Source organism: Rhinoraja longicauda, chromosome 14 (assembly GCF_053455715.1).
Source record: "Rhinoraja longicauda isolate Sanriku21f chromosome 14, sRhiLon1.1, whole genome shotgun sequence".
NCBI lineage: Eukaryota > Metazoa > Chordata > Chondrichthyes > Rajiformes > Arhynchobatidae > Rhinoraja > Rhinoraja longicauda.
The window spans coordinates 15,115,641-15,187,729 of NC_135966.1; the positions used below are offsets into that span (position 1 = coordinate 15,115,641).

Here is a 72,089-nt window from a genome sequence, read left to right on the forward strand (position 1 = left end):
CTGTGGCAGAGAATTCCACAGATTCACCACTCTCTGTGTGAAAAAAAACTTTCTCATCTCGGTCCTAAAAGACTTCCCCCTTATCCTTAAACTGTGACCCCTTGTTCTGGACTTCCCCAACATCGGGAACAATCTTCCTGCATCTAGCCTGTCCAACCCCTTAAGAATTTTGTAAGTTTCTATAAGATCCCCCCTCAATCTTCTAAATTCCAGCGAGTACAAGCCGAGTCTATCCCGTCTTTCTTCATATGAAAGTCCTGCCATCCCAGGAATCAATCTGGTGAACCTTTTCTGTACTCCCTCTATGGCAAGAATGTCTTTCCTCAGATTATGAGACCGAAACTGTACGCAATACTCCAGGTGTGGTCTCACCAATGCCCTGTTCAACTGCAGCAGAACCTCCCTGCTCCTATACTCAAATCCCCTCGCTATGAATACCAACATACCATTCGCTTTCTTCACTGCCTGCTGCACCTGCATGCCTACTTTCAATGACTGGTGTACCACGACACCCAGGTCTCGTTGCATCTCCCCTTCTCCTAATCGGCCACCATTCAGGTAATAGTCTGCTTTCCTGTTCTTGCCACCAAAGTGGATAACCTCACATTTATCCACATTATACTGCATCTGCCATGCCTTTGCCCACTCATCTAACCTATCCAAGTCACGTTGCAGCCTCCTAGCATCCTCCTCACAGCTAACACTGCCCCCCAGCTTTGTGTCATCCGCAAACTTGGAGATGTTGCATTCAATTCCCTCGTCCAAATCATTAATATATATTGTAAATAGCTGGGGTCCCAGCACTGAGCCTTGCGGTACCCCACTAGTCACTGCCTGCCATTCTGAAAAGGACCCGTTTATTCTTACTCTTTGCTTCCTGTCTGCCAGCCAGTTCTCTATCCACATCAATACTGAACCCACAATACCGTGTTCTTTAAGTTTGCATACTAATCTCTTATGTGGGACCTTGTCGAAAGCCTTCTGGAAGTCCAGATATAACACATCCACTGGTTCTCCCTTATCCACTCTACTAGTTACATCCTCGAAAAGTTCTATAAGATTCGTCAGACATGATTTACCTTTCATAAATCCATGCTGACTTTGTCCAATGATTTCACCACTTTCCAAATGTGCTGCTATCCCATCTTTAATAACTGACTCTAGCATTTTCCCCACTACCGATGTTAGACTAACTGGTCTGTAATTCCCCGTTTTCTCTCTCCCTCCCTTTTTGAAAAGTGGGGTTACATTAGCTACCCTCCAATCCTCAGGAACTACTCCAGAATCCAAAGAGTTTTGAAAATTTATCACTCATGCATCCACTATTTCTGGGGCTACCTCCTTAAGCACTCTGGAATGCAGCCTATCTGGCCCTGGGGATTTATCGGCCTTTAATCCATTCAATTTACCTAACACCACTTCTCGACTAACCTGGATTTCACTCAGTTCCTCCATCTCATTTGACCCCCGGTCCCCTGCTATTTCCGGCAGATTATTTATGTCTTCCTTAGTGAAGACAGAAGCAAAGTAGTTATTCAATTGGTCTGCCATGTCCTTGTTCCCCATGATCAATTCACCTGTTTCTGACTGCAAGGGACCTACATTTGTTTTAACGAATCTTTTTCTCTTCACATATCTATAAAAGCTTTTGCAGTCAGTTTTTATGTTCCCTGCCAGTTTTCTTTCATAATCTATTTTCCCTTTCCTAATTAAGCCCTTTGTCCTCCTCTGCTGGACTCTGAATTTCTCCCAGTCCTCTGGTAGGCTGCTTTTTCTTGCTAATTTGTACGCTTCATCTTTTGTTTTTGATACTATCCCTAATCTCCCTTGTTAGCCACGGATACACTACCTTCCCTGATTTATTCTTTTGCCAAACTGGGATGAACAATTGTTGTAGTTCATCCATGCGGTCTTTAAATGCCTTCCATTGCATATCCATCGTCAACCCTTTAAGAATCAATTGCCAGTCTATCTTGGCCAATTCACGTCTCATGCCCTCAAAGTTACCTTTCCTTAAGTTCAGAACCGTTTATGAATTAACTAAGTCACTCTCCATCCTAATGAAGAACTCAACCATATTATGGTCACTCTTGCCCAAGGGTCCACGCACATCAAGACTGCTAACTAACCCTTCCTCATTACTTAATACCCAGTCTAGAATAGCCTGCTCTCTCGTTGGTTCCTCTACATGTTGGCTTAGAAAACTATCTTGTATACATTCCAAGAAATCCTCTTCCTCAGCACCTCTGCCAATTTGATTCACCCAATCTATATGTAGATTGAAGTCACCCATTATAACTGTTTTACCTTTGTTGCACGCATTTCTAATTTCCTGTTTGATGCCATCCCCAACTCTACTACTACTGTTAGGTGGCCTGTACACAACTCCCACTAGCAATTTCTGCCCCTTAGTGTTTCACAGCTCTACCCATATCGATTCCACATCCTCCAAGCTAATGTCCTTCCTTTCTATTGCGTTAATCTCCTCTCTAACCAGCAACGCTACCCCACCGCCTTTTGCTTTCTGTCTATCCCTCCTGAATATTGAATATCCCTGGATGTTCAGCTCCCAGCCTTGGTCACCCTGGAGCCATGTCTCCGTAATCCCATCACCTGAAAAGGACATCTCCTTGCTTCAATGAATGCATTAGCAAAACTAGAGCCTTGCTATTTCTAGGATAAGATATTTACGGTCAACGTGGAAACTGGTATCAGTGATGAAATTGAATCCTTCCTTTAAAAGATACATTTGTGCTTTAAAAATATGTGTTTGCACTTTAAATACTTTTTTGTGATATCCCTTTCTGCAAATGGGCAGGCTGTCCCTCACAGACATTAATGAATTTGCAACCCATTTGTGATTGACCCTGATTTGTTAAACTCCACAGAGCAAATTAATGATCATTCCTTGTCTGTGCCGTGCCTTCACAACTCTGGAAGTTTGCTGCCAGTTAAGATAGTTAACATTACCTAATGCTATTTTGGACAGAACTAACTAATGTCAATACTGAAATCTCCAATAGATGGCATATGAGTAACATTTCAAGATTTGCTATAATTTTCACGAGCACATTCTCAGTGATTCCACAAACAAAGAAACTAATGACCAAAATATGATAGAGAATATTGTTAATTCAAAATTATTCATCTGCTCTCAAATCCATTTTGGAGATGCACTTTTTTAAGTGATGGAACGTGGAGTGAATAAGAAGTGAATGAGAAATGAACTTGGAATGTCTTGGGAAGTTCCTTAATAAATTGCTTCCAACTGTGTGATAAGCATCACACAATTTAATCCATTGTTTCTTTGATTAATTTCCTGTGGAATTTGCTTATGTAAAGATAGACACAAAATGCTGGAGTAACTGCTGGAGAAGAAGGGTCTCGACCCGAAACATCACCCATGCCTTCTCTCCAGAAATGCTGCCAGTCCCGCTGAGTTACTGCAGCATTTTGTGTCTATCTTTACATAAACAAATTCCACAGGAAACTTATGAAAGAAACAATGGATTTAATAGTGTGATGCTCATCACACTATGCTTAACTGAGTTATTCCAGCATTTTGTGTCTATCTTCGGGTTAAACCAGCATCTGCAGTTCCTTCCTACACACTTGCTTATGTAAAGGTTCAATTAACTCATTCATTTTTCAATGTTAAATAAACCAATACATTTCAAATATATTTTTACACCTTCTACAAAATAATTAACTTTTATTTAATAATGACAAGCAAATTTGTGAAGGAATGTCATTCAAAATACCACATTTTTGCACAATATCTGATCTTCAGTTTATTTTGGCAGAGGAGAAGGGGAGACTGTGTTTGTGGCTTGAAATATTGGAAGATTTTTAAAAATGAATGCAAGAACTATAAAAAGGAAACAAGGGAAAAGCAGCAAATCAGACTAAATGAATGGTATATAGGTATATTGAAATAATAAATAAATAATAAAGATCTTTCGAAGGAAGATCTTCTTTCAGTTGCTCTTAATCCAGAAGTTCAAATGAAAATTTTGTGTTTTGAAATGACAACAACTTGTATTTATTTCACATTTTTAATGAAACAAAACATTCCATAGTACTTAGTAAGAACATTATCAATATAGGGTGTTGACAATAAGCCTTAGAATAAAATATAAAAACCGATGGCAAAAAGCTTGGAAGTCAACAGGTCGAATGATATTGTTAGTTACTATAAAAAGGAACTGTCTCACTAAACCATCTTAGATACATCATGTGCATTATGTTCCATCTTAGTCTCTAAGGTATAAGCCAAAAGGAAGGAATGAATATTTTCCTTGCTTCATGGTAAAGGGATATTTGCTTCATTGTGTTCAGCTGCCAAAACAAAACCATCAATCCTATTTTCCTCTTATTTACCTGTAAACGCTTCTTGTTTTCACGTTGCTTAACACCACACCCTCTCCTTCCACCCTCCCACCAAATTCTCCCTTCAGCTACCTACATTAGAGATAATTTACAACAGCTAATTAATTTGACAGCATGTCCTTGAGATGTAGGAAGAAATCAGAGCACTGGGGTGAAACCCATGTAATCACACACACACAAAAAGCTGGAGTAACAGGCAGCATCTCTGGAGAGAAGGAATGGGTGATGTTTCGGGTCAAAAGCCTTTCTCAGACCTAATCACCCAGACAGCACCAGAACAGGATCAAACTCTGGCTGCTGAAGCTGTTAAACCAGTGAAGGCTGGAGAAAATTGGGTTCCCTTTGAAGATGTTATATTTAAACGAGCTATACAGAGGGTGATAGTTTAAACAGTATTGGGAAGGTAAATGTGAAATATTATTTCAAGGCAACCAAATTACTATTCCTGTTCAATAGACAATAGTCAATAGACAATAGGTGCAGGAGTAGGCCATTCGGCCCTTCGAGCCAGCACCGCCATTCAATGTGTACATGGCTGATCATTCGTAATCAGTACCCCGTTCCTGCCTTCTCCCAATACGCCCTGACTCCACTATCCTTAAGAGCTCTATCTAGCTTTCTCTTGAATGCATTCAGAGAATTGGCCTCCACTGCCTTCTGAGGCAGAGAATTCCACAGATTCACAACTCTCTGACTGAAAAAGTTTTTCCTCATCTCCGTCCTAAATGGCCTACCCCTTATTCTTAAACCCTGGTTCTGGACTCCCCCAACATTGGGAACATGTTTCCTACCTCTAACGTGTCCAACCCCTTAATAATCTTATACGTTTCGATAAGATCCCCTCTCATCCTTCAAAATTCCAGTGTATACAAGCCTAGTCGCTCCAGTCTTTCAACATATGACAGTCCTGCCATTCCGGGAATTAACCTAGTTAATCCTGTTCTGGACATGAAACATATTAAGTGTCTGTAATCAAATATGAAAAGGAGAAATTTTGGCCAATATTCTTTAGTAAAGTCAAGCTGAATTTATTAACAAATATACAAGTACAGTGAGGTGCAGGTGCAATGAAAATCTTGCTTGAAACAGAATCACAGGCACATGACTCAAATAAACATACAAAACAGAAATTAAACATCAATTACATGTAAATTCTGGAAAAACTGAGACATGAAAAGTGTACAAAAATAAACACGGCATTAGTGCAACGCACATTGAAAAAATGTTCTGTAGTGTTCTGTTGTTGAAGTACAATTAGGGTTGTGCAGATCAGTTCAGGAGCATGGTGGTTGTAGGAAATTAGCTGTTCCTAAATCTAGTGGTATGGGAAATCATGCTTTTGTGCCTCGTACCCAATGGCAACGGGCAAGGTCTGGATGGTGGGGATCCTTGATGATAGATGCTGCCTTCTTGAGGCAACACCTCATATAGACACATTAGATGGTGGGGAGGATTGTGCCTGTGATAGACTGGGTTGAGGCCACCACCTTTTTTGCAGCCTCCTATGCTTTCCTGTCATTGGAATTATCATACCAGGCCGTGATGCAACTCGGCAGAATACTTTCTAATGTGCATCCATAGATGTTTCCTAAAAGTATTTGGTGACATGCCAAATCTTTTTAAATTTCTAAGAAAGTAGAGGCAGTGGCACACTTTTTTCACGATTACATCTATTTACTGGGCCCAGATCAAGTCATCCGTGATGTTAACACCCAGGCAAATAATGTTCCTTTTTTCAAAAAGAGCTGCAAGGACAAGCCAGCTGAATGCAGTTCAATGAGTCTTACATTAGTGGTAGGGAAACCACTGGAAAAAATTCCAAGAGACAGGATTTATCTTCACTTGGAAAGGCAAGAATTGATTAAGAATAGTCAGCATTGTTTTGTTCATAGGAAATCCTGCCTCGCAATTTTGACTGGATTATTTGAGGGGGTAACTGAGAATATTGATCAGGACGGTGTGATAAATGTTTTCTTGATGGACTTTAGTAAGGCCTTCAACAAGCTGCTGCATTGTAGGGTGGTCCAGAAGCAAAGAGCCCACAGGATCCAGGACAGGTTGATAAATTAGATCCAAAATTAGCTTGCAAATAGGTGGCAGCAGATGGTGTTGGAGGGTTGCTTTTCAGATTGGAAATCTCTGACCAATAGTGTACCACACAGAGATACACAACAATATCAATGCTACAGCGTGATATAAATTAGCCGTAAAGTTGGCTAGAGCAATGGCAAGTAGAATTTAATCCTGACAAGAGCAAGATGATGCATTTTCAGAAGGCAAAAATTGGTAGGACATATATAGTAAGTGATAGGCCCTATGAAGCATTGATAAAGTCCATAGATCCCAGAATATTACAGCACAGGTAGATGCTAAAGGCGTGGGTATAGGTTTAAGGTGGATGATAGATTTAGAGGGATCCAAGGGGCTATTTTTTTTCACACAGAGGGTAGTTCTAGAGTCTGGAATGCACTGCCTGAAGAGGTAATGGATGCTGTACAGGTTGAACTAAAGAACTAAAAAAGGGACAAAGACATTGTTGAAAATTTACTTCAGACTTCCACACAATCTTGATGGAGATAGAAGAGCAAATTTATGGACAAAAGCACAAGACAGTAATGGTTTAAGATTTCAATTACTCTCATATTAATTGGGGTACAATCAGTGTGAAGGTAGAGAAGGCACAGAATTCCTAAATTGCACCTGGAAGATTTTTTTTAGCCAATATGTATATGACTATCACTTTACTTTTCGATTCCATTCTTTGTATGAGCTGTCTTTGGCCTCCTGTACTATACAAACATAAAGCCCAGCATAAGCTTAAGGCACTGTATCTCATCTTAAATCTAGCCTTCAGGATTCAATATTGATTTCAACACGTTCAGGCAATTTACTTTCTCAGTTTGCAACAGTGCTGACCATTTCTGCTGCAAGGTTATCCACAATAATTGAGGTTTTCTTCTTTTCATACACTGTTTAGTCTGCTGAGCATATTCAATATATGCTTTTTGCTTAGATTTGTGCACAGCTCTGACTTGCATTTTACAGATCTACATGAACCTTTATTCTCTCTCTCTTTCTCTCTCTCTCTCTCTCTCTCTCTCTCTCTCTCTCTCTCTCTCTCTCTCTCTCTCTCTCTCTCTCTCTCTCTCTCTCTCTCTCTCTCTCTCTCTCTCTCTCTCTCTCTCTCTCTCTCTCTCTCTCTCTCTCCCTCTCCCTCCCTCTCCCTCTCCCTCTCCCTCCCTCTCCCTCTCCCTCACTTCTCTCTTCTCTCTTCTCTCTCCTCCCTCCTTCTTCCTGTTGCTGGAAAGTATTATGTGGGATAAGATATATATGCATTTTGAGAGTGGGGCTGATCAGACATAATCATGGTTTTGTAGGCAGCAGATGGTGTTTCACGAATTTGATTGTTTTGTTTGGGTGAAACACGAAGTAACCAAAAAGGCTGATGAAGGCAAAGCCACAGATGTTGTCTATATGGACCAACAATGCGTTTGATAAGGTTCCACATGGTAGGCTGCTTAGGAAGGTTAGATTGCACAGTATCCAGGGAGAGCTAGATAGTGAAGCAGCTTCAAGGAAGGAAGTAGAGGGCAAAGATACTAGAGGAACAAGATGGACCACTCCGTTGAAATCGCCTATACTGTAGTGTAGTACGCAAAGGAGTGTGACGTCTGCCATTTTAGTAGGCAAAACCCGCCGTTCGCTATGCCTCTCGCAGTGTAATCAGTGTTTTGTGGGAACAGTATGTGTGATGATACCATTAAAATGCAGAATATATCTCATCTATCAATTCACGGATTTTTTTTATTTTTCTTTTAAAATGTTTCTGCAAGTTTCTGCCTACTAAAATGGCGCCATGACATACTACGGTTTTTAGGGTCGAGTGGTCTATCTTGTTCCTCTAGTATCTTTGGTAGAGGGTGACGATGGAAGCTTGTTTTTTGGACTGCAGGCCTGTGCCCAGTGGTGTGCCTCAGGGCTTGGTGCTGGGCTCATTGCTGTTTGTGATTTATATCAATGATTTGGACAAAAATATATAAGACATGATTAGTAAATCATGGGAAACCATTTGGCAAATGAGTTTCAATTACACCAAATGCTTTTCCATGAGAGTTACTCATAAAGTCAAGCCGATCATAAACCGGTACAAGATGGGAGACAATTTGCATAAAGAAGTTGATCACCACCCATACATAGGAGTTGAACTCACATCTGGCCTAGCCTGGAACAGACACATAAATCAGATTGCCACAAAAGCAAACAGAACTTTGGGCCTTCTCCGGAGAAATTTATCCGGTTGTGACAAACCAACAAAGGAGGTAGCGTGCAAAACATCCGCCCACTGTTGGAATATTGCCAGACAATATGGGACCCTCATCAGAAAAATAACATTGACACCCTTGACAAGGTTCAGAGGCGAGCAGCACGGTTTGGGCCTTCTCCGGAGAAATTTATCCGGAGATAAAATTGGCGTGTCAAAAATGTAATGCTACGGTGGTTATGGGAGATTTCAACATGCAGGTAGACTGGGAAAATCAGGTTGGAAATGGACCCCAGGAAAGAGAGTTTGTAGAGTGCCTTCGAGATGGATTCTTAGAACAGCTTGTACTGGAGCCTACCAGGGAGAAGGCAATTCTGGATTTAGTGTTGTGTAATGATCCTGATCTGATAAGGGGACTAGAGGTAAAAGAGCCATTAGGAGGCAGTGATCACAACATGATAAGTTTTACTCTGCAAATGGAAAGGCAGAAGGGAAAATCGGAAGTGTCAGTATTACAGTATAGCAAAGCGGATTACAGAGGCATGAGGCAGGAGCTGGCCAAAATTGACTGGAAGGAGGCCCTAGCAGGGAAGACGGTAGAACAGCAATGGCAGGTGTTCCTGGGAATAATGCAGAGGTTGCAGGATCAATTTATTCCAAAGAGGTGGAAAGACTCTAAGGGGAGTAAGAGACACCTGTGACTGACAAGGGAAGTCAGGGACAGCATAAAAATTAAGGAGAGGAAGTATAACATAGCAAAGAAGTGTGGGAAGACAGAGGATTGGGACTCTTTTAAAGAGCAACAAAAGTTAACTAAAAAGGCAATACGGGGAGAAAAGATGAGGTACGAGGGTAAACTAGCCAATAATATAAAGGAGGATAGCAAAAGTTTTTTTAGGTACGTGAAGAGGAAAAAAATAGTCAAGGCAAATGTGGGTCCCTTGAAGACAGAAGCAGGGGAATTTATTATGGGGAACAAAGAAATGGCAGACGAGTTAAACCGTTACTTTGGATCTGTCTTCACTGAGGAAGATACACACAATCTCCCAAATGTTCTAGAGGCTGGAGAACCTAGGGTGATGGAGGAACTGAAGGAAATCCACATTAGGCAGGAAATGGTTTTGGGTAGACTGATGGGACTGAAGGATGATAAATCCCCAGGGCCTGATGGTCTGCATCCCAGGGTACTTAAGGAGGTGGCTCTAGAAATAGTGGAAGCATTGGAGATCATTTTTCAATGTTCTATAGATTCAGGATCAGTTCCTGTGGATTGGAGGATAGCAAATGCTATCCCACTTTTTAAGAAAGGAGGGAGAGAGAAAACGGGTAATTATAGACCAGTTAGTCTGACATCAGTGGTGGGGAAGATGCTGGAGTCAATTATAAAAGACGAAATTGCTGAGCATTTGGATAGCAGTAACAGGATCATTCCGAGTCAGCATGGATTTACGAAGGGGAAATCACGCTTGACAAATCTACTGGAATTTTTTGAGGATGTAACTAGGAAAATTGACAGGGGAGAGTCAGTGGATGTGGTGTACCTCGACTTTCAGAAAGCCTTCGACAAGGTCCCACATAGGAGATTAGTGGGCAAAATTAGGGCACATGGTATTGGGGGTAGGGTACTGACATGGATAGAAAATTGGTTGACAGACAGAAAGCAAAGAGTGGGGATAAATGGGTCCCTTTCGGAATGGCAGGCCAGTGGGGTACCGCAAGGTTCGGTGCTGGGACCCCAGCTATTTACGATATACATTAATGACTTAGACGAAGGGATTAAAAGTACCATTAGCAAATTTGCAGATGATACTAAGCTGGGGGGTAGTGTGAATTGTGAGGAAGATGCAATAAGGCTGCAGGGTGACTTGGACAGGTTGTGTGAGTGGGCGGATACATGGCAGATGCAGTTTAATGTAGATAAGTGTGAGGTTATTCACTTTGGAAGTAAGAATAGAAAGGCAGATTATTATCTGAATGGTGTCAAGTTAGGAGGAGGGGGAGTTCAACGAGATCTGGGTGTCCTAGTGCATCAGTCAATGAAAGGAAGCATGCAGGTACAGCAGGCAGTGAAGAAAGCCAATGGAATGTTGGCCTTCATAACAAGAGGAGTTGAGTATAGGAGCAAAGAGGTCCTTCTACAGTTGTACCGGGCCCTGGTGAGACCGCACCTGGAGTACTGTGTGCAGTTTTGGTCTCCAAATTTGAGGAAGGATATTCTTGCTATGGAGGGCGTGCAGCGTAGGTTCACTAGGTTAATTCCCGGAATGGCGGGACTGTCGTATGTTGAAAGGCTGGAGCGATTGGGCTTGTATACACTGGAATTTAGAAGGATGAGGGGGGATCTTATTGAAACATATAAGATAATTAGGGGATTGGACACATTAGAGGCAGGAAACATGTTCCCAATGTTGGGGGAGTCCAGAACAAGGGGCCACAGTTTAAGAATAAGGGGTAGGCTATTTAGAACGGAGATGAGGAAGAACTTTTTCAGTCAGAGAGTGGTGAAGGTGTGGAATTCTCTGCCTCAGAAGGCAGTGGAGGCCAGTTCGTTGGATGCTTTCAAGAGAGAGCTGGATAGAGCTCTTAAGGATAGCGGAGTGAGGGGGTATGGGGAGAAGGCAGGAACGGGGTACTGATTGAGAGTGATCAGCCATGATCGCATTGAATGGCGGTGCTGGCTCGAAGGGCTGAATGGCCTACTCCTGCACCTATTGTCTATTGTCTATTGTCTATTGTTTGTAACGACTACTCAAGACAGTCAAGCGTTTCCGATATGTTAAATCGCCTTGGCTGGGAGTCGCTGGAGTCAAGACGCACCAAAGCCCGCTTATGTACTGTCTACAAAGTGACTCATGGCATCATCCCCAGTAACATATCTCACTTCATTCAATCCATTACCCAGAAATTTACAAGACAGTCCTCAGGTCACTTCATTTATACTAGAATTGGAGCAAACAAAAATAGCTACCTACAGTCACTATATCCATGGACTATCCCAGAGTGGAACATCCTTCCCGACACCACCAGGCGTGCACCAATGTTGTCACTCTTCAAGTCACAGCTCGACAACTTGGACATGGATCATCTCACCAAACTTGCCCACATAAAAATCGAAATAACCTTTTTGCAACCAGTACCCACGCGAGTGAAACCTGCACGAAATAGCCCAGCTGTTGGCGGTTGTGCAGTAGAAAGCAGAAAAAAAGCAGAAAAGCTGAAAAAGTAAGTTTCCAAATGACACTAAAGTGAGTGGTATTTTAGATAGCAATGATGGCTATAAATAATTACAGCAGAATCTTGATCAGTTGGGTAAGTGGGCTGAGGAATGGTTAATGGAGTTTAAGTGCGAGTTGTTGCATTTTACTAAGTCAACTCAGGCGGAACCTTCACAGTGAATGACAAGGCTCTGGGGAGCATTGTAGGTGTGCAGGTGCATAGTTCCTTGAAAGCAGCGTCACAGGTGGATAGGGTGGTCAAAAAGACTTTCCATACATTGGCCTTTGTCAGTCAGGGTATTGAGGATAGAAATTGGGATGTTATGTTATAGTTGTACAAGAAGGTAGTGAGGCCACATTTGGAGTATCGTGTTCATTTTAGGTCACCCTGCTGAGGGAAAGATGTTAAGCAGGAAAGAGGACAGAGAAGATTTATGAGGATGTTGCCAGGACTTGAGGGCTTGAACTATAGGGAAAGGTTGGGCAGGCTAGGACTTTATTCCTTGGAGTGCAGGAGGATGAGGGATGATCTGATAGAGGTGTATAATATCATAAGGGGATGAGATTGGGTGGATGCACAAAGTCTTCTACCTAGAGAAGGAGAATCAAACCAGAGGACACAGGTTGAAGGTGAGAGGGAAATATTTATTAGGAACCTGAAAGGAAACTTTTTCATACAGAGGGTTGTAGGTATATGGAATAAGCTGCCAGAGGTGGCAGTTGAGGTAGGCACCAGAACAACATTTAAAAGACATTTGGACAGATACGTGGATAGGAAAGATTTAGAGGTTATGGGGCAAATGTGGGCAAGTAGGACTAGTGTAGATGAGGCATTTTGGTCGTCATGGTCAAGTTGGGCCGAAGGGTTTGTTTCCGTGCTGTATAACTCGATGACTCTAGAAGTTAAAGCAGAAGGAAATAATGGATTTGTTTACACAGAATGATGGAGTTATACAGCACGGAAACAGGCCCTTCACCCAATTTGTACATCCCAAACAAGATGCCCATTTAATCTAGCCCTTTTTCCCTGTGTCTGCCCCATATCCCTCTAAATCTTCCTTCTCCATAGAAATGTCTTTTAAATGTTGTTATTGTACCTGTCTCAACTACTTCATATATCCACAACCCTCTGTGTGAAAATGTTTCCCCTCTTTCCCTTCTCACCTTAAATCAATGCCCTTCAGTTCTTGATTCTCCTACCTGGGAAAAAAAATCTTTGCATTCACCATATCTCTTCCACTCATTATTTATACTCCTCTATAACATTATCTTCAGGCTCCTGTGCTCCAAGTACTATAGTCCTAGCCTGCCTAAATTCTCCCAACAGTCCATGTCCTTGAGTCCTGGCAAAATCCTCATAGATCTTCTCTGCACCTTTTCCAGCTTAATGATATCTTTCCTATAGCATGGTGACCGAAACTGAACACAATACAAGACCTGCTTCACCTGTGTGTTGTACAAGTGAAACATAACTCCCGAGCTTCTATACTAATTTCCCTGAACGATCAAGTCCAATATGTCAAAAGGCTTCTTCTGCACCCAATCTATGTGTGTCACCACTTTCCGGGAACTATGTATATGTTCTCATAGATCCCACTGTTCTATAACACACGTCAGGGTCCTACTGTCCACTATGAAGGTCCTGGCTTGGTTTGGCTTCCCAAAATACAATGCCTCACACTTATCTGAATTAAACTCCATTAGCCATTCCGCAGCCCACTTGCCCAGCTGATCAAAATCCTACTGTAATTCTTAGTTTCAGTTTTTTAGTTTTAGAGATACGATATGATACGAGAGATCTTTATTTATTGCAGGAGGCAAATTGTTCACAGTGTGGAAACAGGTGCTCCGGCCCACTGAGTCTGCGCCGACCAGCAGTCACCCGTACACTAGTTCTATCCTACATACTAGGGACAATGCTACAGAAGCCAATTAACCTACAAACCTGCATGTCTTTGGAATGTGGGAGAAAACTGGAGTACCCGGTGAAAACCCATGCGGTCACAGGGAGAACTTACAAATTCCATATAGACAGCACCCGTAGTCAGGATCGAACTCAGGTCTCTGGTGCTGTAAGGCAGCAACTCTACTGCTGTGCCACTGTGCCCTGGTAACCATCTTGATAACCATCTCCACTATCTATGATACCACTTGTTTTAGTGTCATCTGCAAAGTTGCTAACCAGGGCTTGTTTTGTACGTTCTCATCCAAATCGTTGATATGGCAAACAGCAATGGACCCTGCACCCATCCCTTAAGCACATCACTAGTCACTGGCCTCCAGCCCGAGAAACAACTTTCATCACCGCCCTAAGTTTCCTACTATGAAGCCAATTCTGTATCCAGTTTGCTACTGTAGCTCACCTTGGATCCCATGCAATCTAACCTTCCCGAGCACTTCCATGTGGAACCTTATCAAATGCCTTGCTGAAGTGCATATAAAGCAACCTTTTTGGTTATTTTAACAAACTCATTCAAATTCATGAGACACAACCTCACATACACAAAGCCATGCAGAATTTCCCTAATCAACCTCTAACTTTCCAAATGAATGTATATTTTATCCCTCAGATTTAATGACCTTGGGGTATCCCAAAGCACATTTATTGCCAAGAATTTAAAAGCTAGCCTTTGCTGTAATGTTGCATGCAAGGCAACAAATATATGCAGAACAAGTTCCACCCAGGCATTTAGATTAAAGTAATGTATTCTATATGATCAAGGGATAACCAGACCTACATGAAGCTGAACCAGTAGTCATTAAAAGTTCTGCTACAGACAATCAACAAAATAAGTATTTTGTTTTAATTAACTTTGATGGCCACCAGTCTAGAAGTGGCTCATCCACCTCCACTGTACTTCCACAGACGTCTGGTATGAAAAAATAACTTTGCCACAGCTGTGATATGTCACATTTTTAATTAATAAATAACACATAACAATTCTGTTGAAATTGCTTACTGAGATGGTTGAACGACAAAGTAATACTGGTGTTTTCAAATAGCTTGGGAAAGAAATGCTGTATGAATGTTGTGAATTATTTATAGCTGAGAAAATATTTAAATCCTATTTTTAGCATTGCTAAATAGGGAAAACTACTGTGACCAATAAATTGTGAACAAATCACATGCCAGGAGCAATGAACTTTGTTCCATTTTGAAAATGAAGGGATAAGAATGTTGATGCATTTTCTGAATAGGTCATTGAAGACTGTTGATTCTGGAAGAGAAAATAAGAAATTGCTCTTTATATTCAGTTTATTAAAATTGCAACTGTACATTATTTGTTTTTTAATAACATTTTATCTTTACCTCACACTTTAATTAAGAATAGAGTATATTTGATATAAAATATGAGCATGATCTGAGAGCCATCAAAATTTAGTTTCTTTTATTGCACATGAAAGCAGTTGACAATAACTATTAAATTTGGTGTAATCTTAAATAACTTTCACATAATTTTTTTGTGCAAACATATCTATTTCCTATTGATGTTTGTGTATCTTATATTTAAAAAAAATCTTTCCCATCATAGGATCCCTATATAAGGTCCACTGTAATTTGAACTAACTATTGCAAGAATCAACATTAGCACTGTGGAGAGCGTTGCTGGTTTTTTGTTGAATGCTTTGGTTGAGGTTTGACCTTGCGATGCTCAACTGCTTGAAAATCTAGAAAGAATTCTTGTTTCCTAAATTCTGATAATTTTAGTTATACTCAAGATTTTATACAGATTTAGCAAAAAATCATGATTTGTCCAATTTTATTTTGTCTAATTGACATTTATACATAAATAATGAACAGACCCAGATAGAGTGAGTGTGCAGAGGATGTTTCCATTAGTGGGAGAGTCCAGGACCAGAGGGCAAAGCCTTAGATTAAAATGACATACCTTTAGAAAGGAGATGCGGAGGAATTTCTTTAGCCAGAGGATGGTGAATCTGCGGAATTCATTGCTGCAGATGGCAAGAATAGAGTATATTTGATATAAAATATGAGCATGACTTTGCATCAAAATAATCTGAGAGCCATCAAAGACCCGTCTTTGGGTATCTTTAAAACGAAGATTGATAGGTTCTTGATTAGTAAGGGCGTCAAAGGTTATATGGAGAAGGCAGGAGAATGGGGTTGAGAGAGAAAGGTAGATCAGCCATGATTGAACAGCGGAGTGGACTCGATGGGCCTAATGGCCTAATTCTGCTCCAATGACGAATTTATAACGCATCAATTATTAACCTCATCTCAATTTCTCCCTCTCCACTGCATCTGCTCCTACGATGAGGCTTTCCATTCCAGGATATTCGAGATGTCCTCTTTCTTTAGTAAACAAGGTTTCTCCCCCTGCAGTCAAAGCTGGACACCTCACCTACGTCTGCTCTGTGTCCCATAGATCTCCTCATCCACACTTTTTACCCCACCAGTCTCCACATCCAAGACAACATTCTCCAACATTTCCGCCACTCCAATGTGATCCCACCAGTAGTCACCATCCTCCCCCCTCCCCACCTCCCACCCCTGTTTCCTTCTTCTGCAGAAACCACTCTCTCTGCAACTCCTTAGTTTACTCAGGTATGTCCCCTGATACTTTTTCCTGCAACGGCAGGAGATTTAACACCTGTCCCTATACCTCCTCGCTCATATCCAACCAAGGACCCCATTAGTCCTTCCAAGTTAGATAGAGTTTCATGTGCACCTCCTCTAACTACTGCACCCGATATTCCTGAAGAGGCCTTCTTTACATCAACAAAACCAAGTGTAGACTTGGGGACCATTTCATTGTACACTTGCGCTTGTTCAGCAAGGCCTTCTGGTTGCTAACCATTTTAGCTCCTCTACCCATTCCCATGCTGCTCTTTCTATCATGGGCCTCCATTGCCAGAGTGAAGCAAACTGGAGGAACAGCACCTCCTATTCCACTTGGGTAGTTTACAAACAAACGGTATGAACATTGAATTCGCCAATTTTAGGTAACTAACCATACACCCCCCTCCCCCCACTTTCTTACCCGCTCTCCCTTATTCCCACCCCCCCCCCATCCCTTCTCTATGCCCTTCATGGATTTGCACCCATTTCTCCCCTCCCCTTCCCCTTCTACTTACATTCCTTTCTCTGGCTTCACAATTTTGCAACTCTTCTATCATTATCTCACACCTTTTGGCTTTTCATCTCTGGCCATTGTCCAACCATCTGCCAATCAAAAAACACCCCTTCCCTGTGCCCACCTATCACTTGCCAGGATTTGTCCTGCACTCCATTCCAGCTTGTTTCTCCCCCCCCTCACCACAATCACCACAATCAGTCTGAAAAAGGGTTCCAACCCGAAAGGTCGCCTATCCATGGTCTCCAGAGATGCTGCCTGACCCGTTGAGTTACTCCATACTTTATGTCTTTTATTTGCATCAATTATTAAATACAAAGATGCCATTTTGAACTGAATATTGTTTCAAATGAATGTCATTAAATTTATTTCTTTTCCTAAAGCCTATGCCAATGTTAGAACCTCCATTTTGGAGTTGCTCAACAAGTGCGTGAATATGCCTAGTTTTGACAAGCTCTTTATAAAAAAAATGCTGTAGTATGATTCATTAGTAAATAATTTATTTTAAAAATCTATTTTATACAACATCTTTGTTCAAGATATCAGAATATATAGTTTCAAAAGAATGTTAAATTTAAATTTTGTTGAAACACATTATTTATTTATGGTTTATCATGTTTGATAAATCTATTGCACATTTTATCTGGTTGCAGACATCATCCAATCTTGACGAGCCCAATTATTCAGTCTTTACCACTTCCTGAAAGTTCTACACTACACTAATGACCACAGATATTTGAGTGCTCTCCATCATGGTACTGATGTGCTGAAATTGCAAACTCTTTCACTTCAGAGGCATTTAAGAGGCTTTTATATACCATATGGATAATCAGGGAATGGAGGGATATGGTTCATGTGCAGGCAGATGAGATTAGTTTATTTTGGTGTTGCACTTGTCTATGTTATATGTTCTATGTTTTATCATCATATTTTCTCCTGGCTGCCAAAATAGGTTTTTGGGAAATCAATCATTGATACCGGGAGATTTTCAAATAATCTAAGAGTTGACAACGCTTGACTAACCATCCTAGCAAAAGTGAAGATAGACACAAAAAGCTGGAGTAACTCAGCGGGACAGGCAGCATCTCTGGAGAGAAGGAATAGGTGCCGTTTCAGGTCGAGACCCTACTTCAGACTGGTTAGGGATAAGTGAAATGAGAGATATAGCCGATGATGTGGAGACATAGAGACCGATTAATAAAAGATATGCAAAAAAGTAATGATTATAAAGGAAAAAGGCCATTGTTAACTGTTTGTAGGGTGAAAACGAGAAGCTAGTGCGACTTGGGTGGGGGAGGGATAGAGAGAGAGGGAATACCGGGGCTACCTGAAGTGAGAGAAATCAATATTCATACCACTGCGCTGTAAGCTGCCCAAGCGAACTATGGGATGCTGTTCCTCCAATTTGCATTTAGCCTGGAGGAGGACAATGGAGGAGACCTAGGACAGAAAGGTGTGTGGAGGAATGGGAAAGAGAATTAAAGTGTCCGGCAACTGGGAGATCAGGCAGGTTCAGGTGGGCTGAGTGAACATGTTCCGCGAAGTGATGACCCAGTCAACGTTTGGTCTCGCCGATGTATAAGATTAACTACACATGGTGACTGGCACATGATTATAAATTGGAGATCTACTCTTATTCAATGTAACATTTAAAAAATAGGCAAAAATAACATTTTGGACAGATTGCCAAGGAGCATTTATGTTAACTCCATAAATATGAACAGTCTATATATATAAGAAAATAACTGCAGATGCTGGTACAAATCGATTTATTCACAAAATGCTGGAGTAACTCAGCAGGTCAGGCAGCATCTCGGGAGAGAAGGAATGGGTGACGTTTCGGGTCGAGACCCTTCTTATGAACAGTCTTCTGTTTTAAGGTATGCTTTCTTTCAGTCTACCATGAAGTGGACCTGCGAACCATACGGTGATGTTGGTATCTACAACAGCAAATAATTTATCTTTGATTTAAGCTCAAATTGTATCACTTGGGCTTTGGTTTGAACCCTAAAGTAGGAGTCATTCAACATTGAAATAATGAGAGTTCAGGGCGAACATATTCCCATAAGGGTGAAAAGCAAGGACACTAAGTCCAAGGAACTCTGATTATCAAGTGATATTGAGGACTTTACTAAAAATAGAAGCAAATGTCACGTGTGGAGAACTGAAAACGGGGGAGATTCATCAGGGGTGCAGGAAGTGTAGGGGTACATAAAGAATGAATTAGGAACGCAAAGAGGTGGCACAAAAATATCACTGGCAAATAAGGTAAAGGAGAATGTGGTGCAGCTGGTAGAGCTACTGCCTCAAGCACCTGGGTTCGATCCTGAACTCGGGTGCTGTCTGTGTGTAGTAGATCAGCACCCGAGATCAGCTGTTCTCCCTGTGACCATATGGACCAGAATATTGACTGGTTGTATCATGGCCTGGTTTGGTAATTTGAACGCCTTGAAACCTTAGAGTCATACAGCACGAAAACAGGTCTTTCAGCCCAATCTGCCCATGCAAGGGAGGAAAGAGATTACAAAAAGTCGAGTCCATCATAGATACCGACCACCGAGTCCATCATAGATACTGACCACCCCACCATCAAAGGGACCTACAGGATGTGCTACCACAAAAAGGCAGCCAGCATCATCAAGGACCCATACCACTCTGGCCATGCTCTCATTTCACTCCTGCCATCAGGAAGAAGGTACAGGAATCTGAAAACTGTGACATCCAGGTTTAGGAACAGCTTCTTCCCAACAACCATCAGGCCATTGAACACTTCAAACTCCAACTAAACTCCAAACTACAACTGTCTTGGTGCCACTGGGCTTTATTTTGTTTTTGCACTATATTGGGTATTTTATTTATTGAAATTGTTTTTAATTTATTTATTATGTTATCTATTGAGTACTGTGTTTACAAACCTGTTGTGCTGCTGCAAGTAACAATGTTATTGTTCTGTTTTGATGAATATGACAATTAAACATTCTAGACTCTTGACTCTTACCTCATCCTGCCGATTTTAGATTCAGTTCACCAGTACACCTTACATCCCTTACATTGTGCCTTAACCTTTGGACCAGCCTACCATGCAGGACCTTGTTAAATCCTTTACTAAAGTCATATGTTCAACGTCTACTGTACTGTCTTCATCAATCTTCTTGGTTAGCTCCTCAATCAGATCTGTGGGATGGAATGGAAATGCATCCGTTCGCCATTTGGCGATGCGGTCCTCCAATGCGATCAGTATCAATGCCACTGTGTTGAAAGTATTTGGCTTGGTGCAGAACGACTTTTTGCCATGAAGTCTTAAACTTGAAAAGTTAACTCTTTCTCTTTCCATGGAAGTGGCGTGGCCTGGCCTACTATACTGTATACTTCCAGCACTTTCTGCTTTCATTATGGTCATTAGAGTTTTATATAGGCCACAAATAAAATGAAGCTGGAAGCATTGGAACATGTTAGTCTGGAGATACACATTAGGTTTGAGCATCAGAAGTCCTGAGGCTGATGTTATTATGATAATCTTTAAAGAGGATACAGGATGAAGGATTAACTCAGCATTGAAACAAATTCTGAGCTGAAAATACTTTGGTCGGGGTGTGACAGTGATGTGGAGAAAGGTGAACCTAGGTACTGACTTTTTGGCCGAGTCAGAGGCTATAATTTGAAAATATTTAATTTTTAATTAGAAAGTATTTATAAAATGCTCCGCATGCAAAAGCATTATGAAAATGACATAGGGCGCAATGAATCACTAATATCAAAATGTGCATTTTTGGGGAAGTGTTTATAGTATTTAATTGGAACAACTAACTTTAAATTATAATTTATAACAAATCTTGAATCTGTCTGAAGTCAGGCAACACTCGCAACCGAAACAATTTGCGTTTCAAATCGACGAGGAATATTGTGCCCTTTAGAAGGAGTTACAGAGCCGGGAAGGAAGCGGAAGGCCAAGCCATAAATTACAAAACACCCTCCAATGTAACTTTAGGAAGAATTAGCTACCAGATCTGATGCCCAGTTTTGGCCGGTAAAGTCCAACCCGGGTAGCAGTGCCCACCGTGGCCTGCCTGAGCAAGATTACCCTCCTTGTGCTCCGCCCATTGGTGCAGCGCCGTGTTGTGCAGAGAAGCTCCTTTCTGCGTTTGGTTAGGAGATCAGCATAAGAAGATTGCCGCACATCCTGAAGTGGCTTGTCATGCCCCTGCAACGGTTACGGATAGTATTTCAGATTTTATTTCTGCAAGTCCGCGTTCACCGCTGCCCGTTGATGACTCCCATTATTTCTACTTGCAGTCGATCTTCGCCGGGGGTTGGAAGTTGCAGTGGGTTGGGTCTATTGTTCAACTGACGCACAGCTCCAGTTTACTGGGAGTGCAAGGGTATGAGCCTTGGTCGATTCCTTTCAGTTCCGGCTGCAGACTGTTGCTGCTCACATGGGCTACCTTGTTTATCACTCACAAATGCAATTTCTGTTCAAGGAAGTTGTGGTTGCAGCTTTGATGGCGTGTATTTCACATCTCGCGAATTTGATTTGAGTTATTGAAAGACTCGATCGATTTGTGAGATAATTCAAGGAACCCGAATTTCGAGAAACAAAATGTGGGCGAAGCTGATGCTGATTGTGTGGCAGCATTTTATTTATTCTTCAGGTATGTACAATGTAAAAAATGATCCACTTTTAAGTATAAGTAAAATTTAACAAAACTTCACTTTTAATTTCAGTACGGCATGCTCATTCATTACAAAATGTCAATACATATTATTTTATCCATACTCTTAATATAGTTGGTATTTATTTCACAAAATGCTGGAGTAACTCAGCAGGTCAGGCAGCATCTCAGAGAGAAGGAATGGGTGACGTTTCGGGTCGAGACCCTTCTTCAGACTCGGACCTTAATATAGTTGGAGTTGTTTGACAGGCTTAACCGTCATTTTAATCAGAGAAATCTTGCTTTACCAAATGGGTTCTGGCCTTGTTAATTTGAACAATTAATGTATTATACAACTAAACGAATCTTTCCACTCAGCGATGCGGTCCTCCAACGCTGCCCAGATCAGTGCTTGGTGTGTAGTAACAGAATACCGAAGAATAACAAGGCAGCCAGTCTTCTATTAACTTTTGCTTAAATTAGAAGGGCTGAGAGCCCTTATTGTAAGGACCCTTAAAATAAACAGCAATCGTCTGTAGAGCGGAGTTGTCGATTCAGAAAACGAACTGGCAGAACAAGAAAGTGGCTGTGTTTCAAACCGACAATATATCTCAAACATGAATGTTTTCTCATGCAATGTGTGTATTTGTGCTAAATCATTGGTAATCGTTTCCTTTCTTTTCACCAGCTAATGACTCGGCTGCGCACGAAACAGCACAAACAGGTTTTTCAACAGACGTCAGTACAATTCTAGCAGAAAATTCATCACCCATTTTTAGCTCCTCCGCGCCTCTCACCCCAAGCTTGACAAACGCAAAGGCACGCAGTTCAGAAACAAACTCTCCATCCTCTTTCCTCGATCAAACAGTTTCGTCAAGAGCAAGTTACCCGACAAGCCATGTGCTCTCTACTGCGGCATCGAACCTCACTCTTCAAAACAGCACAACTGCCACAGCCGCACCAAACACGACAGCTCACAATGCAACTTCTAATAGTTCAGTAATCGCGATAAGTAACTCCCCCAACGTGACAAATAATTATTCAAAAGAATTCAGTGCAACAGATAATCCGCTGACAAATAGTACAGCCCAGCCAACTTCACAGCACACTTTCACCAGCAATAGTTCTTTGATGAGCAGAGCGTCAACTTCCCGTACAAATAGCATCACTGCAATAAATGTTTCTATTGCCACCTTCACAAAACCTGATGCCTCTACTACCCCATTATCGCCTTCAAGCATAATCTCCTTACTAAGCAAGAGTCCCTCAAATAATAGCACGGAAAGAGAAAATAGATTTAACACTCCAAGCAATGCAGGTGAGAATTTATACTCGTTTAAATATGTACGGTTAGATGTCGATGTATCAGCACTCCTGTAAAATATTTACTGTGAGCTTTGTCTGTCCGCGTCCATTGGGTTCTGTTTTGTGTATTGCTTTTGAAGTGAGAATAAGTAGAACTGGCAGGGCGAACAGACAATGTCGGCGATGGTGAGAAAATTGAATTTGTAAGTGCATTTAAAAGGATAGCTCTTGGAAGCAGCTTGGTTTAAAAATCACAAAGCTGTATTATTTACAATGGATTTCTTGGCTTCATCTCAAGTGATGTAAAATAGAAAAGCCATGTTGTAATGACCAGCCTATTTAAAACTGTAGTAATATCTTTGATAGAGCAATGGATATGCTGAAGGGACACGGAGCTGTAGATGGTGGTTTACAAAAGAAAAACACAAAGTGCTGGAGTAATTCATTGGGTCAGGCAGCATCTTTAGAGTACATTTTGGATAGGCGGCATTTCGAATCAGACTGAAGAAGGATCACAACCCGAAATGTCGCCGAAATGTTATATTAAGTTAAGCATTATCCAAAGGATATTGAGACTTAAAAGGGTGTACAAAGTATATTTACCAAAGTGCTTCCTCATATGATGAAATGGCAATGTGAAGAAAGACTTGGGCCACATTCTGAATTATCTTGGTTTGTTGTCCCTCTGAGATCTGTTTCAATGTCAGTTGTGAAACACATTGGGCCATAGTTTGCCGGAGCAGGGCATCTTACACTTTCTGCTATTAGTTAATCTTACTCTCATAAATTTAGATTTTAAATCTTTTTATCCTGCATGGAAAGCTGTAATGTGTAAGATAATACTGCAATGAAAAAAATGGGATGCCTGAGACCATAGTGAACAGAAGAAGAAACTATGTATCAATTTAATCAAACATATTAAAGAAATTAACAGATCAAGTGTTGAGGAGAAAGTCTAATTTAACATGAATAAATTTGATGTCCATTCATAGAAAGAAGGAGAAAAAGAGAGGAATGAAAAATGGATTAAGTGCGAGTGAACTGAAAAAGAAAATAATTCAATTTTAAAATCTAAATTTCCAAAATATACATTGAGTTCAACTTATGTTGAGACTCCGCGTGTGTAGTTGTTAATTTTCAGTGCAATTGAGATTAACTGGATCTAATTATTCTGAACAACTTTGGCCTAGAATTTCCAACATTGGTTAACTCCTCTGCTTGCTGCTACCTAACCCATTTGGTCCACTCTAAATTTGGAATGGATCTTCTTCCATCAAGTGCCTGAGAAAAGCAGCATTGAGGATGCAAGGTGCTGTGGAGTGCAGCCTCTGACTTTCACAGATATTTGAAAACAATTACAATTACAAATAATCCTCCTATTAAAAGATTTACAGATGTCTGAAAGTTAAAATAATTTACAACAATTCAATACATTAACTAAATCAATCTATACAATATTCTGAAATAAATCATCCAAATACTTCACCATCTTTACATATTCAAATGTCCCTCACTAATACTCCCTTACTAATGTGTTCCCTCACACATGTTCAAATGTCCCTCACTAATAGATCTTCTGACTCAGGAGAAAAACATTTCTCATGGATTCATTTCTATAGGTCTCACTATCATTATCTATTCCAAATTTATTTGATTTTTCAATTTATTAAAAAAGAGTAAAATCTTGTATCTCCATTATCATCAGGTTTAAAAAAAATTAAATAGACAAATAGAATTGCAGAAATTGTTACACACTGACAAATTTACCTAATAATTTTGAAAACTTTATTAACAGATAGATATCAGAGCATCCTAGAAATATAGTCATATAAATGTTGAGCACAGGTAGGGTTACTTGACCCAACACATCCAAGCCGACTATGATGCCTACCCCTTCTAATCCCATATCAAGCACCTATCCCACTATTCTTTCATATCCAAGTATCGGTCCAAAATGCCTTTAAACTCTGTAATTATCTCTGCTTCTACCACATCCTCTGGTGGCACATTCTATGTGAAAATCCTGCCCCTCAGGTCTCCTTTAAATATCTCCACTCTCATCTAAAACGATGCCCTTTAGTCTTAGACTCCTCCAGACTAGGATGGTGCCTATATGGAACTAGCTTCTGGTGAAAGTAGTACAATTATGACATTTTAAAAGATTCTTGGACAGGTATATGGATAAGAAAGGATTGGAAGGATATAGCCTCGACACAGGCAAGTGAAACTAGCTCAGTTAAGTAACCTGGTTGACATGCACAAGTTTGGCTGAAGGACCTGTTTTCATGCTGTTCGACTCAATGACTGATTACTCCATCTATAATACTCACAATTTTATAAACTTCCATAAGATTACCACTCAGCCTTCCACATCCCAGTGAGAATAAACCAAGACTGTCCAATGCTGGGGTGAGGTGGTGGCACAGTGATAGAGTTGCTGCCTTACAGCGCCAGAGACCCGGGATCGATCCTGACTACGGGTGTTTTCTGTACGGAGCTTGTACGTTCTCCCCGTCTTCTGCGTGGGTTTTCTCCGGGTGCTCCGGTTTTCTCCCACACTCCAAAAACGTTAATTGGCTTGGTATAATCGTAAATTGTCCCTAGTGTGTAGAATAGTGTTTGTGTGCAGGGGTTGCTGGTTGGCGGGGAATCGGTGGGCCGAAGGGCCTGTTTCCACGCTGTATCTCTAAATTAAACTAAACGTTCTTAAAAATAAAGCCCTATATTCCAGGCAACATCCTGATGAAGACAAGAGATTGTTGATGTTGTAATCTGGAGCAAAAAGCAACTTGTTTTGGGTCACGACTGTGCATGGTTCCTGGTGCAGGGTCTCGTCATTTTAATAACAATTCTTATCCCTCCACAAAAGTTGCTCGGCCTGCTAAGTTCCTCCAGCAATTTTTAAAAAACATTCTGATGAATCTTTTCTGCACTCTTTCTAATGCTACAACAATCTCCCTGTGATGTGGCTACTAGAACTGTTCACAGCACTGTATGTATGGCCTGACCAAGGCTATACTCAATAACTTGGCTTCTGAAGGCAAGCATGTCAAATGTTTTCTTCACACCCTATCCATGTGTTGCCATTTTCAATGAGTTATACATTTGCAATCCAAGGTCCCTTGTAATTCAACATACCTGAGGTTCCTGCAATTTATTTACATCTATTAGTATTTGACCCTCCAAAAATGCGTTAGCTCACACATGAGTAAATTCCATCTACCACTGCTCTGCCCAATTTTCCAACTGATCTATATCCCTCTGTATCTTTTCACAACCTTCTTCGCCATCTAAAACTCCACAATTTTTGTGATATCTGATGCAAGAAGAACTGGATGAAAGGAAGTGAGGATCCTATGATGGACCAGTCTCTGTTCCCCACTCTCTGCAGGTTCAGGCGGTTAAGAGCAGAGCTGTTGCCACACCAGGCTGAGATCCATCCAGTCAGAATACTTTCTTTAGTGCATCTGTAAACCTAAGCAAACAACATGGGAGTTCCACAGCCAGAAATATTGCTATTATATCTTCTCTGGGCAACAACCGTGGTAATATAAACACAGTCTTGTTATAAACACAGTGTCGCCTGCATCATGGGAAAATATATTTTTAATGAATAGAGGTTAAAAACATGTTGCCATTGAATAATCTTCATAATTGATATTCTGCACACAAAATTCCTAATTGAAACAGGGTAGCTAGGCACTTCAGAACAGGGGTAAAAAATTGGAGGGAGAGTCAATCCAGCCCACTTTGCCAGAACAACACCAACTTGAATGAATAGTGCACTGTAATGGTCTTTTTCAGAGATGTAATACCATTTTCCTGTACTTTCTTTCTCTCCTTCATGCCTACAAATGATGTACAATACAGGAAAACAATAGAGAAAGGTAAACCATACACTTAAAACATATTAAATCTATTGCTTTGAATATCTCATTGATTAAAAATTAATTCAAAATAGGATATGAAATTTCCTTTCCTCCCTTTTTATTTAAAATACAAAATGGATCCCCATAAATCTGCACTTGTTTAAGACTTGTGCTAACTTGAATGATAGTAATGATGAACTCATCCTGCTGGGGTTAAGGTTGCTCAATGGTCAGAATTCACATCAGGCTCTTATTGCTGTTTCTCTTGCTGATTTCCTCACTGTCGTTGGAGTCTTTTTTCTCTTTGAGCTCTATGATTGGGTTTAGATTTATTACTGTCACGTGTATCGAGATACGTGTATCAAAGCTTTTGTTTGCGTGCTATTCAATCAAATCGTATAAGATTACTGAGGGTCACGACCCGAAATGTCACCCATTCCTTCTCTCCATAGATGCTGCCTGTCCCGCTGAGTTACTCCAGGATTTTGTGTCTACCTTCGATTTAAACCATCATCAGCAGTTCTTTCTTACACATATAATACTATATATACATGAATATATACTATATGATTATACCAAACATGAGTCCAAAAGGAAGGGCAATGAGAAAGATACCAGAGTGTAGAACATAGTTTCTTAGCAATGTAACATAAATTAAGCCTCTTTGCAAGGCAAATTCACATAGGAACCATACAGTATATAATAACGGTCCTTTAGACACTAGTTGCATTTTGTGACTGGACTACATAATTTCACAAATGTCTGTATATTCAAGAGGCGAATGTGCATTTGTTTTTATTCTAATGTAATTTTATTCACTGGACCTAACATGCATATTGTAATGAGCCTAGAATGCAGAGGTTAAACTTGGTCTCCCAAAAACCACGTTTTTCCTGGATTACAATATAATTCTGGATACAAGATGGCATGTTCAAATCAGACTGCTTGTTTCAAGGTAAAATCATTTCCTATTGCAGACAATCAAATTTGATGGTTAGATAAAGAGCATCTGGTCCATCTAGCCTATCTCATATCATGATTGTCAAAGCATCATGTCGCATTCATAGTAATGATGAGAAACAGTAATTTTGTTTTCCGGATACTATCTCTAGGTATTTTGTCAGGTTGATGACTGATCTCTGGGTTGAAAATGTATCTGTATTAGCTTCCAGAATTAGACTGGAAGATCCATGATCAATCAAGTTAAAACTGTTTTCGTAGACTTGATAAGTTCATTCAACATTTAAAATTGATGTCAAATTGAGAATCCAGATACTAGATATCATGCCAAAAACAGTTCCTCTCGTACAGACGTTTAAAATCTCACCTAGCCAGATTCAAAAATAAATGTCAGACTGAGGCCTGTAAATCCAAGGAATTAGGAATCATAGAAATAGTTATGCTTGGTCTCCATCTACTTGTCCTCCAATTAGCAGAAAATATCAGCATAAAAATATCAACATATTAATTTCATGTGTGTATTGTGTGGAAGCTGCTTTGTGTTTCTGTTTATATAGGCAAATATAAGCTAGAACTATCAAACAAAACGTCCTTTATTGAAAGCAACAAGCTCTCAACTATTGATTGTGACTGGTACAACAGTGTAGCAAAAGTCATAATAATGGTGCATTCAGTTCTTAAAGGTACAATTACCCAGTTGAAAGACTTGAAAAAACTGTACGACAAACTCATACAAACTATCATGTGCATAAAATTATGCAAGTGGTTAACTATGCACATCAACATGAATGGTAAGTTTGACTTTATAGAAGACAGAGAATTGTAGTGGAAGGGCGTTATTCTGGCTCGAAGTCCGTGACTCTTAGTTTTGCAAGGATCTGTGCTAGAATCTTTGTTGTTTGTGATGTACTTAAATGATTTGGATGTAAATGTTGATGTGTTAATTATTAAGTTTGCAGACATCACAAAGATTGCTGGAGTTGCGGACCGTGAGGAAGGCTGTCAAAGTATACATAGATCTATGTATATATCTATATCAAAGTGATGTAGTTTAACTATGGAATTGGTCGGAGAAATGATAGATGGAATTTAAGCCAAGAAAGCATGAGGTTGCACTTTGGGAGGTCAAAAATATGGGGAAAGTATATGGTTAATGGCAAGATTTTTAACAGCATTGATGTACAGTGGGATCTTGGGGTCCAAGTCCATAACTGCAAGGACATTATTCCTTGGAGCACAGTAAAATGAGAGGTGATGTTATAGAGGTGTTTAAGATCATGAGTGGATTAGATAGGGTAAATTCAAGGGGTCTTTTACCCAGAAATGGGGAATAAAGAACTAGAGGACATAGGTTTAAAGGGAGGGGGAATAATTTAATAGGAACCTTCTTCTTCTGTCATATGTCTTTTAGACCTGCAGCTCCGTTGAGGCGAGCCAGGCCAACGTGTCATCGTCCAGGTCAATCAGTCCTCGTTCACCATTCGGTGGCCGGTATTTGGGGCAACTGGTGACTATGTGCTCCACTGTCCATGTTGGGTCCCCACACTCGCAGAAGGCACTGTCCACGACACCCCACCTCTTCATCGCTACATGACAAAGACAGCCTCTACGCGGCCTCCCCCACGAGTAGCTTACAGGCTCATAAGCCCTTAAAGCGAAACTAATGTCTTTGCCACGTCTGCAGACCGCAAAACGCCATGCCTCCCCAGGCCAGGCGGCACCGTCAAATGCCGCCAACTGTCGAGGTTTAGCGCTACTGCAGCTCAACGTTGAAGGCCTTACCACCGCCAAGCTCAACGTCATCAAACAGAATAGGAACCTGAGGGGCATTGAGTATAAGAGTCAGGAAGTCATGATGCAACTCTACAAATCTTAGTAAATATGAATTTCATGCAGATCTGGTTGCCTCATTACAGGAAGGATGTGGGAATATTTGGAGGTAGTGCAAACGAAGTTTACCAGAATGCTGCCCGGATTAGGGGCTTTTAACTATAAAGGTTGGTCAAACTTGGATCGTTTTCTTTAGAATGCCAGAACTTGAGGTGAAACCTGATAGGAGTATATAAAATTATGAGAGGCATAGTTAGGGTAGATAGGCAGAACCTATTTTCACAGGTGGAATTGACAAAGACTAGAGAGCATAGCTTTAAGGTGAGAGAGGCAAAGTTTAAAGATATGCAGGATGTTTATTATACAGAGGGTGATAGAACAGGGGTGGTGTGCAGACAGGGGTGGTGGTGGAAGCAGATTCATTAGTGGATCTATAGAATTTTATAGATAGGCACAGGGATATGCAGAAAATTGAGGGATATTGCACCTATGTTGGAAAATGAAATCTTGGCATTGGCTGTTCATCTTTACATTGTGTTTGGCGCAGACATTTTGGGCCGAAGGGCCTCTTTCTCTGCTGTACTTTTCTGTCTTTTATATTCTATATCCCTGGTTACACATGCCAAACTTGTTGCTCTTAAATGCTTCTGACAGTACTGGATTAAAATGTTCTTTGATCCTCACTGGTTTGTGGTGCCCGATCTCAGATCTGCAGCCTATCACCAGCAACAATATTGCTTTACTCTTCTCATGAATGGACATATTTCTCTGTTGTTTTCTCCCTTGGGAATTTGGCAATATAGTTGACCTTCAGGAACATTTTCAGGGTTCCACTCATATCTGATGCACACTGCCTACCATAATCTATGCTGTACCTACAGAGCCACAATTTCTAATTCCTTCATACTAGACCATGGCCTGCTACTCCTTTAAGCACCAACACCCCATGTTTAATGCCCAAGTGGTGTCCGTAGGCTTTGTGTTGCGGCAGGCAGCAGAAAATAAGAAAGATAGAGCCAACAACATAGCATGTTTACTGATGGCAGCAAAACTGTCAATGTATTATATGTGGTATTATAATGTACCACAAGCATCAAAAGTATCAATAGTAATATTACATGGAACATTCAGAACTTAAAAATATAGCTGCACATATATACAGAATATTGGGAAGGGTACAGAAGTACCCAGGCAAAAGAAACTTGGACTTTTCATGGCTATTGTGTTCCTTACTTTCGTATTTTCCAAAATACACTCGATGTATACATATATACAAGGTCCCACATAAGAGATTAGTATGCAAACTTAAAGCACACGGTATTGTGGGTTCAGTATTGATGTGGATAGAGAACTGGCTGGCAGACAGGAAGCAAAGAGTAGGAATAAACGGGTCCTTTTCAGAATGGCAGGCAGTGACTAGTGGGGTACCGCAAGGCTCAGTGCTGGGACCCCAGCTATTTACAATATATATTAATGATTTGGACGAGGGAATTGAATGCAACATCTCCAAGTTTGCGGATGACACGTTTCTGGGGGGCAGTGTTAGCTGTGAAGAGGATGCTAGGAGGCTGCAACGTGACTTGGATAGGTTAGGTGAGTGGGCAAGTGCATGGCAGATGCAGTATAATGTGGATGAGGGGGGATCTTATAGAAACTTACAAAATTCTTAAGGGGTTGGACAGGCTAGATGCAGGAAGATTGTTCCCGATGTTGTGGAAATCCAGAACAAGGGGTCACAGTTTAAGGATAAGGGGGAAGTCTTTTAGGACCGAGATGAGAAAGTTTTTTTTCACACAGAGAGTGGTGAATCTGTGGAATTCTCTGCCACAGAAGGTAGTTGAGGCCAGTTCATTGGCTATATTTAAGAGGGAGTTAGATGTGGCCTTTGTGGCTAAAGGGATCAGGGGGTATGGAGAGAAGGCAGGTATGGGATACTGAGATGGATGATCAGCCATGATCATATTGAATGGCGGTGCAGGCTTGAAGGGCCGAATGGCCTACTCCTGCACCTATTTTCTATGTTTCTATATATATAAATATATATTAGTTTTCTTATGACTTGCAGTACTGGCACTGGTACTGGGTTTTCAATTAGAATGTTTCATCTGGAGTGCTTGGAACCAACTCAGGCTGCATGAAAAGTTAGACTGAGCACTTTTGCACGCTCTTATCTGCAAACAAATGCGAGTTCATATCTCACTTCATCTCATGATAAATAACTTCAAAATCTCCCATTATTAAAGTGCAGGTGGCACCAATAAGGTGCACCAGTAATTGGTTAAGTGCTACGATTCATTCCTATTGCAACACATCATGTTTTCAGTTCTGTTTAAGAATGGTAGCAAGCAGGGTGACCAAACACAACAACTTGTTTTATATAATGTTTCACATTTGCAAAATGTTGTAGAGGCATAGCAGGATGATCAAATACAACAACTCGTGAGTGGCATTGTAATGCAGTAGTAGAGTTTTTGCCTTAGAACATCAGAGACCCGGGTTCGATCCTGACTACGGGTGCTATCTGTATGGAGTTTGTACGTTCTCTTTGTACTATGTGAGTTTTCTCCTGTTTCCTCCCACATGAACTTATTTCAACGCTGTATCCAAACACTAAACTAATCTAGTCATCAAAAATAGACACAAAAAGCTGGAGTAACTCAGCGGCTCAGGCAGCATCTCTGGAGAGAAGGAATGGGTGGCATTTTGGGTCGAGACCCTTCTTCAGACTGGTTAGGGATAAAGGAAACGAGAGATATAGACGGTGATGTGGAGAGATAAAGAACAATCTATGAAAAATATGCAAAAAAGTAACGATGATAAAGGAAACAGGCCATTATAAGTTGTTTGTAGGGTGAAAATGAGAAGCTAGTGTAACTAGGGTGGGGGAGGAATAGAGAGAGAGGGAATGCCAGGGCTACCTAAAGTGAAATAAATCAATATTCATACCACTGGGCTGTAAGCTGCCCAATCGAAATATTAGATGCTGTTCCTCCAATTTATGTTTAGCCTCACTCTGACTGGTGGAGACCAAGGACAGAAAGGTCTGTGTAGGAATGGGAAGGAGAATTAAAGTGTCCAGCAACCGGGAGATCAGGTTGGTTCACGTGGGCTGAGCGAAGATGTTCCACGATATGATCGCCCAGTCTGCGTTTGGTCTCGCTGATGTACAAGAGTCCACATCTGAAGAAGAGCCTTGACCCGAAACATTACCTATTCCTTCTCTCCAGAGATGCTGCCTGTCCCGCTGAGTTACTCCAGCATTTTGTGTCTATCTTCAATTTAAACAGCATCTGCAGTTCTTTCCTAAACTAAACCAAACTTGCATTATATTAGTGCCTTTACATTTGCAAAATATACTCGAGTTCATTATTATGTGTTTTGTAATACTTCTCCATAAGAGTGTTATGAAACACTTGATAATGAACCATATTTGGAAAATTGGTCAAAAAAGTGATTTTTAAACAGTGAGTTTAAGCCGGAAAGGGGAATTCTCGACAGTTGAAAGGATAGGCATCATCTGAAGTTAGGTATGTATATGGGACCAAAATTGGAGCAGGTTATTCTGAATAATACCTGCAAAAATGCCAGCATCATGTTTGACATTCCTTCCTGGATATTTTCAGCTACCATGCAATACCATTGAAAGCAAGTTGTATTACAATTAGAATACCTCCAGGACACATCCAGCATTCTACATAATTAGGTATTTGCTTATCTTACCAGTCACCCTGGAGTCTGTTGTCTGTTAATATTATGTTTCATAAAAATGAAAATCGAGAAAAGCTGCAATAAAGTCCATTTAGGCTGTGCCAGCAATATTGATTATTTATCCAGTTCCCTTTTGAATACTATGACAATGTGTCTTCACCATCCCCACTACCCCTCTCAACCCACAGCAGCGTATTCCAGATACCAAACCAAATGCTACATACCAGATATTTTTTCCTTATGGTTCTTTTGTCATTCAGTTAACGTGCTTGAAACTTAGTCCCACTTGTTTATTGCCAAGTTGCTATACTTTTGAGAAAAATGCTTTAGAGGGACACTCCTTGTAATATTATCTTTAGTTTGGTAGCTGAGAAAATAGGTACTGGGCTACTGGAACAGCTACTAGCAAACTACTTTTTGCACCTCGGATTTGTATTGTCTTTACTATTGTTTTTTCATTTTTGATCCTTTTCTTGTCCAGCTTTGGCCAAACTGCTAATCAGTTCAGAAGCTTTTCAACCATTTCCACAGGTTTTCGGAATATTTCTCATCCCATTGTTTCCTTTTTAATTGTCTCCCCCCCCTATCTTTGCATTTCACTTGTGTACAATTTTCCACTCCATGTAAACATCTCAATCTATTTTGGTGCCATGATAATCATGAAAATGAACTCCAGAGATACCGATTGCTTTGAGAGTAGGCATATACTTGATTTGTGCAATGACCTTTTAAGTCAAAACTAAATACAAAATTATTTTAGGAGAAACTTCAGTTGGAGGCAGTGTGCTTTACCCAGTGCTCCTTGTAAGTAGAGAGTACAGTGAAGTAAAAGTTTAGTGTCGCTTGGTAGAGCTATTCCGTTTTGTTTTGCTGCTTTTAAAGCATAGGTAAAATGGCAATGATTTTACTGATTTTAATTTATTGGCTCTGAGGTTCAACATGGAAGGATGTAATCAGACAGGGCATGAACAACAGGAAACGCGGTAGTTGGGGGGCAGACATGAGAGTCTGTGTCTGCAAACGGAAGTCCAGAATGATGTGCTGCCTCTGGTGCAAAGATCAAAGATGTCACTGAGTAGCTGCAGAACATTCTCAGAGGGAAGGCTAAGCAGCTAGAAGTTGTTGTGCACGTTGGCACATCGAAGAAAAAGAAATGAGGTCTTGGAAAATGAATACAGGCAGCTTCGCAAATATTTAGGAAATAGGACCTTGAGGGAAGTAATCTCATGTAGAAATAAGAGGATAGGACAGATGAATGGATAGCTGCAGGATATAGGGATTTGGAATTTGGGACCATTGAATTTTCTTCTGAGCCAGAAGTAACTTGGACAAGAGGGACGGATTGTACTTAACCTGGAGGAAAATAAATACTTTGCCGGGCTAGATATGCTACTGCTTCTAGAGCGGGGGGGGGGGGGTTCTGAAGTAGATTGGCAGGAGGGGATGGGATCCAAAACAGTAATGAGGCAGATGCAAGTCTGGAAACTGACGCAGAAATCAATGACATTCAGTACATAAGACAAGCAGGAGCACCATAGGGAGTGAGGAAAGACTGGATTAAATAGCAGTTATTTCAGACAAAGTGGATGAATTTTAGTTTTGTTAGGTACATGGGACTGGGATAGTTTAGTTTAGAGATACAGTGCGGAAACAAGCCCTTTTGGCCCACCGGGTCCGCGCCGACCAGCGATCCCCGCATATTAACATTACCCTACACACACGAGGGACAATTTTTACATTTACCAAGCCAATTAACCTACAAACCTGTAAGTCTTTGGAGTGTGGGAGGAAACTGAAGATCTTGGAGAAAATCCACGCAGGTCACGGGGAGAACATACAAACTCCGTACAGACAGCACCGGTAGTCGGGATCGAACCAGGCTCTCCGGCAATGTATTCGCTGTAAGGCAGCAACTCTATTGTTGCGCCACCGTGCCGGTATATTGTATCCTTTACAGAAACATGACTGGGAGCGATAGGACCAGTATCTTAATGTTCCAGGGTAAAGGCCACAGGCGGAATAGAGTTGTAGTTCAAGGTGAAATTAATGAGGGGTCACCTCGTGACGCTTTATGGGCAGAGCCGAGAAATACGAAGGAGGTGATCACCTTGTTGGGGTTGTACTTTCGGCCCCGAAATAGTCAATGGGAATTAGAGGAACAAATGTGCAGTGTGATTGTGCAGAGTTGTAAGAATTAAAGGTTTGTCATAGCAGGGGATTTTTTTCCCCTAATATATACTGGGACTGCGATAGTCCTAAGGATTCACATGAATGGACTTTGCTAAGTGTGTTCAGGAATGTTTCCTCAAGCAATATATAGAGGACCCTATTAGGGAAAGGGTAAAATTTGACCTACACTTGGGAAATTAATGTTTATCCAGCTCTCCTTTGAAAATATAACTGAATCTGTGTCCATTACTTCCCCTGGCTTACTAGATTCTAACCATTCACTGTTTAAAATACATTTTCCACGTGTGCTTGAATTTCTATGTGCTCTGCCAATGAAAACAGTTTCTCTGTCTATATCATTCATGATTTGAAAGACATCTTCCAAACCCCTCCACAACCTCCTATGTTCCGTAGATAACAATCTCAGCTCCTCCTGTCTACACATCCTTCATGTAATCATTTTGATAAATTCCTCTCCAAAGCTTTTGCATCACTCCTAAACTGATGCACTACAGTTCTGGCTGAATTTCATCATTTTCTCCTTGCTTTTGGCCTCTCTGCCCCTATTTGGAAATCAAAGCCTTTGTTTTTAACCAGTTTCACAATGTGTCTTACCAACTTTCAAACAACAATGCACTTTTAACTTTGATCTGTTTTCTGCCCTCTCCTTAATGTTACCTCTTCTCATCAAATTATAAACACCACATTTCTCAGCATAAATTTTGAAATGACTCCAATCCATACATTCAACCAGATGTGCAAAATATTTCCTTGAAGTCTGTCTTTATACTCCTCACATTTTCACCACCCTTTCATATTTTGTGCTGTCAACATGTTTGGAAATGGTACCCTGTTCCCTCAAGTACAAGTCATCAATATACATTAAGATATGTGGTGATCACAGTATTAATCCCTGGGGAATCCCACTGTCAATTGATTAGTATTACATGATGCTGACAGACCTAGCATTGTTCTGGGTGATGTATGATAGTTAGAATCATGTACATTAGCAACATTTTGATGCGGATACAAATTAAAAATATGAAAGTAATAATGCTAAACTGCAGCATATTTTTCTAGAATCACGTCTCTTTCCGTGGTATAACTTTTGCCCATTTTTCTTATTTTCTGCCACCCTATTAGCAAATGATTTTTTGTTCCTCTTGAAGTATAGATAGTTCTCATTTTCTATCTATTTATGAACTCTGATCTCATTCTCAGTCAATATTTTTGCAACTCTTTGAGTTAGCCAGAAATATATAGAAAATTATCACTGGGTATTTGGAAGGACTGGGGCTGTGAATTTCCTCTTAAAAGTACAGTTGCTGCCTGACCTGTTGAGTATTTCTAGCATTTTGTGTTTTAATTTCATGTTTTTTTTTAACTTGTTGCTGTTCCTTCTCCATTTCTTAAAACATGATTGGGAAATTTAGTTTATGCATGCCAACTCATTGTGAGGTATGAGGAAATCTTCAACTATGAGAAAAGGCGGAGTTAATTGTGCAGCAAAAACTTAAAAGAGTGGAGCCATTTTAATAGGCTCATAGCTAGCCCACCAATAGACTGGAGAATCAACCATATTGCTTTAAAATGTTATTGTCCATTTAAAAAAATGAAAACCTTTTGTATATAGTTATACATGTATGTGCACGAACACACACACATGCAAATACACATACTAAAATAGAGCTACAGTATGAATTAAAGTCTATTACATAATTAGATCTAACTAGATAATTATACAATTTATTTTTGTACCATGAAAACATTTATTTGATGTTCATAAATAACATTATCAGTGACATTTCACCACTACCGTGCCTATTTATTCTATGTTTCAAAACTGAATTTGATAGGGCGCTCAGAGTTTGCAAAATTTTGATTGATTTTCCCAGGCAATCTTAGATATGTCTAGGTGAATTGATCTTTTTTGTTATTAGCATTCATATTGGAAATTCTCCAAAAACAAAGTGCCTCTAATTGAATGTTGTGGTTATATTTTTCTCTTTTGTCTTGCTTCTTAACCAGTGGTGCTACTTCTGGGAAGATACAACTAGTAAATTGGGCTAATTCATTCCCTAATAAGTGTCTGAGTAGGTACAAGAAGAGTTCGTACAAATTTCAGAAATTGGCCCCTCAGGTTTTTCCTGACTTTCATCATAGATAATTTTGAAAACATTTATTTTTAATTTAAATTAACCATAAATTTAAAAAAGCTTTAATTACAAATTAAAATAGCTATGTTTTCTGTTTTTGCAGTTACATAAACTTACAAATGGAAACATTTTATATACAGATAAAATAGCTTTGCACCTTTGACACCAAAATAGAAAAAAGGTTTTCAGTTAAAAACTAAACTATCAAATGAATACACATCAGGAAATAATGAGGTTCAGTATAGTTTTGGTAGATAAGATATTTCTTCTGAGATTGAATTCATTTGGGTGAAAATATATAATTAAGATGTTAATAATTGTTTTTTTTATTAACAGAGACAGCATTAATAGTTGCACTGTGTTTGATTCTTATTGCTGTAGCATTTGTGGGAGTGGTGATGTATTTGAAGAAAAGGTAAGTTTCTTAATTTTAATAGTAGAATGATACTGAAGAGAAAGTGTATTATTTTCAGTTGTAGTGAATAAATTACCCCCCCCCCCCCCCCCCCCCCCGACCACCCTGCTCCCCTCCAAACACAGAGGGATATATTTAACCAAACCTTGATTAGTGAAGAAAAAAATATTTTCAAAAAAGCAGTTTGGGCACACCTTGTGGAAGCAGATACTCTATCCTAACAGTTTGTGTAGATCATAAAGATCAAATTATGCCTAACTACAAATTAAATACAATACAGATTTTGGCCAGAGAGAATCTCCTATAACCATGTATAAAGAAGGATCTTGCCTGTGCCATCAAGTAGAGTTCTTTGTTGTGGCAGAGCAGTGCACCCTGTTCAGTTAGTTTCAACTGCGATTATCTTTTAATGGAAATCCAGACAATAATTTTTTTCGTAAAGAAGTAGTTTAGAAAAGTGAATTAATTCTATATAAAACATTGTGCTCAGTGTTTGATAGATCATTTATATTTCCTGATTTATACTAATTCCGCCTGGATATCCTGAGCTCAGTAGTCTTGTCGCAAATAAAAAGCGGAGTAGAAAATTAAAAATCCTTTTTATTTTTTGTAGGAGAGTGTTCTACAGCCGCCTACAGGAAGACCATCCAATTGGATCTTGGAGCAATTACAATAACCCTGTGTTTGAAGATTCGTGACATTAAGCCAAAAAAGTACTTGATAAGAAATTATATAAATCTCTGAATATATCCTTTTGTTTGAAACAAAAAATAAAACAAACTGTGTGAAATTAATCTTGGATGTTAGCAATGTTGACAGTTATGAATTAATAACTGGTTTGCATTCATTTAATTTTCACTCGGTTCATTTGCTCATTTTGCATCAATATTACCCCTAAGTACAATACTTTGTGTTAGTATTTTTTTGTAGTTCTTGGAATGAATTTCAGTGTTTGTTGCAATGTTTAAGTTATTGGCACCAAGTATATTTGATAAAGATACTAAATTACGGTGTCAGGTCCTGTTATATGGCAACTGCAACCTGAGTTAATGCTTTAAGGATAGCGGAGTCAGGGGGTATGGGGAGAAGGCAGGAACGGGGTACTGATTGAGAATGATCAGCCATGATCACATTGAATGGTGGTGCTGGCTCGAAGGGCCGAATGGCCTACTCCCGCACCTATTGTCTATTGTCTATTTATGTATTGATCTTGCTTGCTTATTTTTGCAAATATAGGGTATATTCTCTCCAAATCTTGTTTAGCAGAATATTAGCTCCACATTGATAAAAAGCACGTTTTTTCTGCTAATGTAGATTATTTTGAGTTGCCAAGCTGAGATATTTTTAATCTAGTCAGTCAATATGTGGCTACTATACATACAGATTGCAAATTTGACTCAGTGCAAACAAATGCATAAGGAAACAATTCCTGTTCCCTGGAGGAGTATGTTACTTATATTATTTAATGGTCTGCCACTTTGTAACGTGCTCAAAAGGCGTTATGGCCATTGTCAGTTTGGACAAACTTGGATGCACAGTATTTATCCCAATATTTCTTCAAATAAAGGGACTTTGATTTCCAGCAAACTTGAAATTTACCGGTACATTATAATAGCATCAATCAAATTGACATAGCTGAAGGCTGATTCAGAATAATGGTAGATTGTAAACTAGTGTGAAGTTACCTTTTATTAAGGCCTTTGTCTTTATTCTATGAAAATACCTCAGTAGAAAAGGATTAACATTATAAAATATATCAGAAAAAATTATACAAGCGTTTGATCTACAGATTTAAATAAAATAAGCAAGCATGGTAATGCATTTTCTCAAATATATGCCAGGCAATCATAATCTGCTTCAAAAGCAAGATGCTGGAAGTCAAAAATACAAACAAACTATTAGTAATATCCAGCATTTCTGTAGAGGGAATGGAGTTAAAGTTTCAGGTCAAAGCTCTTTATCTATTACCCTTTGTGGATTTCGTCTCTAACGTACAGCAGGAATTGATGGGGTGTTTGTATTGTGCAAAATAACAAACATCATTTCTCATGTGGGACTGAATTCAATATTTTGTGGGATTTTTAAGGAGTAGCTAAATGTATTGTGAAATAATAAGCTTGTAAGTGATGCATTTTTGTCATTTTATCCAATAAACATTTAAATTAAATAATTTGAATCTTATCAACATTTAGATTATACTGATACATATTATTACTGATTGTCTTAGTAGTACATGAAGTATCATGGCTTACAGAGTGGAGTATTGAATTCCATTGTCCTCAACAAATAACAAAAATATTTTGAATTTTTATGCCATCACAGTATTGAATACCATCACAGATTCCAATGTTTCCTTCTCATTCCAAGGAGCACTCTACCAAGGAGTGAAATGATGAAGTCCAACATTATGTGTTGTCAACCAAAAAATATGTAACTGTTCAGCTGAGCCTTAATGGTCCTAATGGCAACACTTTAACATAAACATCTATTTCCCTTCTTTCTATTGTGGATAACAACAATGCTGTCCATCATTTGATCATTATAATTTTTATTTTTTTTCTGACATTTAACAATCAATCAGCTTATTATTTAAAAATAAAAGTATAGCTATATTGTTCTCATATCCAGCAATATATTTATAAATCTTAAAATTATAAAATGGAACGAGAAATGTTCTCATTGATTAATTGAAATATTTTTTGATTGATTGAAATATTTTTATTCAATGTAATTTTCAATAAGAGACCAACAATATCTGGAATTATACATGCCACAGCACTAAGCTAAGTACTGGTTGAAGAACACCAGTACAAGTTTTGTTTTGAAAGTTAGAATTGGCACTGTTTTGGGTGATATGGGAAATGGGTCTTTATTATTTTCTAAATTGTTACTTCTGTGGAATTCTCTGCCACAGAAGGCAGTGAAGGCCAATTCACTGGACGTTTTCAAGAGAGAGTTCAATTTAGTTCTTAAGGCTAAGGGAATCAAGGGATATGGGGAAAAAGCAGGAACGGGTAACTGATTTTGGATGATCAGCCATGATCATATTGAATGGCTCGAAGGGCCGAATGTCCTACTCTTGCACCTATTTTCTATGTTTCTATGTTTCACCTGCTTGAAATGGAATCATGTTATGCGGATAACCCTGAGGCTATAGTCACATGAAAGGAAGGAATACTAATTTAGTTTCTGATCACTGTCAGACTTTCATTGAGACTTTGGTTTAAAAAATGATAGTGACAACAAATATTTTGGAGAAATATTTTCTTCATGAATTTATATTCAATTAAATATTTGGGGGATGGGGAAAAAACAGAGGAACACTGATCACTATTCTCCCAAATAAACCATTGTTTTGCTAAATTATTGTGTCCTGAAACAAAAGTAAAATTATCTTCAAAGTTCTTTTCATGAAATGGTTGTTCTTTAAGAATCAACATAAACCCCCCAGAAAATATTAGAAACGCTTGGCAGGGCAGATTGTAATGTTTGAAGAAAAAAACGAGTTAATGTTTCAGGGTCAAAGACCTTTCTTTCATCTGAAACATTAACTCTCTTTTTCTTTCAACATTCTGCCTAACTGTTGAATGTTTTCAGCATTTTCTCTACTACTCACAGGCAAGACAAGACCCAGCAAAAGACTGCAGTAAAAATATGTAGGAAGGAACTGCAGATGCTGGTTTAAACTGAAGATAGACACAAAATGCTGCATCACCGTTGCAGCATCTCTGGAGAGAAGGAATAGGAGATATTTCGGGTCGAAACCTTTCTTCAGACTGAAAGTCACGGGAAAGGGAAATGAGAGATATAGAAGATGAAATTAATTGTCGAGATCTCTCGTTTCCCTTTCCCATGACTTTCAGTCTGAAGAAGGGTCTCGACCCGAAACGCCACCCGTTCCTTCTCTGCAGAAATGCTGCCTGTCCCGCTGAATTACTCCAGCATTTTGTGCCTATCAAAGGCCGCAGTAATCTTTATGTTACAATATTTATTTTCAATTTTCAATTGAGAGACAGTTGCAACCTACTGTACATTTTGTAATTTAATGTGTAAACTATGAATCCACTAATCATTCTACTAATTTGGCAGCAGCAGGTGAATTTTCTATAAAGAATCTCAAGACCGAACAAAAGCTATTTAGATCCTTACATTGTTGGGAATGACATTCATGTTGGCCTGAATTTTTCTGGGTCATTAGGCTTTTGAGGGAGGCTTGCCCTATCTTGCAATATCTCAGCAGGACATCTGTTGTCTCTATGAACAAGGCAAATCAATGCTCCTCAACCTTTCACATAGTAAGATCCTCACTACTGTTCCCTAGAAATTTAAATGGAAGGAAAATATATATTTTGATACCATGATACACAATGGACCTTTACCATTTGAGTACAATCAGATGACCCCTGAAATTTGCACCTCATCGTCTAAATCACAATCCAGTTAGTGTGGATACAAGGAATTGTAGATGCTGGTCTGTAAAAATCGACATCAAGTGCTGAGGTAACATATCAGGTGAGATAGCATCTCTGAAGGACATGGATAAATGACGTTTCAGCTTGGGACTCTTATTCAGATTGTTTTTCAAGGGGGAGGTATGAGGAGGTCAGCCTCCCAGTCGACAGCATCACCTGCCTTGATGGCTGATCTAATAACAATGTTACGGTTGTTGCTGACTGAGGGAAGGGCTGTGTGTTCAGAGGGGGCGAGATTGAAGTGGATAAGGGGAGTGGAGTAGTCAAGATGATTGATGTCAGACTCACAGTTGGAAGAAGTGTCCTGGCCCAAAATGTGACCTATTCATGTTCTCCAGAGATGCTGCCTGACACGCTGAGTTACCACAGCACTTTGTGTCTTTTTTCACAATCCAGTTAGCATTGATTATACAGTTCAATGTATTTGCACTTGGCACTTTAGGGAGTTACTGTCATCTCAGCCTAGGTTTAGGTTGAGGTTTAGATTTATTATTGTCCCCTGTACCGAGGTACAGCAAAACACCTTGTTTTGCATGCTATCCAATCAAATCACACAATACTGTACATAGATAAAATCAAGCCAATCTCAATACAACAGGTAGAGCAAAGGGAATGAAAAAGAATATAGTTGTCAGCATGGTCGCGCACCAGTTCCAGACACAACATCCAATGTCAGCAATAGGATAGAGGTGAAACATTAGTAGCTTAGGGCAGCACGACACAGTGGCGCAGCAGTAGAGTTGCTGCCTTACAGCTCTTCCAGTGCCAGAGACCCGGGTTCAATTCCAACTATGGATGCTGTCTGTATGGAGTTTGCACGTTCTCCCCGTGACAGAGTGGGTTTTCTCCGAGATCTTTGGTTTCATCCCACACTCCAAAGACGTACAGGGTTAATTGGCTGGGTATATGTATAAATTGTCCCTAGTGTGTGTAGGGTAATGTTAATGTGCGGGGATTGCAGGTCAGTACGGACTCGGTGGGCCGAAGGGCCTGTTTCCGCGCTGTATCTCGAAACTAAACTAAACTTAGCCTATGGAAGGACCATTCTGAAGCCTGATAACAGAGGTGAAGAAGCTGTACCGATGTCTGGTGGTGGAGGCTTTCAAGCTTCTGCATCTTCTGCTTGACGGTAGTGGGCAGAAGAAATGATGGGGGTTGGAAAAGTGTTTGATTATGTTGGCTGCTTTTCTGAAGTAGCGTGAAGTGTAGACAAAGTTAATGTTTGGGAGTCTAGTCTGTCTGATGGTCTGCGCTACATTTTTCTCTCTCTGCAACTTCTTGCGGTCTTGGGCAGAGCAGTTCCAAATCAAGCTGTGATGTAACCTGACAATATGCTTTCAATGGTGTATATCATCATATCATATATATACAGCCGGAAACAGGCCTATTCGGCCCTCCAAGTCCGTGCCGCCCAGCGATCCCCGCACATTAACACTATCCTACACCCACTAGGGCCAATTTTTACATTTACCCAGCCAATTAACCTACATACCTGTACGTCTTTGGAGTGTGGGAGGAAACCGAAGATCTCGGAGAAAACCCACGCAGGTCACGGGGAGAACGTACAAACTCCTTACAGTGCAGCACCCGTAGTCAGGATCGAACCTGAGTCTCCGGCGCTGCATTCGCTGTAAAGCAGCAACTCTACCGCTGCGCTACCGTGCGTGTTTGTGAGTATCACTGGAGACATGCAAAATTTCCAAGCCTCTATTTCATGAGCATGTGCTTCCAAAGTGGTTGATCCACGATAGATTGTATTTATGCTGAGAAACATTGGTATCATTGATACTCCACCACATTTCCTGAAGCTGATAACCAGCTCCTTTGTCTTGCTGATATTATGGGAGAATTGTTGTCCTGACACCACGTTACTGAGTTATTTCTCTCCTGCCTGTACTCCATCTCGTCATTGTTTGTGATCCAGCCCACCATAATGGTATCATCAGCAAACTTGTAGAAAGAGTTAAGAGTCAAATTTGGCCGCACAGTCGTGTGGGTATAAGGAGTATAGTGGGGGATTGTAGGGGGCCTAACTGGCATTGATTAAAGGTGCAATAGGCAATGATGAAGTGTGCGGTTCTCTCAAGTGTTCTGGAAGCCATCTCAGATGGTAGATTGCTAGAGTGTCCCTATATTTGTCTGCATTATGGTTTAGTTTAGATTAGTTTAGAGATACCGTGTGGAAACAGGCCCTTTGGCCCACTGAGCCGCACCGACCAACAACCACCCATACGCTTGTTCTATCCGACAAACTAGGGACAATTTACACAGGCCAATTAACCTACAAACCTGCATGTCGTTGGCATGTGGGAGGAACCCCAAGCACCCAGAGAAAGCCCAGGCAGTCACAGAGAGAACGTGCAAACTCCGCACAAACAGCACCCGAGGTCAGGATCAAACCTGGGTCCCTGGTGCTGTAAGGCAGCAACTCTACCACTGCCACACTGTGCCAGAGCGGTTCTGGATCTGGTTTCATTTTGCCTCATGTTGTACATTTGCTCAGGAGCATTTGCAAAGAAGGAATAAGGCATAGCTTTTGTTCTCCCAACAACAGCTTGCTAGTTTGGTCAGGTGGTTGATACATGGTGGATATAGTGGAATGAAGGAATCATACGTTTTCTGGGTCTATGATTTTGATCAGTGATCTGATCGTCGTTTTATATAAATTACACCTTTAGGAAGTGTTAGCCCTTTGTACTGTAAATCAACCCATTCTCCTTATAATATAATGTCCCATGTGTGCTATCTAAGACTCTTCAAAACACAGAAGACTCCATATACTTGCACTTTCTACTGTATTCTATTAGAAGTAAAGGAGATGAATTCTTTGCTTCTTTATTCAGGACCTTTCATGAAGTTCCACAATGCAGCAACAGAGACATGTGGCAGATGTTACTAGGCACTGCTTGAAATGATGCAGGTGCTATGATACAGGGCCACTGTCACTTTTGTAAGTAGGCCAAGCTCCCTTCTTGGAGGACTTGGCTTGAACCCAGAACCTATTGATTCAGCGATAATGCATCTGATGAGCCAAGGGTATGAATTTATTGGCTAATGCATTCTATCAATCAGCCTTGAGACTCGAGACATTGGCATGTGTCCATAAAACCTAGGAGCAGAATTAGACCATTTGGTCCCTCTAGTCTGTTCCTCCATTCGATCATGGCTGATCTATTATTCTTTCTTAAACCCATTCCCCTGCCTTCTCTCTGTAATCTTTGACACTCTTGTTAATCAAGAACCTTTCATTCTCCTCTTTAAAAATACCCAATGACTTGACCTCCATTGCTGTCTGTGTCAATGAATTGCACAGATTCCTCACCAATTATCCAATGATTCTTACCAATTTCTACAGATGCGCCATGAAAAGCATGCTCATGCGATGTATCTCACCTTTCCATGGCAACTGCTCTCCACAAGACAAGAAGAAATTGCAGTGTATTGTGGACACAGCCCATTCCATCACACAAACCCAGCTTCCCTACATCGACTCCAACTACAATCACACTGCCTTGGGAAAGCAGCCAATGTAATATAGGACAACTCACACCCTGGTCATTCTTTCTCCTCTCCCGTTGGGCAGAAGATACAAAAGCTTCAAAGCAAGTGCCACCAGGATTCAGGAACAGCTTGTTCCCCACTGTTACCAAACTTTAGAATGGATCTTTCGTACACTAAGCATGTATGGCTGATCTCCCTATTAATGCAGCTCTTGCACTTTAAAAAAAAAAATTTGCTCCTACTCTGTCACTGTAACAATATATTTTGCACTCTGTTTCCTTTTGCATTGCCGTTTGAACTCGTGTGTGGTATGATTTGCTTGGAAGGCATGCAAAACAGGCTTTTCACTGCATCTCGGCACACGCGATAATAATCAACCAATGCCAATACCAAAAACCAAATAGGTCAGCATATTAATTAATGTTATATTTTATTCTATGGTTTTCCTGTGATGCACATCTGGTTTTGCAACTCAATTTCTCTGTCTGGTTACCTCTAAAAAGATTATCAATGCCATTTGCATCTATGTCTGTGACATTTTTTAAAGACAATGCAACGTGATATACTTGTCAAGGGCATTTCACATTCTCAGCATGTCACAATGTGCTTTATCGATAATGAAGTACTTTTGGTGTAATTATAGTGAACTACACTTTGGTAATCTTGTGATAGGTTAGCTTTTGGAGAAGTAATGCCTGGTAATGGTACCAGAATTTTTGCTGACTGTCCTTGTTGGGAGAATATTACTTCAGTCTACAGCAAACAATTCAAATGAAACAACGCCATATCTGCCTTAATTTCATCAATGCTTCTTTTTATGTCATTGGTTTTGATGGCAGATTAGATCCCATGAAATCTATAATAAATGCAAATTGTTGTTTGCTGACATACATGGGACCCTGATGTAATTAATTTTAACTCGACAACTCCATGAGACAAACTGTTAGGAATTCACTCAAGGGTAAGTTAACATGAAATCTGATACAGTGACACTCAAAGGAATAGGGTGCTCATCCCTGCATCAAACCAGTACTCTGTTGTCCTGGCTTCCTTGCACCCACTGCAGTCACCTTTCAGGACATTTGTTCTGCTGAAAGCCATGTGATATTCACCTCCTATGCCCATGCTGCATCCATTCTCTTGCCAGGAGCTAGAGATTTCTGCATGAAACTGCAGCATTCACAAGAGACTCCATTGTTAACATCCATAAAGTATTAACAAGAAGCATCTATATGGGATTACCATTTGCTCCCACTGAGAAAAATATTAGACCATTGTGTGTTTCCCCTGTAAAGGGATTTTTATACCTCTTGATAGCTTTTCACTTTTTAACTTTCGCAGAATGTGGCAATGAACTACGGGGAATATATCAGTTACATGATAAAAAAAAGAGAGTGCTGGTTTGGAAATGCCCTGGTTTTTTTTTGACAGTTGTAGAATCTTGCATTAAACCTCATATTTTGAAATTAGAGCTCAGAATTTGGACATACTAACATTTGGTAATACAAGATAGTCCATTATTGCCTAATACGATTCCTTCTATTTTGCACTACTATTGCGTTGTGCTTTTTGCAATAATAAAATAATCATATTCATAATCATACTTTATTAGCCAAGTATGTTTTGCAACATACGAGGAATTTGTTTTGCCATACAGTCATACCAATTAAAAGCAAAATACATTTTAACATAAACATCCACCACAGTGACTCCTCCACATTCCTCACTGTGATGGAAGGCGAATAAAAGTTCAATCTCTTCCCTTCTTTGTTCTCCCATGGTCGGGGAACTCAAGCCTTCCTACAGGACGATCTCCACTCCCGTAGCAGTAGGCGTTTGGGTCCTCCGCATCGGGGCGATCATGCTCCTGCATTGGGGGGAGGTTCTCAGCTCCCACGCGCCAGGCCATCGGACCCGGGTCGGGGCAAGTCGAACCTTCTGCGATTTGGAGCTTCCCGACATCGGTCTCTACCCGAGACAGCGAGCTCCTTGATGTTGAAATCCGCAGGCGGCGGTTGGAGCGTTGATCCCAGGCAAGTTCACAGACCCATGGTGGGGCTCAAAGTCAGTCCCGACAAGGCCGCCAGCTCCATGATGTTAGGCCGCAGAGCAACCGGAGCTATGATCCGGAAAACAATTGTATCGCCACGAGGTAAGAGATTGAAAAAATGATTCCCCCGACCCCCTCCCCCACCCCCCACATAAAACAAACCAGAGAACATTAACAACAAACCAGAGAACATTAACTCATTATTTAGTTGGAATATGTAATGAGGACTACTGAGGCCTGATGATCTTCGAATGTTGTGTTTATAGGTTATAACAGCATTTCCTTTTAAGGTAAAGTATGTCATATTTATTCCAAAGAACTGGAAATAGATCTGTGGCTTCATTAAAACATGGATGGCTTTTTAAAATGAAAATATGTGACTTTTTGGCCGACCCTCTTGAACACATTACAGATTTTATGCGATGGGAATTAAATTACACAAAATACTTAAGTCTAAAGAAAGATGAGCTAATTTCTGCATGGCCAGACTGTGGGAAGTTATGTCCTACACATAATTTTCCCATAGCTGTTATTGCTGCATGTTAACTGGAAGCAGAAAAAAGAGGTTTCTGGAAATTGCCAGTGCTCACCCGTGTGATATTTAGAATGTACACCCTTCTACATTCTTAATATTTGCAATATTTGCAATTTATGTCAATAGCCATAATTTTATCATGTGTTTGTCAGCATTCTAATAGGCAAAACCAAATGTAAAAATGCTACCTTTGACTGAACCTATGCCAGGTTGAATATTATGCTCAAAATTCCAAACAAAAAGAATTTTAATTGAATATATCAGTAATTATTATGATTATTAGTGGTCCTATTCTGATCATCCCTGTGCATGTCCGTGTGATTTATAAATGTTGCCATTTAATCAAATAGAATTTAACTGGCCAATTATCGAAGTTCACAAGAACTTTCATTTCTTATTTCACCCCAAAATCTCATAAAAAATCAATTCCATCATAACAAGGTTCAGAACATAATCTGATACACGAATTATTGTTTCAGATTATATATATTTCAAGCTTTAGTCTATTCAGGTCTACTTTTTTAATTAGATCTCATATGCTTTTGTGTCAGGTTGAACTACTGTATCAATGTTTCTTACTGCATTGGCTTCATCTTTCACTAAAATAAAATGACCCAGCTATGGCATCCAGATCGACCATTTTAATCTTATTGTGACAACTCAAGCATGGTTCACTAGTGTACATTAAAGATTCTCAAAGCAACAATAAAAATAGTTCCTATTGTGCACAGTCTCTGAAATAGTGGTTGACGTTTTCTGTATTAAAACAAACTTATTAGAAAGGAGGTGAGGAGGAACCTCTTTAGTCAGAGGGTAGTTAATCTGTAGAACGCATTGCCTCAGAGGGCTGTGGTCAGTGGATATTTTTAAGGCAGAGTTGACAAATTCTTGATTAGAACGGGTGTCAAGGGTTATGGGGAGAAGGCAGGAAAATGGGATTAGGAGGCAGAGATCTGCCATGATTGAATGGCAGAGTAGACTCGATGGGCCGAATGGCCGAATGCTATTCCTATAACTTGTGAATTTGTGAACATGCCAAGCACAATTTAGAAACATTCAAACATGGAAAATCAAGGGTTATGGGGAGAAGGCAGGAAAATGGGATTAGGAGGCAGAGATCTGCCATGATTGAATGGCAGAGTAGACTCGATGGGCCGAATGGCCGAATGCTATTCCTATAACTTGTGAATTTGTGAACATGCCAAGCACAATTTAGAAACATTCAAACATGGAAAATATGTGCAGGAGTAGGCCATTCGGCCCTTCGAGCCAGCACTGCCATTCAATATGATCATTGCTGATCATCCAAAATCAGTGCCCCGTTCTGGCTTTTTTCCCCATAATCCCTTGATTCCCTTAGCCCTAAGAGCTAAATCTAACTCTCTCTTAAATGTAAAGGTTACGTTTATGCATTATAGAAAAATAATAGTCCTTAAAAATTCAAGGAAGAGTATGCACATTAATCATAAAGTGAAACAGGCAATTTTTTTAATGGGTCTTTCAATTTAAATTTATTAAAATATGCTGTTGTTTGTGACATGTTTTTGATTCGAACATCAACACAGATGCAAGAGTGTTTCAAGTTGTTCTGGTCAGATCCCCTCTACGTCAACAACATTCTAAAACAAAGTTAGCTTCACCTTATCAAAATGGACAAGGCCCATGTTATCTTTAAGCTGCGTCACAATCTAATGTTTTTGTTTTACGGTAGGAAGACACCGCTCTGGACAATGTGCTCATTCAGTTAAAAAAAAATCAGAAAGCAATCTATTAACCATTTAATCTATTAATCTATTAATGTATCCGCATGCTTAACCACCTAGTGGGTCAGACAGTGCAGTGATGTTAGTCTGAAGAAGGGTCTCAACCTGAAACGTCACCAATTCCTTCTCTCCAGAGATGCTGCCTGTCCCGCTGAGTTACTCCAGCTTTTTGTGTCCATCTTCGATGTTAGTCAGTGTCTGATAACGATTACCTTATAGTTGCTAGCCCTGGGCTCTGGATTAAGTGACCTTCACGGGGAGGGAAAAACACTGACCGCAATCTCTAGACATGTACTTGTGCAGTTAACCACATACTCCAGAGGTTAATGGCAGTTTCAAGCTGTAATGACAGAACATATCGAGAGTTTTGTCGTCATTGCTTCTGCAAAATCTGGGTCAAAGAACCTCTGATCAGAGATTCTCTGCAGCAGTGACTGAGGAATTTACCATAGAAACATATGAACATACAAATCAGGAGGAGCACTCAGCTCCTCAGGCCTGTTCTGCCAGTCAATATCAAAGCTAATCAGATTGCGACCTTAGCCCACACCACTGGACTCAGGGATAGTTTCTTCCTCTCTGTCATCGGGCTTCTGAATGGCCCTTCCATAAGCTAGGTACTCTCCGATTCACCCTTGATACCCATTGCAGATGTTTGATTTTGCCTCAAACTGTTGGGCAACAACGCGGAGAACAATATTCTACACTATATATGTTTTCCTTTGCTCTATCTATTGTACTTGAGTTTGGCTTGATTGTGTCGATGTCTAGTATTATCTGATTTCATGGGCTGGCATGCAAAACAAAGCTTTTTAATGTACCTCGACACACGTGACAATTATAAATCTAAACCTAAAATGCTCCATAACAATGCAGGATTTATACTAATGAGGCCTGAACCACACGTGACTTGACGTTGCTCGTTGTGTTAATATTATTTTACAGATAATACCCAAATTATTAAAATAGCCTGTAAGCGTATAGGTCACATGTTTAGATTAGTTTAGTTTATTATTGTCATCTTTAGTTTAATAAAATGTCGCGTTTAGTTTAATAAACACGCATGATAAAACACACTGAAGAAGTCGTCTTGATCTAACCTGACCAGTAAAAACCGCAAAAGTATTCTTATAAATTACTGGTAGTCTTTGATAATCTCTTTTGTTGTGGCACTGTGCTTCAATGTAACTCCACTCCTGCAGAGGCAGATCTTCACAGATCTTCACACATCTGCGTGACATCATTTCTTCCTTGAAAGCCGTGTGAATGCTTCGTGTGGATCTCATACTTGTATATAGGATGAGATTCGATTTTAGATTGGATTAGATTAGAGAATGGAAACAGGCACTTCGTAACACTTAGTCCATGCCGACCAGCAATCTCCATGCACGACACCCTAGGGACAATTTACAGAAGCCAATTAACATACAATCCTACATGTTTTTGGAATGTGGGAGGAAAGTGGAGCACCTGGAGAAAACCCACGAGGTTACAGGGAGTACGTTCAAAGTCCGTATAGACAGTGCCTGAGGTCAGGATTGAACCCGGGTTTCTGGCACTGGAAGGCAGTAACTCTACCATGGAACCTCTGTGCCACCTCTAATGGCATTGCTACAATTAGAGCAAGCATTTGGTGAAGCTCAATAAATAAGAAGTGCCTTAACATAAAGTGTGAAAAACACAATGGCTGAAAACCGCTGCTGATCTCTAAGGAAGAAATGCGTCTGTAATTTGACCTAAGAGCTGCCTTATGGTGGCACCTCTCTGTATCCACATTGTACCTGAATCATACCTCGCTGTTAGAATAGCCAATTTATCTACTTGTGAACAGCTCTGAATGAAATGTTGTCAATTCTTAATTTCTAATCTTTTCAAATGAATGGATGAAGTAAAGCAGGCATACTTGAATGCACGTTACTGTATATGACTGACATTTACCAGCATATTGTCATATCTAAACAATTAATCTGTCTGGAGACACCACACAGCCTTACTGTTTATGTGCTGTGTAATTTACCTCACTCGTGCTGAAAGGTGCGCTCTTCAAATGGTTGTAAATTGATTGTAAATAGGAAGTACAAATGTACACTTTTAGCAGGAATAATCAGGAATAATCAGGAACGTGAAATCCAACATATACTGCAAATAAAAGCCAAGGATGCATACACTGATGAGCCAAAACATAATGACCACCTGCCTAATATGCTGTTGGTCCGTGTGCTGCCAACACAGCGCCGACCCGCTGAGGCACGGACTCCACAAGACCCCTGAAGGTGTCCTGTGGTATCTGGCACCAAAACATCTGTAGCAGATCCTTCAAGTCCTGTAAGTTGCGAGGTGGAGCCACTGTGGATCGGGCTTGTCGATCCAGCATATCCCACAGATGCTCAATCGGATTGAGATCTGGATAATTTGCAGGCCAGGGCAATACTGTGAACACTTCATCATATTCCTCAAACCATTCCCGAACAATGTGTGCAGTGTGGCAGGGCACATCATCCTGCTGACAGAGACCACTGCCATCAGGGAATACCATTGCCAAGAAGGGGTGCACCTGATCTGCAACGATGTTTAGGTAAGTGATACGTGTCAAATTGATGCCCACATGAATGGCCGGTCCCAGGGTTTCCCAGCAGAACATTGCCCAGAGCATCACACTCTCTCCACCGGTTTGTTGTCTTCTCACAGTGCATCCTGGTGCCATCACTGCCCTTGCGCACGGATGAGCCTTGGGCACCCAACACCCTGTCACCGGTTTGTGGTTTGTCCCTCCTCGGACCACTGTCATTAGGTACTCACCACTGCTGACCGGGAGCACCCCACAAGCCTTGCCGTTTCAGAGATGCTCTGACCCAGTCGTCTGGCCATAACAATTTAGCCCTTGTCAAACTCCTCATGTCTTTACTCCTGCCCATTTCTCTTGCAACACTGGATGAATTTAAAAAGGGGTTAGATAGAGCTCTAGGGGCTAGTGGCATCAAGGGATATGGGGATAATGCAGGCACGGATTACTGATTGTGGATAATCAGCCATGATCACAATGCATGGCGTGCTGGCTCAAAAGGCCAAATGGCCTCCTCCTACATCTATTTTCTATGTTTCTATGTTTCTAAAATGAAACCAAAACTTTCCTCTTCTTGAATGTTGTGTGCAGACAGCAATAGAGTCATAAAGTCCATACGGCATGGAAACAGGCCCTTCAGCCCAACTTGCCCATGCTGATGAACATGCCCCATTTACACTCGTCCCACCTGCCTGCACTTGGCCCATAACCCTCTAAACCTGTCATATCCATGTATCTGTTCAATTGTCTCTTAAACGTTATGTTAGCACCTGCAGAATGTTATGATAGTACCTGTAATGTCTAGGGATTACTGGATAAATGTAAGTTTTGAAAGGGAATTTGGCTGTTTCATGAGTTGGATGAAGAGATACTCACACACATTACTCGTTATACTTTCCGTGTGTGACAAAAAGGTGTACTTTTCGATTTCATGGAGCCTACTTTTAATGGGCTCCATATTCATTCAGGTTTAAATGATCCATGGCTGGATATCACTCAATGGGTTGCCCTTGGGATCCTGTAAATGTTACGGGACCGTGATTAGCATACATTGGCACATGTTAACGAGGCCTTCTCAGAGTCAGGCAAGCACGTCTGCAAACTATTAAAAGAGTCCATTTGGTAGTGAATAGAATCAACCAAGGCTTTGAATAGCCAAATTAAATGCTTTCTTGCCTCGTTTTCAGGTTGGATTAACATTTGTTTCACCTTAATATTTGTTATGATGTAAGATGCTCCAGATGTAAGAAGCATGACAATAACATTTAAAGTCAACTAGTCTGAAGAAGGGTCTTGACCTGAAACGTCACCCATTCCCTCTCTCCTCGATGCTGCCTGACCTACTGAGTTACTCCAGCATTTTGTGATACCTTAGAAAAACAGAATGCATATGTGCAAATTATGATAGAAATATTGATTTGGGGAAATTAATCTGGGATGAAAATGCTAGAGTAAATTCCAGAGGATAGTTTCCTACTCTGGTTCTTAAAATCTTAGAATCTGATTTTGAAGTATGATTTTGTACAATGTTATATCTAAATATCTTTTAGGATAACATGTTTTAAAATTTAATCAGATACAATCACAAAATGTGTTTAGTAAAGGCTTACCAACTGGGAACTGGAAGAATTTGGAAAACATCAGATTTTGCGACACATTTTCACAAACTAGAATTATTCAAGTGCTAAAGGTAGGCAAGAGCTAAACATGTAATACTGAGCCAGACTGAATGGAAAATTCTCCACAGTATCATTGTTTATCATGGCCATTCATCACAAAGTAAATAAAAAGTAACAACTCTGAGCTAATATTTGCGGTGTGCTAAACCGCAGAACCAAGGTATGTTTAAATTTTAAATAAATAGCGATCACAGAGTAAAAACAGATGCCAAATCTGTTGATTAGGAGCGAACGTGAGAGGTAATTCAAGAGACAATTCAAAGCTGACGGAGAAACAGAATGGCATTGTTCAAGGAAAGAATTCCAGCAAAGGCCTTCAATGATGGAAACTGGGTTGAAAGTGTGGTGGTGATTACAAAAACACAAGTCAAAATTAGTGGATGCTGACAGCATATATCAATTTTGGTTTCAGGCAAAAAGAGGCCCTGAAAAATCGGGAGAGTGCAGGACAGGTGTCTGACAAAGCAGACCACCAATGAGCTGGTAAAATACTTATCGGGAAATGAGTGGCTACTGTGACCTCCTGAACTAATTTTAAATTTCAAAGAAGAATTTTCCAGATTTATTCTATCCTTTTCTTGATGAGTGGGCAAGTTGTATATTGGTGCATTCAGGCACTCAATTGTCATAGTGACGATGATGCAATAAGGTGTGGGAGATTTGATAGACCAGTTTACTTGTATGAAAAAGTAGACTGTGAAATTACTATTGATATAATCAGTCAATCTACAAGTGGGAGTTGCACATCAACTAGTCAACGCAACAGAACATATTTAAAAGCAGGTGAAGGAAACTAAAATAAATGCTCCCCCATAAGAATAAATCTTCCTGATTACAGGTTTGTTTACACAGTTAGGAAATACAACACACAATGAATACAATGCTTTTATTCCCTGCCACAACATAGCATTAATTCTTTGTCATAGACTCATGCAGAACCAAAACAGGTCCATTGAATCTGCACCCGTTCATACTTGTCTTTATGAATCCCATTTTATTTCTGCCCGCATTCCCCTCAATAGACCCCCTCCTGCACTTGCCCAGATTCTATGAATTAACTACACGCTAGGGGCAATCTTTAGTGGCCAATTAATCTACCAATCAGTTTATTAGTAGAAGCAAAACTAGAGCGCCCAGAGGAAACCCCCAGCCACAGGAAGAACATGAAAACTCCACGCAGACAGCCCTGGAGGTCAGGATTGAACCCAGGTCACAAGAGCTGTGAGTCAGCAGCTCTACTGACTGCACCGCTGTGCCCCAATCTATGATGCCTGTGCAGTCATCAAATAAGACTAGGCCACGTGATCTCTCAAGCAGTTCTTAACTCAAAATTTTAGAAATATAGGGTGCACAAATGTCACCGTCCGTCAAACTCAACTCGAGATAATTTGGTAACAGTGGCGGTTACACGGCTGAAATGATCCAATGGGCTATGACGCTTATTCCAATAGAGCTATCTTATGATCGAATATTTTACCCACATATATTTTTAATTACCAAAGCCTAGACCAGTCTGAAGAAGGGTCCCAACCTGATACATCATCTATCCAGATCCTCCAAAGATGCTGCCTGACCCGCTTAGTTACTCCAGCATTTTGTGTTTTATTCAAAATTGCAGCCCCTGCAGTTCCTTGCGTCCCCAATCTTACATATTTAGTATTTTATTTGTAAATTTGATTTAGATGTAAAGCACATTTATGAGGCATACTTTGGCACAATCAGAGAGAATCCTTTTCACGAGCAAAGTACTGTAGAAGTCAGATCGTAGATCCAGGAATATTTTACTCCATTTGGCATTGGTAGATCGTAATTCCTTGTAATAAAACAGTTTGATCTTTGTGCAGCAGCAGTTGGCCATTATCTGGCAAAATACATTAGGCTGATTAAAAGCAAATGATAGGTATCACAAAATGCTGGAGTAACTCAGCAGGTCAGGCAGCATCTAGGAGAGAGGGAATGGTGATACTGGTTGAGAAGCTGCTGGAACTGGGGCTTAGCACCCCTCTGTGTGCCTGGGTCCTGGACTTTCTCACTGTCAGGCCCCAAGTGGTCAGGATGGGGGAACACACATCTAGCTCCCTCACCCTGAACATAGGATCCCCCCAGGGCTGCGTCCTTAGCCCCCTACTGTACTCCCTGTACACACATGACTGTGGGGCCAGGTTCAGCTCAAACTCCATCATCAAGTTTGCTGATGACACTGTGGTGGTGGGCCGGATCTCCAACAACGATGAGAAGGCCTACCGGGAGGAGGTGGCTGATCTGGCACTCTGGTGTCAGGACAATAGCCTCCTCTTGAATGTCACTAAAACAAAGGAGCTGATTGTGGACTTCAGAAGGGCTAAACATCCAAGGACGTACACGCCACTCGAGATAAATGGGTCTATTGTGGATAGGGTGAGCAGTTTCAAATACTTGGGAGTCCGCATCGCAGAGGATCTGACGTGGGCAACGCACATTGCCGCACTGGTGGGTAAGGCTAAGCAGCGCCTTTACCACCTTAGACAACTGAGGAAATTCAGAGTGTCGCTGAGGATCCTTCATTGCTTCTACTCGGGGGCTGTAGAGAGCATCCTGTCCGGCAACATTACAGTCTGGTTTGGGAACAGCTCTGCCCAGGACAGGATGGCCCTGCAGAGAGTAGTGCGTTCGGCAGAACGCACCATGGGAACTACACTCGTCCCCCTGCAGGACCTATACATCAGGAGGTGCAGATCCAGAGCAAGCAAGATCATGAGGGACCCCTCCCACCCCAGTAACGGACTGTTCCAGATGCTACGATCAGGCAAACGCCTCCGCTGTCACGCTGTGAAAACGGAGAGGATGAGACGGAGCTTCTTCCCACAGGCCATCAGGACTGTCAACTTTTATAACCCCAGAGACTAAATTTTTGTCGACACTTTTTGTGCTATGTTTAGTAACTTATTAACTTTATTTATATGCTGTAACTGTAATTCTTTTTGTGCACAACCCGCAGGCATTGCCACTTTCATTTCACTGCACATCGAGTATGTGTATGTGACAAATAAATTTGACTTGACTTGACTTGACTTGGTGGGCGTTTCGGGTCGAGACCCTTCTTCAGACGTCTCGACCCGAAACATCACCCATTCCATCTCTCCTAGATGCTGCCTGACCTGCAGAGTAACTCCAGCATTTTGTGATACCTTCAATTTGTACCAGCATCTGCAGTTATTTTCCTACACTAAAAGGAAATGATAGGTAACTTCAGTTCCTGACATGTTAACAATGAAATATATATATACATAAGATTTCAGTAGAGTAGTGGAAATAAAAATGTGACAAAGAATATTTTAATATTTATTACAGTATTGTCTATTGTCTATTGTCTAGTAGCTCTGTCATATTTATTATAATTGGCTGGATTTACATAGAGAACTTTAATAAGAGAGAATCATGCCATGGTCTAATGATTCAATGAATATAAGTATCAAAACAGGCTTGCTGTGTAGTATTTAAGTTATTGAGGTAAAAATTACGTTAAAAAAAATTACATGTTCCACATATCACTATGGATAAAAACAATAAACTGTAATGTTTTATTGGACTCATTTTAGTTTTTAGTTTAGGGATTCAGCGCGGAATCAGGCCCTACGGCCCATTCGGGTCCGTACCGACCAGCGATACCTGCACATTAACACTATCCTACACACACTAGGGACAATTTTATACATACACCAAGCCAATTAACCCTACATACCTGTACGACTTTGGAGTGTGGGAGGAAACTGAACATCTTGGAGAAAACCCACGCGGTCATGCGAAGAACGTACAAACTCCGTACAGACAGCATCCGTAGTCGGGATTGAACCCGGGTTTCTGGCGCTGTGAGGCAGCAACTCTACCGCAGTGCTACCGTGGCCACTCATAAAAGTTAATTTTATGAACTTCAGCTACAACTTCTTGGAAACCACTTCGTAAGAAAGATTATGGAATGGAATTATAGAACAGGAATGAGTAGTTTATCCTATGATGAGTGTTTGTCAGCACTGGGCCTGTACTCGCTGGAGTTTAGAAGAATGAGGGGGAACCTTATTGAAACATACAGAATAGTGAAAGGCTTAGATAGAGTGGATGAGGAGAGGATGTTTCCACTAGTGGGAGAGTCTAGGACTAGAGGTCAGAGCCTCAGAATTAAAGGATGTTCTTTTAGGAAGGAGATGAGGAGAAATTTATTTTGTCAGAGGGTGGTGGATCTGTGGAATTCTTTGCAACAGAAGGCTGTGGAGGCCAAGTCAGTGGATATTTTTAAGGCATAGATTGATTCTTGATTAGTACAGATGTCGGAGGTTATGGGGAGAAGGCAGACGAATGGGGTTAGGAGGGAGAGATTAATCACCCACAATGGCAGAGTAGACTTGATGGGCTGAATAGCCTAATGCTAGTCCTATTCCTTGTGTCCTTATTATTGTGAATGTTCCTTTAATTTACCTTACAGACAAATGATATTAGATACATATATGTTAAAGAATATTTTGTTTTGGAATTATTATTTTGGCATCTCGTACAATAATTAAAAGTACTCTCCACAATCAAGTTACGAATGACTGAAATGACGGATTGCACATAATAATACAGGGATGTCTGATGTGTGGTAGCGTACAAGTATCTTTGAGTTGCCATTTACTCTTGTGAGATCAGCCATGATAACACTGACAAACTTTGGTGAATAATTAATTGTGGAAAGCTTGGAGATACCTTGGGAACCAAGCTGAACAAATGGAACTTCTTCAGCCAATAATGTTTTGGTTTATAAAATCTTGAAATATTTCTATTAATCTGCTAAAATAATTTTGGTTTAACTTATCTTATTATGTTACCATGATGTTAAATTAATTTCATAAAGGATTAACTCAGAGAACCATACACATTTTTGGAGGTATTATTTAGGATCATTAATTGAAATGCCCTTAAAAGCAGTATGAAAGATTTTCTATTTCCATCATATCTGTTTAGTTTAGCTTATTTTAGTTTAGAGAAATGGCATGGAAACAGGCCCTTTGGCCCACCAACACCATGCCGACCATTGATCACTCGTTCACACTAGTTCTGTGTTATCGTACATTCGTATCCACGCCATACACACTAGGGGTGATTTAGAACGGCCATTTTTTTCCGACAAACCCGCAAGTCTTTGGGATGTGGGAGGAAACTGGAGCACCCGGAGGAAACCCACGTCGTCACAGAGAAAATGTACAAATTCCACACAGACAGTACCCAAGGTCAGGATTAAACTCGGGTCTCTGGTGCTGTGAGGTAACAGCTCTACTAGCTGCCGTCCAGGTCTGAGACATATTTCTGGGCATTTACACTATTAAGAACAGAATAACCCTATTTAATGTGTCGATTGGGCCTGAACAGACATGGCAGAAGACAACGCTGCTTTACCAAGGGGATGGTTTTACCCTCAAGGTCATGGCATCGACAAGGCAGTCTTATTACTTAATACACACAGTTTAAGCAGTATCATTTAGAAAGTCAATCAGTAAAATATCACTATCTAATGTATTGGGGGATTGAAACAATCTTTGTTTAACATTTCTATATTATAATGCATAAAAAGGATGGAGTATAGTGAACAGATTCGTCTTCATCCAGTTGGAGCTGAGCTGAAGTGCACATGCATGCATAGCATTCTGCAGTCACTTTGGATAGCTGTAGTGTCAATCAGTGTTTTGGCAGCAATTGTTTTATAACGACAAACAAGCTCGAGAAGAAAAACAAAAAAGCAAATGAAGTCTCACCTAGTCTAAAAATAAACTTGAAAAGGATAATCATCAGAGATGTAACATGAAGCAAATAAGTTCAGTAGACAGGTTCTGATAAACCGATGTTAACAGCTGTGGACTGATTTAGAAATGACATCCTGCAAGTGTAACAGGCTTCCTGATGGCTGTGAAGGTTATGGCAACGAATATATCTACACAATTGCGCCGTTCATGTGAATAACATTTCTACACTGTATGTTATTACTTTCATTAAGGCTCTAATGAAAAGTTAAGATTTTTCAAATAAGGAAGTTTGTTGACTGATAAAAGGTTAACACTTTATTTGCAATTTTCATTTATAATATCTTTTAATCTGACTTATATAAAAAAGCTTTTTTCAGTTAACAGATTTGGGTTATATTTCATGTTTGTCAAGATGCAGTGTCAATGTTGAACAGCAAAACTAGTTTTTACTTCTGGCAGTTATGCTAGCATTAAATAAATACATTTTAAATCAATATATATATATATATATGTGTATGTGTGTGTGTATATATATATATATATATTGTATAAGAAAATAACTGCAGATGCTGGTACAAATCGAAGGTATTTATTCACAAAATGCTGGAGTAACTCAGCAGGTCAGGCAGCATCTCTACCGAGATGCTGTGTGATTTTTCATAATATGGGAGTAAACTGATGCATCCAAAGGAAATCCACATGGTCACAGGGAGAGCATCAAGCTCCACACAAACAACACTGCAAATCAGCGCGGAGACTGCAGTGTGGAGGCTATGGAGGCTGTGGGCCTGGAGCTGAGCCTGGAGCTTCGGGGGTGGGGCAATGGCTCCAGCCTGCTTGTGGGCGCTAGAGGGGTGGGGGTCAGCGGAGTTGCTGGTGGGGATCCGTGCGGGGCTGGAGTAAAGTTTCCTTTTCCCCTGACTCTCAGTCTGAAGAAGGGTCTTGACCCGAAACGTCACCTATTGTTTTCTCCAGAGATACTGCCTGACCTGTTGAGTTACTCCAGCATTTAGTGTCTATCTTCCATGAAAATCAGGATTGATTCCAGGTCATTGGGGGATTCGGGAAGCAGCAGCTCTAATAGCTTCTCCATGGTGCTGCCCACTATTATCGTACTGAGTAGAAGACAATGCAATATCAATTTATGTTTCCATTTATAAAGCCCAGCCTCTCAGAACTGCTGACGAGGGTACATTGCATTCTAATCTCTTCTTGTTGTGTTCACTGTATGCCCCAAATTTCTTAATAAGTGAAGACGTTTGGGAAATTTTGTTCTGATTATACTTTCTCAAGTTTATCTTGCAGTGAAGTGAATTTTTCTTGGCATTGTTAGTGCAGAGTTCAGCATTTGTCTCCAGATATCCTCAACATATACAGCACATTTTGTGAAAGATTATTCAAGTTTGGAGCAATCTTCACGTCCTGGCATGAAGATGACCATCCATGCACTTTCCAATCCGTGGTTGACATGTCTTATACATCCCTTCAGCAGCTATAACATCCTATATTTGATATTTCATGATATAAGATTTCAGCACTACACTATATGGAAGTTCCTGAGTGCATCTACTTGGAATGTTACGTGCAAAGGAGAGGATAAATAATATGATGCGTGAGTGGTTGCCAAAATTACCAGAGGAAGAGGGGATTACTTTCCATCGTCTATTGCATCCATCTTCTAAAATGCAATCCTGGGAGAAAAACAAAACTGTTAACCTTGGTATGCCAGAGAACTAAAAGAGCTTATTAAGCTGTGTTCTCTACTATTGTACAATACTTGACTGATTATTGCAGTTTTTCCTTCAGTGCTTCGTAACTCCCTGACATTATGCGCTATCTTCCCCTGCAGGAGAAATGCATTGGGTTCATTGGCTGTTGAAAGAGTAGAGATCTTTTAATTACAGTCTTTGTATTTACAATCAGTATTTGTAGAATAGAAGGCAATTTCAGAGGTGGTTGTGATAGTGATTCAATGAATCAATGTGCTTTACAGGATGAGAGACATTTGATATGCCTCTGACGTTAAACTGGTTTTGGAGCAAGAAACAAATTGGCGCAAGCATGTTCACGAGCATTACTTGATTACATATAAGTTTCTGTCTTCTGAAAGGTTGCTCCTTGATTTGGTTAACTTTATCCTTATCCTTGCTGATCCTGTAAAGCCATTAAGGTTATTAGGAACCATTTTGATGGCCATCCTGTTGGCCGTTCTATATGAATCATTAACTTTGTTTCTCTCTCCCCAAATTCTGCTTAACCTGCTCAGTATTCCTAGCATCTTGTTTTTTTAACCTAACAATACATTTGTTCCCTTTGTTCACATTTGAATGATGATTTGCATTCAATGAATCATTTTGAATATGTTTTCAATTGTTGGTACTACATTACTTACATCATAGAAACAATTGCAGAATTACGGTTTCAAACGTGATATCTTTGTAGTGTCAATTTACTAATTCACAACAAACATTGCAGCTCTAAAAAAAACATTTACTAACAAGAGACTCTTTAATTCCTTCTAGAAAACTGTTTTGATAAAATAGTTCCTCATTAGTTCTTAGATTTTGGTGTAATGAATTCATAAATTTATGTTATATATTTTGGAATGAAACTAGGATCCAATTGGTCTAAAACGTTCAAAAATGTTTTACATTTCCATCAATTTCTCTCAGCCTTCTAGATTTTAAAATGGAAAAAGATCCAGGGTAGTCAATCTTTCTTCAAAGATCACCTCTCTACATTCTGAGATCAACGATAAAGCTGTTCATCAATAACTAAATATCTTTTTGAAATACACAGACGTAAGATGCACACAGGATTGCCAATGTAGTCTCACTGGAACTGAAAATACTTCTAATAACCTTGTTGAACTTGTATGTTTCATTATGTACTATGTATTCTACAAAATTGTATTTTTAACAACTGAGAAGCATTTTGTGGAAGATTCTCATGCCGTACCAATCATATATAACATGTTGGTAAATGATTAATGTATTCATTAATACAATTTAAACTAGATTTATGCCAAGGTTGATGAGAACTGTTCAAGGAAATCTTTAGAGGTTTCCAAGCAAACTCAACAAATTTAATCCGAGCCCTAACCATGAACATTCTGGCAGGAAATCAAAAAAACATTTCTATTGGAATAATGACAAGATGTCAATTTGCTCTTTGTAAATATCACTTTAATGATATCAAGGTATATGGTCATGATCTAAATTATTTACAAGGAATATTAACTTTTTTTATTGCAATGGTTAAAATTTCACCTCTAAAATATTAGACTTATTCCACTATTGTGCCAAATTATTTACTCAAGCTGTGTTATAATCCTGAACTAACAAGATTCTGATTTAGGAGATGATACCAATTAAACGGAGCTATTCAAAATGTACATCATACAAAACAAATTCAAAGCAAAATGAAAGATCTGGAAGTGCAAAGACGTTTTTTCAATACCTGTGAAGGGGAAAGATTATTAACCTATTATTATTGCGTGAGGATTTCGTATAGGTTGGGTTGGGATAAAAAAAAAGAATAAAAAAACACAAGTCCATTAGAAAGGATGAGGTTATGGAGTACTTAGAAATTCTTGATAAAATAGTCCGAAGTCAGCATGGTTTTGTGAAGGGGAGATCTTGCCTGACAAATCTGCTGGAATTCTTTGAAGAAATAGCAGGACAGACAAAGGAGAGTCAGTGGATGTTGTTTACCTAGATTTTCAGAAAGCCTTTGATAAAGTGCCACATGTGAAGCTGCTAAGGAAGAAGAGAGCCCATGGTATCAATGGGCAGCTACTAGCATGGATAGGGGTTGGCTGAATGGCAGAGGCAAAGAGTGGCAATAAAGGGGGCCTTCTCTGGTTGGCTGCCAGTGACTAGCGGAGTTCCGCAGGGGTCGGTGCTAGCGCCACTACTCTTCACATTGTATATTAATAATTTGGATGAGGGGATTGAAGGCTTTGTGACCAAGTTTGCAGATGATACGAAAATAGGTGGAGGGACAGGTAGTGTAGAGGAAGCAGGGACTCTGCTGAATAGACAATAGACAATAGGTGCAGGAGTAGGCCATTCGGCCCTTCGAGCCAGCACCGCCATTCAATGTGATCATGGCTGATCATCCACAATCAATACCCCGTTCCTGCCCTCTCCCCATAGCCCCTGACTCTGCTATCATTAAGAGCTCTATCTAACTCTCTCTTGAAAGCATCCAGAGAATTGGCCTCCACTGCCTTCTGAGGCAGAGAATTCAACAGATTTACAACTCTCTGGGTGAAAACGTTTCTTCTCATCTCCGTTCTAAATGGCCTACCCCTTATTCATAAACTGTGGCCCTGTTTCTGGAGACTTGGACAGGTTGGGAGAGTGGGCAGAGAAGTGGCAGATAGAATATAGTGTAGCAAAGTGTGGAATCATGCATTTTGGTAGTAGGAATAAAGGCATAGACTATTTTCTAAATGGGGAGATTCCAGAAATCGGAGATGCAAAGGGACTTGGGAGTGCTGATGCAGGATTCCCAAAAAGTTAATTTGCAAGTCAAATCGGTAGTAAGGAAGGTAAACACAATGCAGGCATTTATTTCAAGAGGGCTAGAATACAAGAACAGGGATGTTACGCTGAGGATCCATAACCAGTGCTGGTCAGGCCGCATTTTGAATTGTGAGCAAATTTGGGCACCATATCTGAGAAAGGATGTGCTGGCTCTGAAGAGGGTCCATATGAGGTTTACAAGAAGGATCCCAGGAATGAGTGGGTTAATATATGATGAGCGTTTAATGACACTGGGCCTGTCTTCGCTGGAATTTAGGAGGGTGAGGAGGGACCTAATTGAAAGTTACGGAAAATAGTGAAAGGCTTGGATAGAGTGGATGCGGAGAGGATGTTTCCACTGGTGGGAGAGTCTAGGACCTCAGAAGGAGATGAGGAGAAATTTATTTGGGCAGAGGGTGATGAATATGTGGAATTCTTATCCACAAAAGGCTGTGGAGACCATCATTGGATATTTTTTAAGGCAGACATAGATAGATTCATGATTAGTACAGGTGTCAAGGATTATGGGGAGAAGACAGGAGAATGGAGTTAGGAGGGAGAGATAGATCAGCCATGATTGAATGGCCTAATTCTGCTCCTATCAGTTATGACCGTATGATCTTATGTCATGGATCCAAATCACAGAGAGACTGTTCCTAATCTGAATGCCTATTAACGTACTTGGTTGAAATAAAGTGCCTGTCTAAGTAATCAATTATCTTGTTGAGCTGACAAGAAACATTTTTTAAAAAGTATGGACAAATTGCTAAGATGGTGAAATGGAACAGACATTCAGGGAACCAGGGTGAGATAGCCAAGTGGATATAAAATTGAAGGTAGACACAAAATGCTGGAGTAACTCAAAGGGACAGACAGTATCTCTGGAGAGAAGGAATGGGTTGAGACCCTTCTTCAGACCGGAAACGTCACCTATTCCTTCTCTCCACAGATCCAGAACCAGGGGCCACAGTCTTAGAATAAAGGGGAGGCCATTTAAAACTGAAGTGAGAAGGAACTTTTTCAGAGAGTTGTGAATTTGTGGAATTCTCTGCACAGACGGCAGTGGAGGGCAAATCACTGGATGGATTTAAGAGAGAGTTAGATAGAGCTCTAGCGGCTAGTGGAATCAAGGGATATGGGGAGAAGGCAGGCACGGGTTATTGATTGTGGACGATCAGCCATGATAACAATGAATGGCGGTGCTGGCTCGAAAGGCTGAATGGCCTTTCACCACATGATATCAAGAAATGCCCAAGAGTACTAGATAACATTCATGGTCGAGACAACATTCTGGATGTAATCTTAAGATGCGCTCCAAACAAGCCATATCTCCAACTAAGATGTTCCTGTACAGTTACACAACTGGCATCGAACCAATGACATGAAAATGAGCCCAGATAAGATGTGCCTACAAAGAGCAGGAGAAAACAATGTGTAGGAAGGAACTGCAGATGCTGGTATGCTCCAAAAATAGACACAGAAGGCATCTCTGGAGAGAAGGAATGGGTGATGTTTTGGGTTGAGACCCTTCTTCAGACTCTATGTCAGGAGCGAATTGTTCCATTGGCAAGCGGATGATTTTGTGAACTAGTCATGTTCCTATCCTTATCTAGAAATGAATTGAAGGTTATCAACCTACAACAGCATCTTTGTTTCTCTCTCCTCCAAGGCAGCTTGATCTGCTGAGAATTTGCTGCATTTTTCTTCTTTGATAATTAATCAAATCTACCTGAATGAAAATCTTGAATGGAAAGCACAGTCTGCCAAATACAATCAATCAAAGCCCTTTCCTACGTTGTGTTTCCCCATAGAGATGGTTGATTAAAATTATTCATCAGGAAAATGTCTGTAAAACTAAAGAGAAAAGTAACTGATGAGATCAGTTCTGACTCATGGTTTTCAGTATCTAGTATTTTCACCTCTGTCCAGCTTGACATTTTTGTGTTTAGCTGTTGCATAAATTCAACCCTACAGTTTGTTCAGTGGTACAGAGTTAGTATTCATTCTACATTGTTCTGGCAACTGGTACCATTCTACTGTGCTAGTCAAATTGATATTCATATTTATAATCAATTTTAATAATTGAACAGAGACCCGTTCCATTAAACTAGATATAAGGGCCATAATAAAGACTAACCTGAATGTCTTATTTTTCAGGACTGCAAATACAAAGAAAATAAAACAAAGAAACTGAAACATTTAAATGTACAAAACTCATGCAAGGCTTCTTTAAAACAGAATCTTTCCCTGATCTTGATAATTCCAATGTCTAATTATTCTTGCTTTATGAATTGACAATATGTTTGAATCCTTCTACATTGGTGACTGTGGAAAGCATTACAGAAACAAGAGGGATATGAATACATTGGAGGAGTTTGTAATTGTGGTCTTAATTAGGAACCTGGAATAAACATTTCACTAAAACCATTTCCTTACATGTTCCCCAGCACGTGAGGAAATTTCTGGCCAAATATTGTGGGCACATAATGAAAAGTAGACTTCTAAGGATGGTATTTCTGCCCCCTAGTGGACTTAATAGTACAGCCCTTAACTCTCAAAAAACAGGATCTGAAATGCCATTGAAGAGACACTTCAGTTTGGAGTAATTATTTACTGAAAATAAACCAAGTGCCATCAACTACACAACTCATGACCAATATAGTCAATGATTAGCTTCACTAGCGATGTACATACCAATCTGGCATGCTTGCCTCCTCCGTTGGTCAGGACACTGTGTACAAGAGCCGGGACACGTTCACAAGTTATAGGAGTAGAATTAGGCCATCCATCCCACAGAGTCCGCTCCGCCGTTCAATCATGGCTGATCTCTTAAAAAAAAATTTAAAAATCTGTTTATTAGTTTTTACAATTATTTCAACAATGAACAAACAATACGCGTAAAGATACACCCCCACCCCCCACCCCATCCTGCTTTCTCCCCATAACCCTTGACACCCAAGAATTTGTCTATCTCTGCCTTAAAAATATCCACTGACTTGGCCTCTCCATAGCCCTCTATGACAATGACGTCATGTTACAACTGTACAAGACTTTGGTGAAACCATATTTGGAGTATTGTGCACCGTTATGGTCACCTAGCAGCAGGAAGGATGTCATTAAGCTGGAAGGGAGCAAGGATGATTCACAAGGATGATACTGGAACTGGAGGGCTTGAGTTATAAGGAGAAACAGGATAGGTGGGCTTTTATTCTCTGGAGCGTAGGAGGCTGAGGGGTGACAATAGACAATAGGTGCAGGAGTAGGCCATTCAGCCCTTCGAGCCAGCACCGCCATTCAATGCAATCATGGCTGATCACTCTCAATCAGTACCCCGTTCCTGCCTTCTCCCCATACCCCCTCACTCCGCTATCCTTAAGAGCTCTATCCAGCTCTCTCTTGAAAGCATCCAACGAACTGGCCTCCACTGCCTTCTGAGGCAGAGAATTCCACACCTTCACCACTCTCTGACTGAAAAAGTTCTTCCTCATCTCCGTTCTAAATGGCCTACCCCTTATTCTTAAACTGTGGCCCCTTGTTCTGGACTCCCCCAACATTGGGAACATGTTTCCTGCGTCAAATGTGTCCAATCCCCTAATTATCTTATATGTTTCAATAAGATCCCCCCTCATCCTTCTAAATTCCAGTGTATACAAGCCCAATCGCTCCAGCCTTTCAACATACGACAGTCCCGCCATTTCGGGAATTAACCTAGTGAACCTACGCTGCACGCCCTCCATAGGTGATCTTATAGCAATATATAAAATCATGAGTGGCATAAATAAGATAGGGTCATCACAGTGCTTTTCCCAAGGCAGGGAAATCTAAAACTAGACAGCATAGATTTAAGGTGAAAGAGGAAAGATTTAAAAGGGACTGGAGAAGCAACGTTTTCATGTAGAAGGTGGTGGGTGTGTGGAACAAGATGCCAGAGGAAGTGGCGAAGGTGGGTACAATTACAGTATTTGAAAGACTCTTGGACAATTTCATGGATAGAAAATGTTTTGATGGACATAGACCAAATGCAGGCAAATGGCACTAACATGGCCAGCATTGACAAGTTGGACTGCAGGGCCTGTTTCCATGCTGTACAACTCTATGATGCAGAAGCAGGTCCTTTGATCCAACGTCCATACCGACCAAGATGCCCCATCCAAGCTAGTCCCATCCAAGGATGAGAGGCGATCTTATAGAAACATATAAAATTATAAAAGGACAGGACAAGCTAGATGCAGGAAAAATGTTCCCAATGTTGGGCGAGTCCAGAAACAGGGGCCGCAGTCTTAGAATAAAGGGGAGGCCATTTAAAACTGAGGTGAGAGGAAACTTTTTCACCCAGAGAGTTGTGAATTTGTGGAATTCTCTGCCACAGAGGGCAATGGAAGTCAAATCACTGGATGGATTTAAGAGAGAGTTAGATAGAGCTCTAGGGGCTAGTGGAATCAAGGGATATGGGGAGAAGGCAGGCACGGGTTATTGATTGTGGACGATTAGCCATGATCACAATGAATGGCGGTGCTGGTTCAAAGGGCCGAATGGCCTCCTCCTGCACCTATTTTCTATGTTTCTAGTCCCTTTTGCCCGTGTTTGGCCCATACCCCTCTACACCTTTCCTAACTATGTACCTATCTAAGAGTTTCTTAAATGCACTGTGGTGCAGTGGTAGAGTTGCTGCCTTACAGCGCCAGAGACCCGTGTTCGATCCTGACTCCAGGTGTTGTCTGTACGGATATTGTATGTTCTGCATGGGTATTCTCCGGTAGCTCCAGTTACCTCCCACATCCCAAAGACGCGCATGTTTGTAGGTTAACTGGTGCTCTGATAACAACCTGTCCCTAAATACCACCAAGACCAAGGAGCTAATCATCAACTTCCGTAGGTCCCATAACGGGGAATACGCCCCGATCTTTATCAACGGGGACAGTGTGGAGAGAGTGTCTAGCTTCAAGTTTCTGGGCACTCACATTTCAGAGGACTTAACATGGTCCAATAACACTGCTGCGCTGGTCAAGAAGGCACAGCAACGACTGTTCTACCTAAGAACACTGAAAAAGTCTAGTCTACCCCAACAGCTGCTGACGACCTTCTACCGCTGCACCATAGAGAGCATCCTAACGCATGGCATCCCTGTGTGGTACCTCAGCTGCACGGAGGCAGAAAGGAAAACTCTACAGCGGGTAGTCCATAGAGCTCAGAGGGCCATCGGAACACAGCTACCAGACTTGGAGGGCATCTACAACACACGATGCCTCAGAAAAGCCACCAGCATCCACAAAGACTCTTCACACCCCTGCAACAGTCTGTTCGAACTCCTTCCATCGGGCAGACGATACAAGGCCTTCTACGCCCGCACCTCCAGACTCAGGAACAGCTTCATCCCCAGGGCCATAGCTGCTATGAACCGGTCCTGCTGAGCCGGATGGTCACATTGCACAGTGATCCGGCACAGATCTACTTGCACTTTATTCTGTCTTAAAACTGTTACAATTTGTTTCGTTGGGTTGTTGTTGTTTAAATTAATTAAATTATTGCATCGTATGGGAGGTGCATTCCCAATCTCGTTGTACCCCTGTACAATGACAATAAAGATATATTGTATTGTATTGTATTAATTGGCTTCTTCTGTAAATTGCCCTTGGTGTGTAGTATGCAAAAGTGGGATAACATAGAACTAGTGTATGGGTGATCATTGCTCGGTGTGGACTCGCTGGGCTGCAGGGCCTGTTTCTATGCTATATCTCTAAACTAAATGTTGCACTTGCTTCACCCTTCAGTTAGCTTGTTTCATATACCCACCACCCTCGGAGTGAAAAAGTAGCTCCTCAGCTTCATATTAATTTTTTTCCCCTCTTACTGTAAACTTTTTTCCCTTGTTTTTTGATTCCCCTACCCTGGGTAAAAGACTCTGCATTCACCCTATATATTCCTCTCATGATTTTATTCACCTTTATAAGAACACCTCTCAGCCCCCAGCACTTTAAGGACTGATGTCCTCACCTGCCCGAACTCTCCATATAGTTCAGTCCCTCAAGTCCTGTCAACATAAATCTTCTCGGCACCCTTTCCAGCTTAATGACATCTTTCCTGTAGCAGGGTAACCAAAAGTGAATACAGTACTCCAATTGTATTAATGTACAAGGCTAGTCCTGGTTAGTAGCTTTGCAGATGACACTAAAATAGGTAGTATCATAGACAGTGGAGTTGGTTATCAAGATGGTTACCCCAACACAGAGGCACAGCGGTAGAGCTGCTGCCTCACAGCGCCAGAGACCTGGGTGAGATTCAGACTACGGATGCAGCCAGTGCGAAGTTTGTATGTTCTCTCTGTGACTGTATGGGTTTTCTCTGGGTGCTCCGGTTTCCTCCCACATTCCAAAAATGTGCAGGTTTGTAGGTAATTGGCTTCTGTAAATTGCCCCTAGCGTGTCAGATGCGAAAGTGGGATAACATAGAACTAGTTTGTAGGAGCCATTTATGCTTAATTCAGTTATTGTCATTGTGTTATGGCTATGTTTTAATATTTCTAGTTTATGTCTTTTTTGCCTGCTTGTGGGTGTGACTTAATGCGTAATGGGGAGTGTCTAGATGGGAGGAGGCTAGTGTGTCGACAGAGGTTGTGGGTCAGTTTAGACTCGGAGGATGGTGAGCATACAGTTCTTTACCACGCGCTCGTACCATGCGCTCGCACCGGTTATATTTGTAAGAACCATACGGTAATAACTGCAAGATTTCTAGATATTGTTAGAAGAAGAAACAGTTGATAAAGTACGGAAATTGATGAATTACTCTATGATTTGTGCTACTTTAATAAAACCAATTAATGAAGAAAAGAAATTTGGAAGATTCGTTTTGTCATATCAGGGTGCGACGTGTGCGTAAGCTATAACTACATTTCATCCCCGAGAAGTAATGGCTATCGAAGTGGGATTTCGAGATGGTATAGAAACTGCCATTACATAGTTAGTGGACAGGTGATCGTTAGTTGGGTGTGGACTCAATGGACTGAAGGGCCTGTTTCTACGGTGTATTTCCAAAACTAAACTAAACTAAAATGTGTCCTTACCATTTAATGACTTTTTAAATGGTGCTATTTGGATTTAGTTTCTGTACGGCTCAGAATAAGATTCACATATTGGTGGGCACATTCACAATTCCTGAACTTTATTGAGATACACAATGCTTTAAAGCGAATAAGTGATTGTGCCTCATTCCATTAAATGCACCC

The 72,089-nt window shown here is 40.5% G+C and overlaps 1 protein-coding gene and 1 long non-coding RNA gene across 3 annotated transcripts; one reads left to right on the top strand and one right to left on the bottom strand.

The window, feature by feature from the left end:
- Positions 1–14,779: 14,779 nt before the first annotated feature.
- LOC144599832 (uncharacterized) lies at positions 14,780–21,282 on the bottom strand. The gene is made up of 3 exons (XR_013548041.1): positions 20,964–21,282; positions 15,756–15,819; positions 14,780–15,083 (listed from the first exon to the last, which is right to left on the bottom strand). It is a non-coding gene; the product is annotated as an uncharacterized LOC144599832 (long non-coding RNA).
- LOC144599830 (uncharacterized) lies at positions 21,021–40,192 on the top strand. Of its 2 annotated transcripts, none has more exons than XM_078411084.1 (4): positions 21,021–21,610; positions 22,299–22,928; positions 37,989–38,022; positions 38,636–40,192. In XM_078411084.1, the coding sequence occupies exons 1-4, from the start codon at positions 21,559–21,561 to the stop codon at positions 38,718–38,720; spliced, it is 801 nt and encodes a 266-aa protein (XP_078267210.1). In that variant the 5' UTR covers positions 21,021–21,558; the 3' UTR covers positions 38,721–40,192. The 2 variants fall into 2 exon arrangements, with proteins under 2 accessions (XP_078267210.1, XP_078267209.1); XM_078411083.1 differs by having other exon boundaries at positions 21,023–21,610; positions 37,944–38,022.
- Positions 40,193–72,089: the final 31,897 nt, after the last annotated feature.

Coding starts and splice junctions, on each gene's coding strand:
- LOC144599830 (XM_078411083.1), top strand. CDS start 21,559: ATGTGGGCGAAGCTGATGCTGATTGTGTGGCAGCATTTTATTTATTCT. Junction 22,929..37,943: donor TAACACTCCAAGCAATGCAG/GTGAGAATTTAT, acceptor TTTTATTAACAG/AGACAGCATTAATAGTTGCA. Junction 38,023..38,635: donor GTGATGTATTTGAAGAAAAG/GTAAGTTTCTTA, acceptor TATTTTTTGTAG/GAGAGTGTTCTACAGCCGCC.